Here is a 72,089-nt window from a genome sequence, read left to right as displayed (position 1 = left end):
TTGAAAGTGGTTAACATGGACTGAAATATAGTCAAATCACAATACACAGACAATGTACTGTCAGACGGCATTGGTTGTGTCACTGTCCATGGTCAGCCTAAGTCATGAACTCCAGAAGCTATCAGGAATGAGTCTGATCATAAGGCTGTGAGATTTAGCTGATAATATTTATATTCTAGCCTGGTAGTCGCACCAGCGACATTCCTCTCTCCGATAAATTTGAGAACATTGTCTGGGTGTGGTGCTTGAGTGAGTGCGTCGGGTGTGGGGGGGGGGGTTTATAGAGAGGAGGGAGAGTCCCAGAGGAATTTATCCCCCCTCCCCCTTACACCATAAACCCTGATAAAGAATCTCTTTATCTGCGAGGCTGATTTTCACAAACACCCATCATGAGGATCGTAAAATTCCAGGGAGTTGTCGTAGTCATATGTTTTCAGGATATTATACGACCAGATATATTTGAGAGTTTGGCTGACTGTTGACTGCAGAGACTAATCATTATAAGGACAAGCATAAGGCCCAAGCATCTGTATCCATGTGCGTACGTGCATACATGTGTGCGTGCGTGAAGGACTCATACATCAGGCCAAGGCGGTTGACCCAACTAGAGACAGGAAATGCTGAAGCTTCATGTTTTTGAGCACTGAGGCTATTGCTGTCCCATATAAGCTAAAAGCAACAAATCTGTCATAAAGATGTTCAAGGAACACGAAAAACGTTACTGGAATCAGCAGAGATGTGAAAAACACTCAAGGGACGAAAAGACAAATCCATGGCAAGAGGAAATGTGTTATCGGTGAAGTTGTGTATTATGCATAAGTTCAAAAAAGCCTTTTGGTTTCTGACTAGTGCTATTATAATGCCATGCATTACATGTTAAGACCACCATCTATCATGTTATTATCCTTATTTTATCGTAATACACAGAAGATTAGGATATTATTATCCTTGTTTTCTCAAGAAAGATGCATGGATATGAAGGGAGCTATGATTATGGAACAAGCTGGGAGCATTGTCTAGAGTAGACCACTGGGACCAGGCAGGGTCAAGCAGAGTCTCAGGTCGAACTGGTACTGCTTGACATGTTCCAGTACACTGCGGTGGTGGAACGGAATTCCCGACCAAGGCATGCTCTGCACTAATTACTGTACTCCACTTCCAATAACAAGTCACTGTGGTCAGGCAACAACAGGCCCCCCTCTGTCCTGCTTTCAGACACACACACACAGTTGACAGACAGTATTAATCATATTAACCCTGGCATCCCTATTTTGCGCCTGTCATTATAGGCGAAAGTATTCATACTTTGCATCTTCAAAAACTCCTAAATGTAATACAATTAACAGGTTATGCTCAGCTCAAACCTGATCATTTAAGTCTTTTAAGATGATATACCATAGGATCACCTTCTGAACCATTGACAATGTCTACTTGTCTCAATTTTAAATGCTAACCAAAGCTACTGTATATAAAAATGTCTTCCCGCCCTTGTTGGCTGTTGGGTTTGAGCAAACATGGACATATGATGGAGCAGATTGTTTTATGCATGGGCTGTTTTATTTCCCCCCGGTGTTGGGAAGACAAATTGGCTGTGACAAGAGGTGTAAGAATGAGCTGATCTGCTCCTTGCATCAAGTGTTGGAGTATTATGGATCATGTCCAGTATACACACACCACTATATCCTGTCCAATGGGGAAAAAAGAAAAAGGAAACAAGACTATAATGGGAAAGTTGTTAATGGAAGAGCGTTCGGAATCCCCCAAAATAATTAGGATGGCACCTGGATAGTTCCATGGAATAAGAGTTTTCTCCATTTTTTGTTTCTTTTTTAAAGATTTTTTAAAGAAAGGATATAAATCGCCCTTCACATGATATGTAATATATGGCTGAAACCATATACCGTATCACTGAGTTGATGAACTTGAGTTTTTTTTCTTTCTTTTTCTTTTTTTTCTTTCTTTTTCTTTTTTTATGTGAATCGTAGGAATGTACATGGGAAACAACTTAAATACTTTTGTTGTTCCTCGTCTGTCTCATCTATCTATCTATCTATCTATCTATCTATCTATCTATCTATCTATCTATCTATCTATCTATCTATCTATCTATGTATCTATCTATCTATCTGTCTATCTGTCTATCTGTCTGTCTATCTATCTATCTATCTATCTATCTATCTATCTATCTATCTATCTATCTATCTATCAATCTCTCTTCAGTGTATGTGGCCAATAGTCCAAAGGCAGTATGTGGACTTGCATAGTTTCCAGTGAGATTTGGGAAGCAGCTTTTATTGCCTTCTTGCCCGCTTCAGCCACGCTGGAAAGCACGTTCCAAGCCCTCATCATTGGACGAGGCAGGCAGGCAGGCAGGCAGCAGTAGCATGATTGTTTCCATCTGAGAGCATTTCAGTTACACCAAAACAAAGAGAGAAAAGAGAGCAGGGTGGTGCGGTGTGGGGATGTGAGGTGTCGTGAGGTGACATCCTCACAGGAAACAGTGTGAGTATGTCAGGTTCCTGCAGCTTGAGGGGGTGAGGCTAATTACATGGGGCCGGTTACAGTATAATAGAGCAGGTCTTGGACGGGCTTTGCTGCACACTGCTGTGGACATCTGGAAAAGCTGAAGGGTTAACGATTTCACTGCCCTTGCAGTTTGGCTCAGCCACCGAAATCAGAGGATGTGTGTTAAACGTGTTGTTGATGGTTATTGATGCAGACATTTTCTGCCCTCAAATCCATGGACGGACATAACGCATTGCCATCATTATGCTCATCTATGCTCTCAATCAAGAAGCACGGTTTTAGCCATTTGAGCCCTATTTTATACTTCAGCTAGCCAATTGTGGAACATTTCTGAAAGAAATCTGAAAAACGCTGGGATGCCAGAGTGAAGTGGACTGAAAGGAAACTGATACTCAGCATCACAGTATAGCCTAAAGAAAACAAAGTATTGTTTTATTGCACTTTTGCCCTGAACTATTTTACACATAGGCCTAAGTGCACTTTCTCCTGTCACATGATACAAAAAAGGCTTTGCTTGTTTTGGCCAACAGGGTACATTTCATCCACGAAAAAGAAGAATGGAAACGATGGGTCCCAAGCCACAGGGTCAATTCATCTGACTGACAGTCCAAAGCCACAGCTCATATAAAATGAGGCTTTGAAGGCTTGTACTATACTGCTCTGTGTCTCCGGAGATGCGTTACTCTCTTATGCTACCGCAGCACTGACAATGTGACAAATGGACCTCGTCCACATGAAATGGACCTCGTCCTTTCTTCCCCAGGTGCCCTGATCACTCCCATACAGGGTGTAGGCTACAGATGGAGCCATTTATACTCTCAGAGCTACAAATAGATAAATGAACTGAGGATTCCAGACTTAAAGCTGCTATCTGGAAGTTATTTAATGGAAACATTATGTTTTACCAATCTGTATGGCAGAGTATGTTAATAATACAAATATAACTAGGAGAACATCTGCAGTGGATTAAATGATAAATAAATGTATCATTGGATTGGATGGAGGTGGTCTCATGGAGGTTACTCATCCATTGTGAAAGTTGAGTAATGTTGCTGTTCATTACAAAGCATGAATGACCGAAAACAAAAATGAGTATGAAGTTATAATTGAGAAAAGTTGAGTAATGTTGCTGTTCATTACAAAGCATGAATGAAATGAAAAATATAAATGAGTATGAAGTTATAATTGAGTACCACAGACGAAAAACAGTCTAAGTCCAAATTTCAGACTGACCCCTCCACGAAAAGGCCTCGTTGTCCTGAACCCTTATCTATCATTTATATATTATGGATCAATAGTGTGGACTTAGACTGTTATTCGTCTGTGGTACTCAATTGACAAAAAATATATATTTAACTTTTTAACCCCCCCTAAAATCGCCTATGGTGTGGGGTAGGTAGGACAACTACTGGTTGACAAGTAGTATTGCCTGAAGCTCATAAGCACAGGAGGATTGGCATCTCTCATGCAGGAAACAAGGGATGGAATCCCAGGTAGGACATTGACATACTGTCATACAGAATGAATGAGGCATTATTGCAGTTTAAAGACATTTTACTTCCTCTCCCCATCTTGTATTTTCTTTCCATGTAAAACTTGTCACTCATAAAGCAGTATAGCTATAAATCAACAATTCCCTGAGGGTAACCGTGAACTAACCTTCACCTCAGAGTCCAGACCAGTTAACAAGACAATCTATAAACATCAGCACACTTTCATAAAAGGTAGTAGCCTAGTGTTAGCTTTTAATCTATCAAATTTTATGTTTGTCTGCAAAAAATGTTTTGATCTGCTACTGCCTGCAAGCCCGGCATGTCTTGGCCAGCACATTCTTGTATATATTTTTTGAATCTCACTGAGTGAGGCTCCATCCTGGTAGGTTAAATAAAATAAATAAAAACAACTAGGCTATAATTCAAATAATGCTTTAACCAGATGAAACATTTTTTAATCATTTCTGGTATTTATTTATTATAGACCATAAATATGTCTTTTCTGAGAAGAAACGAAAGTATACTCTATTTCACCAGCAGAACAATATTGGAGCACATTCCTTAATTCTGTTTAGGCCGATACAATTTCTTTTTTATAGGCTGTTTTGAGATACCATTGAGAATTATTTTTTAACTAGCATTTCTGGTATTTATTTATTATAGACCATAAATATGTCTTGGTTTTTGAAAAGCTTGTTATCAGGAAATAGCCCTGATAGCATATTATAGCATATTAACTCTGCAGTTGTTGAATGCATAGTTCTGCTTCTGCACATCACTCAAAGAATATCAACAACACATTCATTGCTTAGAGGAACTATATAGCAAGAAAATATATCAATCAAAGAGAGAGAGAGAGAGAGAGAGAGAGAGAGAGAGAGAGATAAAACAAAATCTTACCAAAGTAAACTTCCTTGTCGCACTTTGGACACTTGGGCATTTTGCAGTTTTATGTGTGGTAAATGTCCAGAAGAGAAATGATCCTTAAAAATGAACAAAGTAGCGACCCTGCTATCCCACCTGTTACAATGACCACGCCTTGTTCTGAAGTGCAGATGTGCGTGCAGCTTCTCCTATTTATACCACTCAGGAAATAGTCGTGCTCAGTCAAGCTTTTTTTCTTCCCTTTTTCTGAATAGAGGGAGAGGCTTGACTCAGAGAGAGAGAGAGAAAGAGAGAAGGGGGGGGGGTTGTGTGTGTGTGTGTGTGTGTGTGTGTGTGTGTGTGTGTGTGTGTGTGCGTGCGTGCGTGCGTGCGTGCGTGCGTGCGTGCGTGCGTGTGCGTGCGTGCGTGCGTGCGTGTATAGAGGAAGACAGACTCACTACATAGCCTTTACACCACACCAAAACACCACAGAGTGAAAGCACATCTGTCAGTAATTTAAGAACTTCTATCATTCACTATCAGTCACTCACTGTATGGGTCAATTTGTACACATTCCATTAACTCTGTTTGGCTGCCTGTGTATAGGCTTTCTGCCATGGCTTTGCTTTGCAGCATGACACCTGAAACCTCAGTCAAATAATTAGGCCTACTAGTATGGTGTATTTCACGCTCTGCTCTACCCCCTAATCTTCATAAGTAGTTTTGTAAAATGTCACCAAGGGAGTTAATTATTCTTTTGTGAAAGCCTTTATATTATTTAGGCTACACCTCTGCTGCCTTTGGGTAGCTTCATTACACCTTCCCAGAACAAAGTGAAGAAACCACAGGGAAAATAATACATTTGATGTTATTTATCAGCAGTGATGTCTTATCATTTATATGCATAGGATCACAGGAATATCTTATATTATTCTTATATTGACATAGCACCCTGCCTCAGGCCCTTGCAGTCTTGTATCCGTGGCGTGTAGGTAGGTCTATCTGGGAATCTCTAACGTTATTATAATGTCGCAATAAATGTAATGCAGTATTTATTCACACTGTAAACGCCTATAAAGATGCTGTTCTTTTCTTGAAAGCACAGCTGTGTTCTTAACTGTATGTATTACCTGGATTGCCCTCAGCTAGAAACTGACACAAGCAGAGGAGCTCCCCTTTGGCTCTGTAATTATCTCTGTTTGAAATATGAGCAGTGGTGGAAGAAGTACAGACAAGTACTCAAATACTCTGAAGTAGAAGGCTTGTGTTCAAATTTGTACAAAAACATTTGCATCAAAATATAGTTAAAGTAGGCCTACCAAAGTAAGAATACTAAATACTGTCAAATGTATAGTATAAAATAATTGGTTAAAGGACCACTTCACCACTTTTCAACCTATCTTCATATAATAGGTCCTCACTAATAATCGTGATAAAATGGCACAAATCTTTTCTACTCGGTCTGTGTCTCATAGGAGGGCTGTGGACAGTTCAGAAACCCGTCCACCAGTGACATCATCGATGGGGAATCCAAGCTAATAGAAACTGCAGGCTTTCTAGTCCTGAAAAGTTGCAATGCGAAAATGGAAGCCATCGTTCTCACGATAATACAAATCTAAACATTTTTTGTAAATAAATCTTGTTTAAAAAAAATCTGCCTAACGATGATGTCACTGGTGGACGGGTTTCTGAACTGCCCACAGCCCTCCTATGAGAAGCAGACTGAGTAGAAAAGAATTGTGCCATTTTATCATGATTATTAGTGATGACCTATTATATGAAGATAGGTTGAAAAGTGGTGAAGTGGTCCTTTAATGGCAATGCATTTTTGGGAATAATAATGGAAATCTGCAAAGTAACTTTTAACTAAAGGTGTCAAATAACTGTAGTTGAGTAAAAAGTTAAAACTACAATATTTGCCTCTGAGATGTAATGGAGTAAAAGTATAAAGTGTTGAAAAAAGGAAGTAAAAATACAACTAAAGGTTGTACTTAACTACAGTACTTGAGTATTACAGTATCCAAGTACTAGTTACTTTCCACCACTGATAATATGATATTCCACACGTCACTGCTGTCCAGCTGAATGGTTAGCCTACCTGGTGATACTTGTACTGTAATCCAAGGTGCTTGCTTTGTCCACATTGACACTGATTGTGGAGGCAAACATCCATGTTCTAATGTACTGGGCGGGATATAAGTGAGGCGATACGCTTTTTATTTATTTACTTTACTATTACATGCTCCTTCCGTTTTAAAGTACCTTGACATTATGGAACATGCTATAGAAATTATTACTTGTTGTTATGACGAGTTATTAGTTCAAATTGCAGTACACGGTCAGATCCTCAGTGTTAATGTATCCATTTGTAACTCATTTGGTTACGATTGGAAACTCTCAGTGTTAACGCTGAGGTTTACAGCGTAACTTAACCTTTAGGCTTGGCCATGGGCCAGAACCGCTCATAAAATCAGTGAACAGCCTAGCAACCATGCATCCACCCACCCATGTGATGATACTGTAGCAAACCATGCATGGCATGATGTCATATACGTGATGCGTTTGGCACAGAGACAGTGTTTTGACTTCCAGCTCACTCAATCCATTTTGAGTCCCGCCTCTTCACGCAATTATTGCAACGCTAGCTGATCACACCCACGTTCCAGGGAACACACTCTATCAATGCACTGCAGTTCAAAGGGTAAGCTTAGGTAACTGTGTGTGTGATAGAGCACACACCTGTGTGTGTGTGTGTGTGTGTGTGTGTGTGTGTGTGTGTGTGTGTGTGTGTGTGTGTGTGTGTGTGTGTGTGTGTGTGTGTGTGTGTGTGTGTGTGTGTGTGTGTGTGTGTGTGTGTGTGTGTGTGTGTGTGTGTGTGTATATTTATGGTTCTAAAGCTGTGCACACAGCCTGTACACGATACATACACGCCTCAGGTTCAGGATTCAGGTAAAAACGTTATTATCCTGGGTAAGGACAGGGTCAGGGTGCAGAAGGTAGTGGTATATACTGTCATGGCACACCCCAAACCCTGCATGGGAATTCAATGTTATTATATGATATCAACACTCGTTGCTATGGGCTTCCGGATATTTTGACTGGCCGTGCATATTATTTAAGACTCATTGAGCTGTCAGACTGGTAGTGAATATGGCCCTACCTGTTCACTGCTCATCATGGCACCAGTCCAATGTATCTGGGCCAGCACAATATTCATGGTCCAACACTTTGTGGCCTCCATGTTTCCTCGGCAGTTCATTTGTTTACATACTGTAGAAGATTAAGACAATAACTGAAAAAAACGTTGGGGGAAAAGGGACATATAATAAAAAAAGGGAAAAAAATAATTTGGTGGCTGCTAAATCTGTCTTGAGAGATTAGTGGAGACTGGAGAGAGACAGTAAACAGGAGAGAGGGAGAGAGAGAGAGAGTAGGGGACTAACATGCAGCGAATGGTCTGGCCAGCCGGGAATCGAACCAGGGACTCGCTGTCAGGCATTAGAGCATTGGTCACCCGCAGGAAAGCCATAATCTATCTGCACTTTATAGCCGTCTCATGATCAGAGCAGTCCTCTATGTTACTGTTGTGATATTAGCCCATGCACAGTACATCTTAGTCTTTTTATACAACATTTAAAGAGTCTCTGTTACTGTCCTGGAGTACTCTCCCTCCCCCTTGTATCCATCGCTCACTTTCTGGCATCACAGTTGAAGTGAATGTTAATCACTCACCTAATCTCCTAATCACAATAATCATAGAACAGATATAACTGCATAGTACATACAATATACACACAGAGGATACACAAAACAATCATAGGACAGATATATTGTTTTGTTTTGTTTACACTTATGTATGCAATAATGTTTGATGTGGTTAAAATCTGGCTAATTGTGTTTAGTAGGTTCAACTGCTTCAGTTTGAACTAAGTGGGGAAGGAACACATTAACACTGCAGTATTACCTCCATTTTTGTTTGAGAGTTGGATTTCATAACTCTAGCTTGAATAAACCGACTACTTTCACCATGTGACACTTTCACATGTCAATGATGAAGTATTAAATAGGGTTTAAGTCGTTGAATTGCTGAAGGAACAAAAGACTTGGCTAAACTTGGCTGTTCTTATTTTCTTTGCCCTGGTGGCATAGTTGGAACATGTAGAGGGTGAGTACTAGTAGGGTCACTGATGATGCAATCAGCCATAATCAGAATGAGGTCTTTGCACAGCTGTGCGACTAACATCTGGTCACACCCAGAGCCATAGAGTAAGACAGAGTTACGCAAACTCCGTTCACTTCATGGGGCCAGTCCAATGCGGCTCTTCTACATAAACTTCTATTGGTTTGTCCCTAAGTTTACGGAATGAATTGGAGTCTATGGGCTCGCGTGAGTACATGAACCACGTGACCGGGCTGTTTTCTGCCCCCTCAATATCGCAACTCTTCTATTAGATGGATCTGGTCACACCCAATAACCCTACACGCTTCATGTCAAGGACCCCCAAATTGACACTAATTATCCTGCGGACCCCCATTTGTAAAGATGTTCCAGGGATGTTCCAGGGATGTTCTCTTATGCATGGGGGCATGCATAAGAGAAGATTTGTATGACTCTAAGCAGTGATTCTCAACCATTTTAATTTCAAGGACCGCCAGGGCCTGCATTAGGCTACGGATCCCTATTTAATGCCATTTTTATATCTCGACCCCGATTTATATTGTAAAATCAATGTTCATTTAACAGTGATTTGTACACTCTCTACTCTCAGAGTTACAGACCCTTAAGGGTCCATTTGGTTCCTTACTATCATTTAGCTGGGGACCCGCCGGAACCCACTTTGGGAACCACTGCTCTGTAGCATTTCTATGTAATTTGTAAAACAGTTACAAGATATAACGATCAACATTAAAAAACTGAGCAATTTCCGTATAAGAAATTATATTTGCTGTTGCAGTTTGAACTTCAAAGTCGTATATTCTTTGAACATCAGCTGGTCGTCTTCACCTCGTCACAGATGCAAACGCATTCACAACCAATAGCTCACCACCATACTTTAATCTTATTGCCATGGGAACCAAACAAAGAGCTCTCAATAGGCCATTGTATGATGATAAAACACAGACCTTTGGTCCTTTATCTCCCCAGTGGTGTGGAAGAGAGCAGCCTGAGAATATATAGCTTCACTTATTGGTCCCTTGACTTGCCTTTTTTTGTTATCTCTAAGTTGGATTTTTATGTGTTTCAAAAGTGCTAGACCTATTTCTGCTTCTATTTTGTGGGGGAAATGGAATGTCAGTTGAAAACCACAAATACCAAAGCCATGGCTCCCATAGTCCAGGACCATTTGTAAACTGTCCAAGTTGAGGATTTGTGACTGAAAGGCAAGTTCCCAAAAAGATCTAGTTGGGTGAAAAGCATGCTGATTGCTCCAGAGAACCTTGGATGAACAGGGTGAAAGAATTGCTGCATCCATGTATGAGTGCAGATTTGAGCATTGCTGCATCCATGTTCACTCAATTTAGCATCTAAAAGAATTATATGTGAGTGGCTGGTAATAGCTTAGATAGATTTATGTGGCCACACTTTTCCTGAGTCACACTAGGTAGACTCACAGCTAGGTGTGACTCACTGTGATTACACAGTTACATACCCCAAAGGATAAATCAGCCATTCCCACACACCCCCATCAGGGCTCTATACAGGGACCCTGCTTTTCCTCCTCTACATTTAATATATTTTCAGAAAATAGCCAATCTACAATCTCACAACGCATCTTGTAGATCTGCTGAATGTGTGCACCAGAATGTTCATGTGGTTAAGCCAAGAACCGTGCTGTTGTCTGCCCCCTGCAAGTGGGCACTTGCTATAATAGGTTTCCACTGTCATTACCAGCAGACCTTTTCTGACGGAGGGACTCTCCAGAGTTCACTGGGATAGTTAAATTGCCTCGAATCAGGTCAGTGCATGAGCAGCTCAGTCAAAGTGCTCATCTATCCCAGTGCCACCCAGGTGGTTATGAGGGCCACACGGTGCCATACTCTGCCCTCAGATCTGGGGTTTTATCTGGGCTGTCTTCCAGACAGAGAGGTTGCCACCTGTTTTATCACGACTCTCTCCCTGTAATTAGATCTCTGAATGATCAGTCCTATGCCGCCCTTGAGTTCATGATGGCTATGGACTGGAGGTTTGAGGTTAGTGTCGTATACGCCGCCCTGGAAAGCTTAGATGTACAAGTCTACCAGCATTCAGTATGTAGAGTGACGTCTTGGTTACAAACACACACACACACATGCGCGCGCACACGCACACACACACATGCACGCACGCACGCACGCACGCACGCACGCACGCACGCACGCACGCACGCACGCACCCTCCTCTTTGAAGTGTGTAAAGCCTGATTTATACCTAGTTGCATGCTGGTGGTCACACACCAAAAATACACATTGTGAGTTTGTAGATTGGCTATTTTTGGTGCACGACACGTACGGCACGTATCCAAGTATAGTTCAGACAAAATCAGTGCTACACAGCAGTAGTAGACTCAGACAGGTTTTAAATCAGTGCTACACAGCAGGAGTAGACCCAGACATGTTTTAAACCAGTGCTACACAGCAGTAATAGACCCAGACAGGTTTTAAATCAGTGCTACACAGCAGGAGTAGACCCAGACATGTTTTGTTTTTTGCGACTATCCATCTACAGGGGCTTTTCTGTTCCTGTCATCCTGTTCACACCAAGTCTTTATCTGATTGCCCAGCCTACACGGGGACTTCCTGTAAGAGAAAGCCACGCCATCGCTCCAGTTGCCAGGGAAGAAGACAGACAGTACAACATCAGATTCAGTCATAGAGAAGACAGGGAGGGACAGAGAACACATCATCACAGTCAGGCTAGGGCAGGGACCATATAGTAAAGACATCATGAAAGGGCAGGGACAGAGCCAACAACATCACAGACAGAGAGACAGGGTGGAGTGAGAGAGATGGGCAAGATGGGGTGAGATAGCACCGATCTTGCGCAAACTTGTTCTTGTTGCGTCTTAAAGTCATAACAAGAGAGACGACTGTGCATGTTGTACCATTCAGCTATTCTCAAATCCTGAAAATACAGTATATCAATTTATTTTTATTTATTTTTTACATTTCTGCTGAACTCAACTCTGAAGGCATACACTACAGCCCCGTTAATTTTGCTAGTTTTTTAAATTTGCAAGTCTGTGGGAAGAAAGTCTGAGTCAATAAGCATGAAAATTACAGTATAGTATAGTATAGCATCACATTCAAACTTGCTAATGATACTAATACATTTCCTGCATGTGAAAATAACCTCTGCAGGCACGTTTTAGCTGAACCAGTACTGTCTAGGGTTGTGGTATCCATGTTGGAACTGCAATTATCCACACTGATGGATCACACTGTGCAGAGGAATGAGAGTGCAGAACCCAAAACAAACAAACATGAACTTGTGATTAGGTAATGAGGGAGTGAATTAAAACAAGCTGTGGCAGGGTGTAGGTCATCAGCCTTACAAATGCCTTGACAGAAAAGAAGAATGACTGACAGGCATGGGGCCTGGGAATCCAACATGGTTGACATACGTAGACCATGCAGCATTTTTTTTTTAAATAAACTGTAAAATAGATTTTCAGTTTTACAGGATATCCCAAACATATTTGTGATGTATTTCCAATATCTACAATATATTTGAAAAACGTGTTTTTGGCATTGGCCTATAAATGTTCTTTTCTTTATGGGGTAGGACGGTAGGTCATCAGTCGTACGGAAATAATTCAATGATGGGAAGTTTGGGAACAGTGTAAGGAAGAGAGGCTTGAAAGGCCTGAAAGACGGACATGATGCAGACAGACCATTACCTCAGAGATGGTGGCAGTTGTATAAGCGTGGGCATGGTGTCTTTCAAGTTGAGATACTGTCACCAATGGCGAGTGAGAAGAGGAAGTGTCTCAGTTTCACAAGTTACATGCACACACACACGCAAACGGGTGTGCGTGTGCACACACACACAGTCACACACACACACACACACACACACACACACACACACAAACACACACACGCGCGCACGTGTGTACATGCACATTTGAAATGTTTATTTATGTCCGCATAATCAGAAGTACAGGAATTGTACAAAGGACATAAACACTGCCAGTGCAGTCAGACAATATGGGAGAACAGCCAGTTACAAAGTGCATATAAGGCAAACATTGCTACATACAGTATAGTATATAGTATATACTGTACAGTCACAGTTTTCTATTTTTCACATCTTTTTTTGTGCTTTTCGTGAGTGACACTCAGCAGGGGTTGGCTAAGAGCCTACTGTATATGATACTTAACCACTAGGCCATCGGTGCCCCCAGATTGTTACAGTTGAAAGCAGAATTCATCTTTTGAGCAGTACCAGTAAGCACATTTATGGGCGTCGTTACTAGATTGGCATTAGCAGGTGGCCTGATTAAAGCAGATCAGCTCCAGATGGTAAAGGACTAAAGGTTGACTCAATGGAATTCAGACAGGATACTACCAGACTGTGTGTGTAATGATGCATAAGTGCCTTAGGCACATGAGACCACAAGTTCAGACGACTAATGTGATATTCGGACAATGTCCTCCTTTCATATTCTTTCTTGTGGATTAAATCTTGTTGAACATTCTACCAAAACATAATGGACTCTTTTCCAAGATCGCCAGGTTGAAGTTGGAAAGTATATCATGGCATGGGCTGGTCCAGTGACGCCATCGCAGGAAGCGTGACCCATGCCAACAGACTGTACGTGGCCTACAGGTAATCACGCTGGTAAAAGCACCTGCTTTGCTACTGTACATGTGCTGGCGGTTGAATAATCTGTTCCCTGTTGGAGGTTGCACGCGCATACATACACACCATAGGCGCGTGCGCAGCCGTGTACACACACACACACACACTATCTGCTCTCCTTTGATCTCCTATTACAGTACCTCAGACTCCAGATCAGTTTCCTGTGATGATGTCATTTCCTGTGTGATGTCATTTGAGTGTGAAACACTGCAGAATCATGTGGTTGCTGGGTTGGGTTCAATAATGCTTGGTGGGGTGATTATCAATATTGAGTCTGAAGAAGTCAACCCTGACACACCTTGTGTTGTTAGTCAGCACTAACACGTCTGTCATACTAGTACAGAGCATAAATTATAGCTGAACTAATTAGGTAAAGAGGATACGTGGTATGCCCTAGTAGTTATGGGTTAGGTCTCAGGCTTGATTCCCCAAAAAGGATTGAGTCAGGCAGCAGAACCCCTGATTCATAGAGCCCACCGTTACTGTGTTGATAACAGCAACATCACCAGATTCAAGCTGGAGACTTATGTTTTATACCGCCTAACCTAAAATACCTTTCATGCTCTCTGTATGCTCATTGGTAGCCTACAGCCCTACAGGTTCTGCATGCTAAAATCTTCTTCTGTTGTCCGTTCGGCTTCCTCTGTGGTCACCATAGTAGCCAAACTAGCCATATATGTATGAAAATCAGACCTGTCTGAAGTGAGTGGTGCTGTACTGTACTGTACTGTACTGTACTGTACTGTACTGTACTGTACTGTACTGTACTGTACTGTACTGTACTGTACTGTACTGTACTGTACTGTACTGTACTGTACAAGCCCTCTTCCCTGGCCTGTGTGTATCTGTGTGTTAGGCTGTGCAACAGTGACACTTGGTGGTGAACAAACGCTATAACGCTATTTCCGTGCTCGGACACAGCCAGGGACACAGGGACAGATACACTTTTATATGTATATATTATGTAAATATATACAATTCAGTGCCTCTCAGTTGGAGAAACATTGAATTTCATGTAGATATAGCATTTTTTGTTACAGTTACTCAAGGGATATGGGATACTTTGTAGAGTTAGAGTTTTGTGACTCTGTTAGAGTGAGAAACTCACCAAAACAAAGTATCCAGTCAATGAACCTTCATCACAATAGGATGTTGACAATAACTATGCAGAATCTGAGACATACAGATTGAAATACTGTATTATTATGAGGTTTGTTGTTATTTTCTATTCTTTTGGCATTTTTAAGCGCATTTATGGTATTTCTAAACAGTCGGACTATGGTTCGCAATGACGTACATAAAGACTTTTGCCTTAAACATAATGTCACTTTGTTCTTGCTCACATATCTGTAGAGAGATTATTATAACATTACATCATCAGAGAAGCTAGTGTTCGTGCAGCTTTCATCAGGTTGTATGCCCCGGGTGCAGACCACTTTGCTCTCATATCCTCTGAGCTTCACCACTTTTCCAGCTCACGCCTGTGTTTTTATACATGTGTTAATAGTGAGTGAATGAGGTGACTACAACAGGTATTGTTGGAGTCGTGGGGTTTATGGATGCTAGTTCTCTAGAGTCGGACAAATACTTTTCTTGCATAGTCTCATCTAAAACATTCCAGAGTCCTCCTGCAAGAAGGCAGAGAATAGTTTTTTGTGTTTGATTTGGACTGTTTGATTTGCGTTTCACATGTGGCACACAGTCAAAACAAATACACATGTTATTATATGTACACACGCACACGTTCACGCTCACACACTTGCACATAGGCTACTCGTGTGCAACTTTACACTGTTGCTGTAAGAACAGGTCAAACATACATTTGAATCGTGAGAATTACATTATTGTTAAAAAGGAAAAAGTCCCAATTTTTAATGGCATTCAAAGCAAAACATCCTGCAGGCATTTCCCATTCAAATTATGCTATGAAAACCATTTGGAGTAAGCTAGCTATAGTTCAAAGCATCCCACCCTGCCCCACTAAACTATTGTCATTAAGTCTCATTTAACGGCTCAGACCTGGCAGGGACACAAGTATTTGTTGCAACAACAAAAAAAAGCTCAAACAAATAAACATTGCAGTGAAACTGAAATTTCCTTAGCAACTGGTAAGTATTTGTTTGCATCCTCTTGCCATGGCAACCAGTTTCCTCAATAACAGGAAATTGAAAAAGCAGTGTGTTTTTGAGGATGCCGTGTTGCCACTTCCTTTTAAGTCTTTTTCGCTTCTTTAAAGTCAATGATGTCAAATATACTTGTAAAGAATGAACTTGGGACCAAATTCAGTACTTCAGTGTTTTACAATGTGACAAAGACAGAGTGTTGCATATTATCTATGTATCAAATCAAAATAAATGTTTGAGAATTTGTCTCCCTGTATGAAAAGTTACTTCATTAGTGAGGTATCCTCCAATCAATGTAAGAAAAGGAAATACAAATTAAAATGATTTGCAGGTTTTGTCATTGACATTGGATCTGCTGTATTTTGTAAAATATTTGTAATACTTAAACGCTAGCATCCCTATTCTGTAGGGAATATTCACAGAAAATAGCTGATGTAGATCAGCTATTTTCTCGCGTACAACACTATGCAGATAGGCTACTTTCGGCAAAGAGGGGGAAAAAGAGCAGCTATAGTACAGAGTCTACCCCGGACAAGTTTATTAAGTGTAGAAGATATGTGGTTAAAAAGTAGGCTGTTCAGTCAGACATGCCTATGGTAGGTCTAAGAAAACTTTATCCATCATAAATCGGCAAATAAATCTGTATGAATTCTCCAACAAAAAGAATTAGCCTGCCACTTTGGAAAAAATCTTGCCCAAAGTGTCCAACTGTCCATATATCACTGACATGTGGTTTTGGAAGCCAGTATCCAGTCTCACAGACTCCCCTTGAGCACTCACTGTGTTCATATTTAGACTCAGACTCCCCTTGAGCACTCACTGTGTTCATATTTAGACTCAGACTCCCCTTGAGCACTCACTGTGTTCATATTTAGACTCAGACTCCCCTTGAGCACTCACTGTGTTCACTGTGTTCACTCACTGTGTTCATATTTAGGGAGATAGATTTGTCTGTACATGAATGCTTTTCCATTGTACTATAACCTACTGCACATAACTTTACCAACATTTGTTATATGTTGGACACGAAGATTCATAATTCACCCTTAACTCTAACTCTATGGCTCTGAGTCTAGATCTTTCCAACAGCTATGTAACCCCCAGCCATCCCCCCCCCCCCCCCCCCCCACACACACACACTCATCTGATTGCTAACAGAACATGCCTTGTGATAAACCTAAACTCTTTGTCAACATACTTGTGTCAACATTGCTGAACTCTTGCGTGCTTATAGAATGCTGTGATGTTTGTGAAGCTTTAAACCACACAAAGCTGTGCTGACAGAAGATTGAACATCACCTGGTCATCACTCAGGCTAAGGCTACCTTGAACAATACAGCAATAACACACAAGAGGTCATTCTTTATTGGGATTACAACCATGATGTAATGTAGAAGAATGACTGTTACTTGCATATCTGGTTAGCACAAGAGTTGACAGAGTTTGTTTGTTTGATTATATTGATTGAATGCTTTATTAACAAATGTGTTAACAGTACAGGTAGTACAGTTCAAAGGTTATGCTAAAAGGATAACACATAAAGCCCCAGGGGGCTTGTTTCCATTTGGTCCATTGTACTCAATTTATCAGTAATACACTACAATACACTATAGTTTACATTGTAGTGACTACAATACAATAAAATACATGGTGATAGAAAACTCAGTAGCACTGTGCCAAGGTATATTTACAGAGAAAGGAGAGGCAGGGGGCAGAGGATGCTACCAAGGTGTTCAATGGAGTTAAACTATACTATGCTAAATTGTATTTTAATAAGGCCAGCCATTCTTTTAGGTTAGTTCTGAGTCGGGTAGGGAGTCAAGCTCTTTTAATGGGTTCTGGTAGGGTCTGTAACAAAATACAGGCACAGTTAGCTTTGCGGGAACTGTAAGCGCCATCGGGCTGCATCTTTGTCCAATCGAATTGCTCGCCTGAAGCTATACTCGTTCAACACTATTCTTTAGTTTATGGTCTATGGTTTAATAGAGCATCCTAGTAGAACACCAACTGCTCCATTGTGGCTTCCTTGTTTTATGCTGAAACCCACTTCAGCTTTTTACAATACCACATAAACCTTAGATTCTTAGAGTAGCGGTGCTGGAAGTCATTAGCTAAATGGGCAACCAGCTTTTTGAAAAACGCCAACCTTGAAATGATGGCGTTTTGCATTCGTTAAGTAGATGACTCCAATTTTCCACAATTGCACCAGTGCTCTGTGGCCCTCTGTGGGAGACCCAGGATCAACGAGAACTCTGACTGATGCTGAATCATACATAGGGAACAACCAATAAATATAAATATTCTCCACATACTTATGTTTTGTATGGGGAGGGAGCTTCTTCCATCAGACAAGTTATTAAAAACACACAGTTCTTCTTTTATTTGACGGCCTCCAGGACATACGAGTCAGTAATTCAACTCTGAGCATTCTCAGCCCTGCAGGTGTTTCCAGTTCACTGTAAACAGAAACCACACACGCATGCACAGTTCTTCCATAAAGCCAGATCCTTATAGTAGATTAAAATACCGTTCCCTCGGAGGTGTCAGATCGTGTCTGACCGTGAACCCTGTGATTTAGCACTTACTGTACCAACCGGCTTTCCCTTCGGTACCCCAAAAACCTCAACATGTTAGGCTTTCCGGACATTATTAGCGTATTTTTGGCCATGATACTGAGCTCATGCTGCTTTATAACAGTGTTAATATCCTGTTAGAGGTTTGAGAAAATCTTTTGTGAGGTCATATATATTTTGTACATGCATGTAAACACAGGATTTTCCTCATCCAAAAGTAATTTGTCACTTTTAACGACTGAATGGGCCTATAGTCTCACCTCATTGACGCCTTCTTTGACTTGATCAACAAAATGTGGACTGTAAATCCTCCTTGTGCAATGTTTGAGCTACACAGCCTGCGAGCCAAGATGTGTGTGTGCCAATTGGCCTAAGGCTGAGATAGGCTATATTTCATGGCCAGACTCTCAGGGGGCAGACTTTGATCTGTCGTTTTTGGTTTCCAATGTTTCAAACAATGTTTTGAAGAGTGTTTCAAAAATGACATCAGCAGGCTTCTGTTTCAGAGACTGCTGCCTTGACATTTTTGTTTTTTTGTCGTAGATTCGCAACGAATCCTGTGGTCGCCAATGACTTTGCCAGTCTAACTCTCTGCCATGCCTATGATATGGCTAATGATACATACCGGTACTTAGAATTTTACCAAACGGACTAGATTTAATTTACAAACAGTTGAGAGTAATAACCAATGTAATTTATAAAACACAATAGATAAAATGGTCATATATCAAATGATAACAAAATACTAGGGTAGGAGAAAGGCTTAGTGTTAGGCAGAAAAGTAATATTAGTACAGATCCGCTACTGAAGTGATCATACTTTTATTTTCATTAAACATTAACGATGTTCTCTGTATGATTTACTGCACCATAAGGAGGGGTTTATACAATATGCTCACAAGGCCAGTAGGTCCCCTCGAACAGGCCTGGAAACTGCTCCTAGCTTTACAGAAAGCCAATGTTTGGAATGGCCACTGCCCACTACTCCTAACAGGCAATTGCACCGTGGTTTTCTTTTGATTCTTTATATAGCTTCATGGTTCGTTTCATTCTCAGCTAAGATGTGCATTTAAGTCTTCAATCCTCATCAAATGTAAGGTTTGTAAGGTTACGTTTTCGGTGAATATGCCACGAAAAACCCTGCTGCAAATCAGTCACTGTTAATGGTTCACAAACTGCAGGAAATTGCATGCTTTTCTTGTGCTTCTACTCGTAACTTAAGTCATGCAAGGGACAGCCAGTAGCAATGGTGACCGACCGTGCAGTAGAAAACATACACAGGCTCACCACGTCATGGTTATTAATGATTCATTAAGTTACTCTTAAATCATAAATATTTATGACTTGCAAAAATAAAGAATGAGGTTTGCATGTTTTACTTATGACCTAATGTAATACAGTATTTAAATCTTAAAATAGATTTGTTCGAGTCTGTTAGGGGAGTGTGATGGAATGCCATTTACCCGATGGCACAGAAATCCATACATCATCTACCTAATATTCTCTGCTATTTAGAGCTTGAGCTTGTTGATAGGCCTATGCTATTGTGTAATAATAATAACCATCCGCCTGGGCGACGGCAGACTGCTGGGCGAGCGCTGGCGCTTTGGCATGGGGGGGTCAGATCAACATATGGAAACTCCACATGAGACCCTTCCAGCGTTGGCTGAGGTCTCTACGGGTGCACACCACGGACGCGAGCCTGAGTGGATGGGGAGCCACCCACGAAGGCAGGTCAGCCAGAGGAACATGGGACGGAACCTTGCGGTCCGCCCATATCAATTATCTGGAACTCCTAGTGGTCTTCCTCGCGCTGCGAGCGTTCAAACTGTTCATACAGGGTTGTCATGTCCTGGTCCGTATACTGACAACACAACGACGATTTGGGAAACGCCTCAGTCAAGCTCAATCTGGCGACCATCTCGGCCTACCATGTGGGCATGGACAACAAACCAATAAGTGAGCACTTATTGATTCGTCAGTTCCTGAGGGGTGTCAGACGTGCTCGGCCAGTATCCAGATCCATGGTTCCGTCCTGGGATCTGACTCTGGTGCTAAACACCTTGTCGCAAGCCCCCTTCGAGCCACTAGACGCAGTGAGCTTGACGTTTCTCTCACTAAAGACCGCCCTGCTGGTCGCCTTGACCACGGCGAAGCGATCTAGTGACATGCACTCTCTCTGTCTGTCCGAGTTGCATGAGATTCAGTGGAAACGATACCAGAGTTTCGTTCAAGCCAAACCTGTAGTTCCTGCCTAAGAACTTTCCCTCCGGATGTGCTCCAGTGGACTTGGCAGCATTCCACCCACCCCTGTTCGCCTCAGCAGAGGACAGAAGGCTGAACTGTCTCTGTCCGGTCAGGGCGCTGAAACTGTATGTAGACAGGACTGCTGTTCGGCATTTATCGAGACCCGAGTATCAATAAGCTTTTAGCTTGTCGAGCCTGTTATCATATAGTGCAGGGCTGCAGGCACCTTCCTGCAGGCTGCATCGGTTACTACTTGGGTATAGTCGCAGCGGCTGACGTCATGGGCCGCTTGCTAAGGGGGCTGGGACGTGACGGGTGGTTGCGTCATGGTTGCGTCGTGGAAGTATGGTGCAACGAGTGAAAAAGTTTGGTTACAAAAAAGACAAGAGGGGAGCTAAATGCAATAATAGCACAGTTGTTAACTTGTTACATGCACGAAAGGGAACATTTCGACAATGCATATAGGCATCTGTCAATAATGCATTGTATCAAACCCAAATGCGATACCTTTGCATGTGTGCACCGAGTCGAAACAACACGGGAGCCATCAGCTGCTGCAGCAGAACAACCGTCCTCTTCCACCCAAGGCATGTGGTGCTTAATTGCTGCCCAGCAAGACTCCGTTTCCATAATTTATAATCCAATTCATAATAATACGTTTGGGAAACTCAAAACTCCCTGCCATAGAGTTATAATAATAATTCAATGTGCGACTTCTCAGCCGAAAAGGCAGATCTACAGATTCTACAAGCTCACAACACGGTGCAACCAGACGCTGTGTGTGTGTGTGTGTGTATGTGTGTGTGTGTGTGTGTGTGTTGCGCGCACACACACAACTGGCCAAAAATGGCACTTGACCATCACATTATTTCCTAAAGGAATACTTAGATGTATGTACATTTTCTGCATTCTCTCTACTCCTTATCAGCATTGTTTGATCTACATCATACTTTATCATTCTCACTCATACACACGTGTATTTGATCCATTGTAGCATAAGTGGGCCAAAATGATTGAAAGCTTGTATTTGGAAAATAGCCCACTGACTGTATGCTCTGTGCAATAGAAGAATTCCGAGCCAATTGGAAAAAATGGAACTTAAATAGGTCTCATGGTATTTCTTCCACAAAGACACCGTGTTCCTGGAGAAGCAATCAGTCTTTCCTCTGGAAAAAATCTGTGAATGGCACCATGCCAAAGTGACCCAACATTATACTGAGGTCTGAGACTCGCTAATCATTCTTGTTAGACACTCGATGTGAGTGACAGCTCTCCATTTTTTCATAAATACTATAGGATCGACTTCATGCAAATAATGATGGATATGGTGTAGAGATAGCAGTTTTTAGGATGATGATCTTGACAGGATGGGATCGTGGCAGAACTTTTATTTTGACAGCTCGTTCCTCTGACAGGTCATAAATGACAGCCCCCTGGTTTGTCTTTTACAACCTGTATCCAAATTAAACACAATTTCAATGGTTTTGTGGAAACTTCAAGAGGTGATTTTAGTTCAGCGATGAACGATGATTATGATAATCTGAATATTTTCGTTTTTGCTGTTGCTGGAGTTGCTATCACTACGGACATGGCCGGTGGCCACCCATGCGGTCTCCTGTTTACGATGGCAGTTGCTCGCCATAAATGCAACTCATTAAGTGTGGCAGAACTCCGGAAAGAGCTGGTGAATTTGAAGAGGGCTACGAATTGTGGGATTATAAGTAATGAGAAACACACACAAGATGATTATGACTAATGAAAAGCATACAGAGCAAACATGCTGTCGCTCCCACTCACTGGAGTTACAGTACAACTCCTGGAGAACGTTTGTCTTACAGTACCCAGACCACTGTGGTTCACCTACTGCATAACCAGCCAAAACAGTTCTCCCACTCTGTACTTTCCCTGTCCATTGAGGCCCAACTGAATAGAGATATCATTATTTCAAAGTCAGTGCTAGAGACATTTGTGATTGCTGTGTCATGTGGTTTCTGGCAGCCCAACAGCAGTGCTCCTGTGTAGGTTCTATCTCAGAGGGGAACCAGGAAGTTGACTCATGGCAGTGGGATCTAGCCAGACACTGAACAGAGCTCCAGAGAGTGAGGTGCTTTCAAAATGAGTGAAGATGAAAACAGGTTTTGACACAACCTCAGCTTGCAACCTCAGGCTTTAGCATGTTGCTTAGCAACCACTGAAGCACACAGCCGCTTAAACTTGTATGCCAAAAATACAGATTCAATACTATACAATAACAGAAACTGAATTGATCCCTGGATAATATCAGTGAAGATGGGTTCGCTCGCTGTGAAAAGACGTTCATGAGGCTGTCAGTGTGGCTGTCAGTTTTTAAGCAAAACTGCATTCTTGTATTTTGGAGCCATATATTCCTGTGGTTTCCCATTGGCTTGAATCAAGTGATGTTTCTTGTGGTGGGGGGATTTTGAGCCACAGTTCTGGCAATGCACCACTGCCTGTCCTGTCGTGCTTTGGCAGCTAACAAGGCATCCCATAATCTAGTGCTAATAACATGTTATTCTCATGAGAGGTCAGGATCTTCTGAAAAAGTTTTGGATGGAGTACTAGCCTATCAGCGTTCATATACTGTAAATGTAAACTAAACGTGAGTCTAATCTAGTTTATTCAACCTTTCTTTGACCAAAGGAGGAAAAGCTTTCAGCTTTAAGAGGTTAACTACTTATCCAAGATTATTATTTACGATACAAATGATAAAAGAGAAAGGTTAGAAATAACTTTACCATAGTCTGAGAAACGTTGGTCTCCTTAGCAACCATCTCCTCAAAAAACAAAAACAAACCATGATCCTCTCTCCAGACAAAAAAAAAAAAAGAAGGAAAAAAAGAAAGGGAGCCGAGAAAATGTTTTCCCAAGTGATAGGCTAGCCCTGGAGGGCTCCAAACTATGGTGGGCCTCCAGTATGTGATAGGCTAGCCCTGGAGGGCTCCAAACTATGGTGGGCCTCCAGTATGTGGGAATAGAGCTGTGATAGGCTAGCCCTGGAGGGCTCCAAGCTATGGTGGGCCTCCAGTATGTGATAGGCTAGCCCTGGAGGGCTCCAAACTATGGTGGGCCTCCAGTATGTGGGAATAGAGCTGTGATAGGCTAGCCCTGGAGGGCTCCAAGCTATGGTGGGCCTCCAGTATGTGATAGGCTAGCCCTGGAGGGCTCCAAGCTATGGTGGGCCTCCAGTATGTGATAGGCTAGCCCTGGAGGGCTCCAAGCTATGGTGGGCCTCCAGTATGTGATAGGCTAGCCCTGGAGGGCTCCAAGCTATGGTGGGCCTCCAGTATGTGATAGGCTAGCCCTGGAGGGCTCCAAGCTATGGTGGGCCTCCAGTATGTGATAGGCTAGCCCTGGAGGGCTCCAAGCTATGGTGGGCCTCCAGTATGTGATAGGCTAGCCCTGGAGGGCTCCAAGCTATGGTGGGCCTCCAGTATGTGGAGGGCTAGCCCTGGAGGGCTCCAAGCTATGGTGGGCCTCCAGTATGTGATAGGCTAGCCCTGGAGGGCTCCAAGCTATGGTGGGCCTCCAGTATGTGGGAATAGAGCTCTGACCGCTCAAGAATCCTGTGAAATAATATCGCAGCGACAGCTGAGGATCTTTACATGCTGGTGTGCAGCATTGTCATTTTGTCTGTGCCCCCTTTTTCTGTCTTTGAGATTTTGTCAAGTCCCATTGGTTTCTTTTGCTAGCTGGCATAACACTATGTTGCATGATGTTAACTTTTAAAGAGAATTCAAGAGAATGTGCAGTTGTTTTCTTTTTTGTTTGCACCATATGACTAAAGACAAAGAGACTTGAGTTTTGGGGAATAAGGGAACTTCACAAACATGCCCTGCAATGTTGGTTTCTCTATTAACCATCTTCTGTCAATAATGACATTCCAGTCATCTCTCTCCCTCCTCCGTGAGTGACTGGAAACTGCCTCCAACACTACAGCTCAACTCCCCTCCTCAGCAGTTTTCCATGTCAGTTTTGCAGTGTGCACACTGGGTCCATTGTATGGAGAAATGAGCCACACTTGGCTGTGTGGCGGGTACAGAACAACTACAGTACTGAAGGGGCTGTGACATCACTGGGTGTGGCCTTGGATTCTCACAATCGTTTCCGTCCGATTAGATTCTTTGGAATTGGATAAAAGGACCTTGAAGCAAAACAAATGGTGGAATTCCACTTTAAAACACTTCTGGGGTCATTATTAAGATGTCATTATTCATTTATATATTCATTCAAATACATGTACCTGGTTCTGGTTGATATCGTTCTTGAATGGTGAGATTTTTGATTATTTGTTATTTGTTTAAGTTAAATGGCTAATCTTTTAAATGTTATTGTAAATAAGTCCTGGATTGTAGCTTTAAAGCAGAAGATGAGTTTGAAGTATACCGAAACATCGGGTATGATGTGGTACAAATCTATTTTGATATATGAGTACCACAGACGAAAAACAGTCTAAGTCCAAATTTCAGACTGACCCCTCCACGAAAAGGCCTCGTTGTCCTGAACCCTTATCTATCATTTATATATTATGGATCAATAGTGTGGACTTAGACTGTTATTCGTCTGTGGTACTCATATATCAATACAAACTAAATTTTAATATAGATTCTGTGTGAACCTGAAATATTCTAACTAGCCTATCTACCTCTTTTGACCGCTGTAAATAACTTTATGTTCTAATACCAATGGAGTAAAGAACCACTTATACACTGAACTAGCATCAGCGTTGCAGTTCTGATAAGATCAACAATGCAGCTGATAACTGGATCTTCATGAGTTGGTCCCTATTTCTCAGATTAGTCACAGATTAGTCATAGGTGGAGTTGACACCATGTCAGATAAATAGTGCCTTTCACACGCCCCCACAGGCCTAGGGCCTTGTAGAATAGTTTTAAGTGACCATATGTAATGCCTGGGATTCAAACTCAGGTCTCCCACATGAAAGTCCAATATCTTAACCACTAGACCAAAGGGATATCCCTTTGGACTGGGGGAGATAGCCACTCTGCTACACATACACACCAGACCTTGTTGTCCTGGCTAATAACTGGATCGGTGGGGATGCTCTTAAACACTAAGGAACTCGTGTTCACTATCTACTTCATTTTAGCATGATGTAGTCTGCTCTGCTGTGGGGAAATAACGCTGGAACTGCTTTTTATGAGCATTATAAGCATTCATTATGAGATGCAGTGACTTTTAAATTATCTGCTCTGCTACACTCACCCCCCTTTTGACCTCCTCCCACGGGGAAACCCGATCTGGGTCACGGCACCAATGTAACGCCCGGGATTCGAACTCGGGTCTCCCACGTGAAAGTCCAATATCTTAACCACTAGACCAAAGGGATATCCCTTTGGACTGGGGGAGATAGCCACTCTGCTACACATACACACCAGACCTTGTTGTCCTGGCTAATAACTGGATCGGTGGGGATGCTCTTAAACACTAAGTCTGCTCTGCTGTGGGGAAATAACGCTGGAACTGCTTTTTATGAGCATTATAAGCATTCATTATGAGATGCAGTGACTTTTAAATTATAATTATTCAGTGAAAAACGATGTCATGGAGTTAACACATTTTGGATCCTTTTAATCATTATACAATTGAATTGTATGTCAGGGTGATTACTTGATTTTTACATTTTGTGTGCCGGTATAAGAGAAAACCTATTTTTGTTCGGCTTTCTTTCAGACAATGCAGCAGCTGGTGATAATAATAAAAAATATCCATGTATAGCCTGCAGAATGGTGAAAATACAGGTATGCATAATCAGATTAAGTTGTTCACTAAAGTCTACAATGTGGACCTGTAACAACTACAGAAAAACAGGAAGCTGTGACAAAAGAGGGAAAAGACTAATGACGTAATGATGCGGGTCAAGCTGTTCCACATAATCAATTTAGCAGCTGTTTCCTGATGTCTGAGGGGTGTGGCAGAACACACTGAAAATGATCTGATCATCATAAAACTTGCATCTTCTCTTCGCCTGTTGTTGAAGCTTGTTGTAATTTGTGTTGATTGAAATACAGATAATCGTTTGTAACGTGACATTGCAAGCCATAGAGATAAGCACCCTTCATGTTGCAGTGAGGCCTGACGTGAACCTCAACACAGCTTGGGCTGGGTGTTTTAGTTGTAATACTGTACAACTTGGACAGTTTTTCACCCATTACTTCAACCAACACTTCAACAGCATGTAACCTCTCTTGAATACCAGTTACTAAATCAGCTGCCTGAGATCACTGCAAGAATACCATGTCAAGCCGCAGTGTTGCAGAAACAAAGCAGCTCCACATTATCTCTCCCTGACTGCATCCACCTCTGTGCAGACCAGACAAAACAGAGAGGAGAGAGAAAGCCTTGCTGTTGCTCTTGGAAGTCAAACCAAAGTGAGCTCCTCTGTTTTCAGTGTCTCACCGACTGATCTACCAGATGATGTGCGTTCCTGGCATGGCATGCACAAACCAGTAGCTCTGCCAGGACGGCACTTAACCGACCCCCCCCCACCACCACCATTGTCTCCCACTGCTAGCCCACTGACCGCCCTCACCCCTGTCATGTTTGATCGCAGCTGTGACACAATAAGTGTGAGATAACCCTGGAGAAGCAGCTGGTCTCTTTTCGCTACAGATATCAATGCATAAAAGAATCTCTTAAAACCAAAGCATGAAAATCCCCTAGGGATGTAGTGGGGGAGAGAGAGAGATGAGGGGAATAGAACTGTTACTGAAGTGTAGGTGTAAAAAGCAAGGCTCAATAGCCTCAACAGGGACATAGCGCCATGTTCTCACGTCTCTCATCAGTTTGAAATGCTGGCCAGTCCACGTGTGCCATGCCGCTGCGATTATGTGCTGATCACGTGACGGGCGGCAGGAGAGAAGATGACCTTGGCCACGCGGAAGAGGGAAGAAGGAGAGCTTGGAGGCTGGTGTTTGGGCCACCAGCGGTCATGAGGAGGTCTCGACTCAACAGTTATCCCATAACGTACGGAATTTATAGATGCATCTGTTTTGTTGAGTTCAGCCTGGTTTGGCCAGAAGAAGCCAACAGGGGAGAGCATTCGGTCCGACCAAGACATCATTCTGTGAACCAGCTCTCCCTTTCTCTTATCAAAATAACAAAAACGATGAAAAAAACATTTCACCCACTGTTTTACGCCTGTAAACCTGGTAAACCTAATTGTGTTTGTGGGTCAGATTCCTATCTGTAGTGTGTCAGAGGAAACTCTGTGGGGAGGTGGAATCCGAATCCTTGATGCACACAATCATCAATGAAATGAAGATATCACTGATAGCATTTGCACATGCTCTCATGTCACTAAACTGGGATCAGTGCTAACATGGAAATGTGGGATGGGCGACGGCATGTTAGTGGAGTTATCAGTCAAATGGACACACTAGTAAACTCCAGAGTGTTAATTTAACAGTCCAGACATTGCTGTGTACCTCCCATCGCAGATGTTCTGTTTTAGGAGCATGACGGAAACAATGCTTACTGGAAAAACCATTAGCCCAACGGCCAATGCATTTTGCTATGTTTAACATCCAGACCTTATAATAACTGTGGATCAGTGAGCTTTGGGAAGAGTGGAATCTAATTACTGGGAGGTGCCTTGATAATTCATTCATTCAGCCTTGTTAACTGAATAGGCAATAGGAAAAACAGTTTGGCTCTGACTGTCTGTCAGCCAAGTGAATGGGAGTTGATCCCGCAGTGAATTTATTCTTGAGTGAGGTCCAGGCTGTAGAGATCAATAGTACAGAACCCTTTCAAATAAGTCTTCTACTGGTGCCCAGCTTCACTGGGGAAGTTGAGAGTTTGGTGCCTCGTAACCCTGGATACTGTAATACACCAGATATAACTTTACAATACATACTGTAATGTACAGTAATACCTTTATACTGTTACAAATTATTATTGTCTCCACCAGGCCGAAGGCATGGGGAGAGAGTATGTTTTGCACTCCGTCCGTGTGTGTGTCCGTGTGTGTGTCCGTCCTTCCGTCCGTCTGTTACCAGCTAATCTCCGGCACCGTTAACCCGGTCGATGCCAAACTTTGCACACACACTCCCTGGATGCCAACGATGAACCTCTGCCCCACATTTTCCAGAACGGCCTGTTATAGCGCCACCATGAGGCAGCTTTTCACATGTTTTACCTAAAACTGCACCGATCTGCGTGAAACGTTGCATGCACACTCCCTAGAGGCCAAGGACAAACTGTTGACCTGCATTTTCCGCATCTGCCTTTTATAGCGCCACCAGGAGGCCGACTTTTGTAAAACACATTTTTTTATATTACTCCTCCAGATTCTGTCCAAAAATCTCACAAATCGTTACACACTATCTCTATGGTCATGTGCTCAAGTCGGATCTGTCCGATATTTCATATTCCATCCTAATTGGCTATAATTAGCTTTCACAGTTTGCAAGATTGCCCCGTTTTGAACAAAAGCCTCAAATCATGAACGCAGCATGCAATTTACGTGAAATCTTTCACACATTTTCTTACTAGGCTGAGGAATATATCCCACCCTTTTCACATTGGCCTGTTATAGCGCCACCAACAGGTTGATTTTTGCAAAACACATTTCTGGAACAAAATGCCTCAAAAACATGTTTATATTAATCCTAAACATTTTGCCAAACATCTCACACAGTCCTATCCTCCTGGTGGAGACCTGTGCCCAGAAGGGCACTTTTTCTAGTTTTATAATGTAATATATATAAACATTAAAAGATGTAATAACGGATAACAAATAAATTACTGTTATCCAGGGTTATGTGACTTGCTCAAGGGCACCTTGATTGTAAGGGCAAATGTAACTCATCCCATTTCCCTGTCTGAACTTTCTCAGACAAATAAATGTGCATTCCTTGTGTTTTATCTTACTGAAGAAATAATGCGTTGATGATCTCTATACTGATCATAAATCAGGGTTTCTCAACGCCAGGTCCGAGGACCACCACAGGGACCAAATGTACCCTGTAACTCTGAGAGTGTACAAATGTACCCTGTAACTCTGAGAGTGTACAAATGTACCCTGTAACTCTGAGAGTGTACAAATGTACCCTGTAACTCTGAGAGTGTACAAATGTACCCTGTAACTCTGAGAGTGTACAGATGTACCCTGTAACTCTGAGAGTGTACAAATGTACCCTGTAACTCTGAGAGTGTACAAATGTACCCTGTAACTCTGAGAGTGTACAAATGTACCCTGTAACTCTGAGAGTGTACAAATGTACCCTGTAACTTTGAGAGTGTACAAACACATTTTGTACATTCTCAGAGTTAGATACACAGAGTATGGTTGAACCATAATCTGTAATTATTAATACTACATATTTTATTTTACAACATAGATGGGGGTCCCAGAGATATCCTATTGTACACTCTCAGAGTTACAGACCCGTAAAGGGTCCATTTGGACCAATGGTGGTCAGAACCAGTATGGTGATGGATGCATACCTCCCTGGCAGATAGTGGCTGGAGTGTAGTGCAGGGGTTCTCAGCCTTTTCTTCCTGGGAGCCCCCCCCCTTCTTACATCTGACAAAAGCTGGTACCCCTTTTGAATTCTGGATTACCTTTGGGCCCAGACCCCAGGTTGGGAACCACTGTTCTAGTTGCTCAGTGTCAGCCTGCCTCCTGCCTGCATGTACAGCTCTGAGTTTTAATGGGAGAGTATTCTCATTTGATCACAGATAATGGTCCCATTGTAAATTTAACATATTAAATACTCTACTCAGTAAGCTATTATTTAGTTGATTGGGGCGGGCTTGAATCCTCCCTTGACTGAGTTTCAATTTTCTCATGGTACTAAAAATGACGACTACCTCCCTTTCATGAGATAATGTCATCGAATTCCTCTCAGAATGGAGTGGCTGATTTGTCTGGTTCCTGTCTTTGTAACATGAACCAAAATCTAAATCTACTAAGCCGGAAGTGTTTACACTTTAAACGGAGACTGGAACGTAGGGAAAAGTGACTAACTGATCCATTGAGACTTGTCTCCATTCCATAAGTGACCCATACACTCCTCCCTCCTCTCCAATAAGGTTGCTTTGGCTACGTTACAAAGGGTTTTTGGCCATATGGTAGAAGACTTGAGTCCATGGAACTTTCACAGCCCATATGTTCTATTTAGGGAATTACTGTAGATGGAGGAAATATAGTTTTATGATGCGAGACATAATTTTGCTCTCCTCCATAGGAAAAGACAGAGAGCAGTTGATTTGTCAAATGAAAGAACATTACAGTTCACTCACTGTAGAAGGTTTATCACCCAAGTTCAGTAAATGTCATCAAATCATATTTGCCATGGTGACCACGTGCACTGTGTAGGCACATATCGACAATGCACACATGAACACAGTACACACTGACACACCCAATACTGGTACAGAAGGACCTACGGCACCAATGATTTGCCATGCAACTCCTTGCAACCAAACGGTTGCGAATAGTTGCATGAAATCATTATCCCCAAATATCCCCAGCAGTTGCAAGGAGTTGCATTGGTGTGGTTTGGGCCTAACAGTATGCACAGCACAAATAATAGTGTAGGGGACTGGTTCTCAATGTGGGGTCCAGGGACCACCGGGGGTCCTTGAGGGGATTCCAGGAGGTCCCCATCATCGCCTATTGAATATCAAACAGGTGGTCCTTGAAATAAAAAAGAGAATTACTAGCCTACTGGTGGTTCTCAATTGTTTCTTGGTTTTCCCATAACATTATAATGTTCTTATTTTAATCACAATTAAGACCCCATTACTGATTGTCAGACTTTTCAAGGGCCACCATAACTGAGTGTACAAATGGAATTCAGGTCTAACTCTTTCAGTGTTTCTGGTCCTTTGCATGTGACCATTATTATTTGCATTATTGTCCGCTCATTTGCATGTCCATGGCAAAAATAGACTTTTGACAAAAATGTCCACCAGCATGGCGATGACCTCTGAATATTAGTTTTTCTTTATTCACGATCCTGTCAGAACAATGTGCTTCTAACTTTTAAACCTTAAACTTTGAAAGCTTTTAAGCCTTATAGGCCTAAACTAAGGTCTTCCACTGCTGGCCTGCTCGCTTTGCCTAAAAAAATGGCAACAAAAAAATACGGGGAAGCAGCGTTTTGCTTCTACGGGCCGACGGCGTGGAACAAACTCCCACTGTACCTTCGACAGGCAGCCTCTGTAGACATTTTTAAAGCGCAGCTCAAGACCCACTTCTACACTTTTTTGTTATTCATGTCCTCACTGTATTGCATTACTGCTCTTGTTTTTTGAGTGGTGTAAACCACTCCTACAACTGGCTTTTGTGTGCAGAAAAAAATGACCATGGTTGCTATGTTCAAAATAATTTCTGACGTAATTAAATCACACCCGGGTGAACTGGATGACCGTAGCAACCGTGGTCATTTTCTCTGCACAAAAAAAGCCAGTTGTGAAATCACATCCGGGTGTGATTTCATTACGTCAGATCAGAGCTGATCATGCTATATAATACCTTATTACGTCAGACCACAGCTGATCATGCTATATAAAACCTTACACCACTCAGTTCACACGGGTGTGATTTTTAATGTTTATGCCTTGCTTTTCTTTTTTTTCTCCATTGCTCTCTAAAGCACTTTGAGCTGCATTTCATGTCATGAAAGGTGCTATACAAATAAAGTTTTATTATTATTATTAAACCTTTGGCTGAGAAACACTGCTGTATGCCTAGAGATATCAAATGATACATGTTACTCTACAAACATTCCACACACACACACACACACACCCTGAGAACTAGACTTTACAGTGCCTCTGTCTAATTTTGTCCTTAACACATTATTTTATTTGGCAACCTCTATCATATTGTAAGGTCAACTGTGTGTGTGTGTGTGTGTGCGTGTAGTATGGTCTGTCGTCATCCATTGATTTTAAAAACAATACGTCTTCAATGTTGGCAGCCCTCTGACTCTGTACTGGCTGGGAAAGGGACTTCTGTTTGGTATCCAGGCAACCGCTCAGTAAAATCCTCAGTATACAACTGGACCCAAATGAAGTTGAACCATAGTTTCCTTGGGTGTGGCCAACGCAACGCAGACCCAGTACAAAGGAACCATGGTGTTTCCACAGTTTGAAACTGTCCAAATATAGATATTACTGTAAAACCTATAAAAAGCCATACATCCTTATGGGTCCATTTACTAAAGTGGAACTTAAAGCATAATAACACTACAAAACATCACCCAATACATCAGTAATTATGCTGTTAATATTAATAATATACACTATACAGTATAATAACACAATTATAGTAGGTGTGTATATATTTGTGTGCATACAAGAGCAATGCTGTGCTACCTGTTCAGAGTGAAACTGTTGCATGTTTTCTAACGGTGTGATGCAAGGCTGAAACTGTAGTAGGTGCCAGGCATTCCTGTGGCTGTCAATCAGTGAACGAGTGTGTATGCATGAGCTTACGTACCTCCCACACCAAGCAGGTGGGAGCATTCCAATTAGTTACTCACATAATACACATTTTAACCCTTACCTATCAGGTGAAGTCTTAACCTACTCCATCATACCATGGAGTAGCCTAGGCCTTAGATTAACATATTTATCATTAAATACTTTCAACCTGGCATCATTATATAGTAAAATACATTTCATTTACAGTGTGTATGCTTGGACTTTCTTTTTAACACACAGCTAAGCCTTGGGCTGCCACACACACACACACACACACACACACACACACACACACACACACACACACACACACACACACACACACACACACACACACACACACACACACACACACACACACACACACACACACACACACACACACACACACACACACACACACGCACTACATGGTTCAGAACAATGCATGTCTCTTTCTCTGACACCTGTCTAAACTGGGAACTACACCTTGTATTGTGACAGAAGCTGATTTCTCAGGTAATGAGGCAATACACGAGTCACTCTTATTAAGTCAGTCAGGGTGTGAATACAGGGGCCATGGCTGAAGACCAAAGGAGCCCAATGTACCGTAGTCAACTAATTTAATTTAGTTTCGAGGTTAACTTTCAAATGCGAGTTTCCACATACAGCCAAAACAAATATCTGAATAGCAAATGCAAACAAACTCAAATACCACAGAGCATGTAGTGTTTATTGCAAGTCCAGAAAAAAACAACAATGGGGGGGGGAACATATTTATCCAGGTTAAATAAGACAAATTCAGCGGGTGCTTAAGTGCAGCGTGTAATTGTTGGCCCTGCAAGGTTCAGAGCTCCGCTACATAGAATAGACAAAAAAATAAACACAGTAACAGTCGCAATAATACTAGAATGCACATTCTTACATGAATGACTTGTCTGCAGTGTCTTGCTCATTTGTTTCTACAGGTTAGAAATCCGCTAATGGCAAATAAAAGAAACAATACTTTCAAATGGCATGTCGTCATCATAATACCCAAAGGAAAAGTAACAGCAGGGTTATTTACTACAAAATAACCAAAGAAATGTCAGATTGAATTATACGGTTTGTGTTGCCTAGTGTCCCCTCCTTTATAATGCGTCTCATAGGGGAAGTAGTACAAAGCCTAATGCAATTTTAAAAGGACTTGGATTAAGAAATCAATAAATACCCCCCTGTCCCCTGGCATGGGTTAGGACCTATTTTCCACAGCTCCCTTACCCTCCCATATTTTCACCCGCAGCCTTCACTCTTAAACAGAACAGGTCACTTAAAACATGTGCATGTGTCTAGCTTGAGACAAGGCCGGCATGAGTGGCTTTTCAACACATACAGTATTGACACATATGCTGACATTACCATGACACTGTGCTGAAAAGTTATCCACTGTACACACGCATGCCGTCCCAAACTAGACCCATAAACATGAAAATGATTACATCATTTTTAAAGAGTGCCTTTGCCTGTTCAACTTGTAACAGAACCCCTAACAAATACGCTGGCCTAAAGCATCAGCTGTGCCATCTTCAGACAATAATCTGAACATCTTTGTAACTGAGCCCCACTTTGTTTTTCTGTCTTCTCCTTCCAAACCCATTTGATCTGGAATGTTGTCATGCAGCCAAACGGTAGATATAGTGCAGTCTTCAAACAAAACAAAAAAGAGAAAAGAAAAGAAAAGGAAAGACAATCCTTTTCAAATGTATTGGCAACATGCTTCTGAGGAACACTTACTCCACTCCAAGGTGACATATTCCTCCAGCTATCGGCACATGAACGTAAATGCACTGTATCACCACCCATAATGCACCACTTCACACCTGAGAATCACTTTCAGACAGTTAAGTAGAAGGTTTTTGACTTTGCATCATATCAAACCCACCCCCTTGCCACACATGCTTTCAATCGCGATGTTACAAGGGTGCTAAAACTTAAATATATAGAGAGCATTCCTATCTTCTTGCAGCTCTCAAGGTGAAATGTAATATAATGTGGTTGTGGGTGGTGGAGGTGAATAACATGAATCATTAAAGTGAAGCAGAGAAACGCAGCCATCAAACCAGTAGGCCAGTAGTACAGTACATGCAGTAAAACCCTAATGAATGAATCATTACACCAGGTGGGGAGTCTAGACTCGAGGAGCATGTATCGTGAATAAAACCTGATTTATACTTAGTTGTACGCCAGTGTCGCGCACCGGAAAAAACAACAACAACAAGGTCACAGTGCGTCGCAGCATGACACATTTTGAGCTTGAAGATCTGCTGTTGTCGACGCACAACCAAGTATAAATTAGGCGTAAGGGAGGGAGGGGGTCAGAGTTGAGGAGAACGGCAGAGACGGGGGAGAAGTTCTAGGTGAGCAACAGGGTTGTGTTTTCAGGTCAGTATATATACATGGGGAGAGAAGAGGGGCTACAAATAATACTGTTGGTGGATGGATGGTAGAGAGTGTTGCGGAGCAGAGAGGAATGAGGCTGGGGAAGAAGGCTCAGGGCTGGGTCACGGCACTGGGCTCCTTGTCATAGATGTAGCTGCCCACGCCACCAGTGTTCACCCCTGGAAGAGCACAAGACCACAGACACAGTGGGTATCACGGGTTGAGACACAGGGGTAATGAGAACGCTTTTGAGCACACGTTAAGATGTTGCGAAACACTTCCTGACTGCGACAGGATTCTCACAGGACTGTTTCGATGCTGACAATACATTTTGCAATCTCTCTTCACTATAATACTTCCTGTACAACATGTGCTGCATGGATCCAGTGCTTGAATGTAACGACAATCTGTGTCAAGTGCAGATGATATGTGGTGGGTTGATAGCACCCCCTAGCGGTTACCTTTGGGCCCAAACAGAGTAGCATAGCAGGGCTTGTGGCAGTACGGCTGGCCATCATGCTGTAAGAAAACAAGACAAAGCATGACCACAGTAAGAACAGTCATACATATTCCTGTTCCCCACCAGGTATGTCCTCTCTTCCCTACGTATGTTCCCCACCAGGTATGTCTTCTCTTCGATAGATAGATAGATTCTTTATTTTTGTGTCATGCACCCAAGGCGCCCAGCCCACATGGACTTATAGAGCGTCGCAGTCCCGCCTCCTACCCTGGACCAGGAAATGAAACCCAATGCATTATTCTCATAGACATTTCTTAAAGTATTTATTTAAAGACGGTTACGCCGCGGACAAAGCCAACTCGAGTCGTGACAACTCATGACAACACAAACAATATTTTGGATCAAACAAATAATTACAAAGAAGAAAAACAACAAAAAAAGTGTTCTTTCTAATTATTTGTTTGGTCCAAAATATTGTTTGTGTTGTCATGAGTTGTCACGACTCGAGTTGGCTTTGTCCGCGGCGTAACCGTCTTTAAAGAAATACTTTAAGAAATGTCTATGAGAATAATGCATTGGGTTTCATTTCCTGGTCCAGGGTAGGAGGCGGGACTGCGACGCTCTATAGGACACACCATACAAATCATTGCGTCAGTATTGCATTGTGTACAAGAAACAGATTTTTTTTTTACACAAACAAAACATTCTGCCTTTTTTCCCACGCTTTGCATAAAAAGTCTGCTAAAGCAAAAATACCTTTCCTAAAACAAAATTCCGACTTTTCGTAGTCCTCTAACCAGAAAAAGTTAACACAGATGGTTGTCATTTTACAAAATAATACATGTCTTAATTCTTCATATAATGGGCAGTAAAACAAAAAATGAATTTCATTTTCAATTTCTTTCAAATCACACAGTAAACATACTCTGTCTTCCTCAGGAGTACCAATGAATCTACCCGTTTCTATGTATGTTCCCCACCGGGTATGTCCTCTCTTCCCTTCCCTACACACTATAAAACTATAAAAAAGTTTGTGTTTCATTCAACTTATTTCATTTCCCTTTCCACCCTATGTTCCCTTAAATTCTGACAGCTTTTTGGTCTGTCTTCCTCTCTCACTCCCTCCCTTACCTCTGCATGGCTGCCAGCAGACAGGGTCTTGCTGCACCTTTCACAGCGCAGGCAGGGACGATGCCAGTCCTTGCCCAGTGATGTCACCTTCTCAGCTGTTTTTACACACACACACACACACACACACACACACACACACACACACACGCACACGCACACAAACACAAACACAAGAAAAGCATCTCAGACACCATTTTAACCATTTTTTGTTTTGTGTTTTGAAATCCGAGTGTGTAGGCGGTGTCTGGGATTACTTACCAAAGTATACTTTCTTGCTGCATCTGGGACACAGGTTGGCTTCACCAGAGAAAGTGGTGATGCTGCCAACTGCAAACACATTGCAAACACATTACAGTATTGCTAACGTCTTATGCCTGGCTTCCCTAAAATCTTAAAAGACTGTGATTCTGTTAATGTCCTCCATAGTATAGTGTCAGTAGGTTATATCAGGGATCAGCAACCTTTTTGACATGAGGTGCCATATTTAGATTTTCTTGATAGTCAGTGTGCCATATATCTCATATATTGATTATAACACCACATCAAAATAAGATATTTCCAACAGATTTTGATTGTTCACACCTTTATTTTATTTTCCCCTGTGCCAATGTTGGCACCCGTGCGGGGTTATATAATACTTTTAAATACTGAAATTAGAGTCATAAAGATATCCAGCAATCTGGAAAAACAATGAAATAATCCTAAATATTTTCTGCCAAGGTAGATACAGTAATCTTATTCAGTGCCTTTACTCCCAAAATTCCCCTTTGCTTTCATCCCACTTAGTGCTAATGCACGTGGCAGACATGTGATGCTGTACTAGCAACTGTAGGTGGAGCCAAAGGACAAAGATTACAGATGACTTTTGGAAATTGCTATTATACCTTTATGTAAACTGTACATGGAATAAACAGGAAAACAACATAGAACGTAATGGCTAGTTTCTCCTTTTAAATCGCACATGCTGACAGAGGACGTGTGTCTCCTGGCCATCGCACAACTGGCCCCTTTCGATGCCACAAGTCATCCTGTATCGAGGTCTTTATCAGAGTCGGCAACAGAAATGACTTGGTGTGCACACAGCCACCGACACAGACAACATGCATACTGTACTACCATGCGCAGTTACGCACATGTGTCTATCTATCAATCACTCACTCACGCACATGCACGCACCTACGCATGGAAGCATGCATGCGCGGCAACACAACATAGGTGAATGCATACTTTTGACTTTTATACACAGTAAAACCCTCAGGGCTGTATTTTGCGTGTCTTAAGTACCAAGTCTTATTACTTAACTTAAGACCTGGAGGCGTGATCAATGCCATTTGGCTATTCTGAGTGGCCAAAGAGCATTGACCACGCCTCCAGGTCTTAAGTTAAGTAATACGACCTGGTACTTAACCCATTTAGGCCTGACCTCGAAATAAACATTTTCACGATTTTTCAAAAATAGCAGACCTACAAGCTCGTAGCGCGCCATGAGCTTGTAGATCTGCTATTTTTCAATAGCTAAATTATAACATAATGTTTAAAACACCAAAAGGGGTTCCCGCCCAAAATGGGTTAAGACACGCAAAATACAGCCCTCAGTGTTCATTTATCCATTAATAACTCTGAGAGTGTACAAATCTGGCAAGTGTGATAGCAGATTAGAGTTATGCGGTTGCAGATTTATTTTCATATTCCATTCCGAATTGACCACGACTGGCTTCCAAAGGTTGCAGGAGGGGCCTTTGCAATTATTGTCACAAATCATGTACACAGTGTCTCTCCCAATAACACATTGAGGTAGCTCTAAACAACGCACAACCAAAAGCAATTTCACTTCCATATTTGTACACTCTCAGAGTTAAAACTAGAAAAAGTGCCCTTCTGGGCACAGGTCTCCACCAGGAGGATAGGACTGTGTGAGATGTTTGGCAAAATGTTTAGGAGTAATATAAACATGTTTTTTTGTTTGTTTGTTTTTTGCAACAATTTTCTTTTGTTGAGGAAATGCAGAGCCAGATCACTCATAGTGCGCATACATAAGTTGTATACAGATCGATGCAGTTATAGCTAAAAACAGGAATTGGCCTGTTATAGCGCCACCATGAGGCTGATTTGGAAAAAAAATGTGGCATGTCGTCCTCCCTAGTGGAAATGTGTGTGTATAATTTCACGGAAATTGCACACTGTGTTTGTGATTTGTGGCATTTTGTTCGAAACGGACCAATCATGTGAGCTTTGGAAGTCAATCTTAGCCAATCAGGATGGAAGATGGGAAATGGTGCAGATCCGTGTTGATCACATGACTATGGAGATAGTGTATACCGAATTGTGTGATGTATGGATAAAATGTGTACGAGTAATCTACAGAAATGTGTTTTGCCTAAATCGGCCTCATGGTGGCGCTATAACAGGCCGTTGAAGAATATTTGGGGCAGAGGTTCGTCGTTGGCATCCATGGAGTGTGTGTGCAAAGTTTGGCATGGATCGGGCCAGCGGTGGCGGAGATTAGCTGGTAACAGACGGACGGAAGGAAGGAAGGAAGGAAGGACGGACACACACACACACGGACGGAGTGCAAAACATACTCTCTCCCCATGCCTTCGGCCTGGTGGAGACAATAACAGAGGTTTTTACTGTATATATGTATAAACATACAGTACATACAGTACAGTACACAACATGCCATGTACCTTTAGCTGGTGCCTTGGGTACAAAGACTCTCTTCTCCTCAGCCTTGGGTGCTGAGTCCACAGCAGTAGGGTTGTTGTTGTTGACAGGAGCATCATAAACATAGGATCCCGCCCCTCCAATATTCACACCTGTAAGTGCAATGAGAGAACAGTATTATTTATTATGTTAAGTATTACATTGAGGTGTATAAGTTACAATATACTGTACTACTTTATTTACTGTTTGCGTCTCATCGCCAGTGTACATTTTGTTGACTAAAAACTATGATGAAAAATGTGATGCGTTGTGAGCTTGTAGGTCGTCTATTTTCAGCATGTAGCCAAGTATAAAGTCATTATGACACTATCAAGGCCTGCCAAAAGAAATGTGTTGACAAGATTAACTGTGGATTTGGTTGACTAAAATCTTAAAGGGATCATTTTTGTAATTTCATTTAATTTCATTGTTTTTTTTTCTGAGCCCAATTGCACCCAAAAAACCTGAAATTTTAACATTCAGTAGATTTTCTGTGGTCTGCGGTTTTCTGGCTCAAACAAGTGCTCTGATTTGCCTGTGGACTGTGATGTAACAGTCCACAAATCCCATATATGACATAAGAATTTGCCAGCAGATGTCACTGTTGAGGGGGTTTGCCTCAAAAGACTTCAGAACACACAGAGAAAACCGCAGACCACAGAAAATCCCCTGAATGTTCAAAGTTAGGGTTGTGTGGGTGTAATTGAGGTCATAAAACCTAAAATAAAAAATTAATGTCATGAAACCTTTAATGATATTTAGTCGACTAAAACTAAAACTGTTCATGACTAAAATATGACTAAAACTAAATTACATTTAATTCAAAAGACTATGACTAAACTAAATCAAAATTTACTGTAAAAAATGAACATGGCTATTCGCAGAATTGTCCAAGGATAGTAAATCAATTTCTAATTTTCTCACATAAGTGGTGTGCTGCGTGACAGTGAAATGAAAATGTACTATACCTTTTGGCCCAAAGAGGGCAGCATAGCATGGTTTGTGGCAGTAAGGCCTTCCATCATGCTGTGGGACACATTACAAAAACAACGAGACAGAAGGTAAATATTAAATATTTACAAACATCACATGGTAAATTACAGTACCACAGCTGTGTAATTTCCTGGTAATAACCTGCCTGTAGACGGACAAAACACACTGTTACATTATCATTATGAACGCCTTGTGATCTGTTATCCTGTGGATTTAATTTCTATTTTGGTGTGAGAGTACAGTAGGGACTAGGGAGGAAAGACAGAGCGTGTCTGAAAAGGGGAATCCTGAGTTCCTCTGTGATTTCCTCCTCAACCTTGTCTGGTGACATTGTCAAGGTCCCCTAAACACATAATAATGACATCAATGGTATACAGGAAACAAGAAGAATTATTTGATGTGCAGCCATGTGCACGTACGCACGCACACACACGCACACACAAAGTCACACACACACACACGGGTATGCGAGCGAGTCTGTGCGTGCACGTCCACGCCTGTGTTTTCAGTCTGGTCTAAAGACACGGGTGGCCTGCTGCTCCTGCAGGTGCATGCTGGGTAACTGGCGGTCATGTAAGGCCATGCAGTCATCGGTTCACGAGGGCAGAACAGGCCTGGGTAGTCATTGGTCCAGATCCCAATGCCCATAGTTGAGAAGAACCAAGCGGATGGTAGCGATGCCACGGGCATAGCGCCAGCGGCGCCCAAGTAGCGGCGAGAGGAACAAATTAAAATAACAACCTGGTGTGGAACAAGGGGCGCATGCCTCGCGCGCGCGCGCGCACACACACACACACACACACACACACACACACACACACACACACACACACACACACACACACACACACACACACACACACACACACACACACACACACACACACACACACACACACACACACACACACACACACACACACACACACACACACACACACACACACACACACACAGCTCCACCATGTGCCAGCTTTACAATGAGCCCCACAAGCTCTTCTCTTGGAACACAGCAAGAAACAGAAAGGCCTGTTCCCTCAATAATGCATTAGCCACAACAGGATGTCCTACTGTTAAAGACACACACATGACACGGCGCGCGCACACACACACGCACGCACACACACACACACACACACGCACGCACAAAGAAATACAGTATATTACACATACACACACAAAAACACAGACAGACAGACAGACAGACATCCTGAGTGTGACATTTATGAGTTCCGCACAGATTTGGCGGCTAACGTTGTGCCTGGTCCGTGGCTAACCACTGATGACTTTCTCAGAACTGATCCAACTGACACACAGGCCCCCATTGTCCAGTGAACCGGGTCTGGTGCTTTGTACAGCCTCGCGCAGTTGGCCCTGCCTCTGGATCTACTGTATTTTATGCCAGTGGCAGGGGGACCCTAAAGATGGATTAACCATCTCCCCCCCCGATGGACCACAGCCCCCTCACTTCCCAGCCTTTCACATCCCACATCCTGACATCTGAGAATGTGCTCTCCCCCCTCCCATCCGTCGTGGGCTAGGTATCGCTGCAATGCTAATGGCATGCTAGATATGTTGAACACAATAATTATTCACTTTTGTTAGTGATTATTCGAGTTGGGGACGTTTTTTTGACATCTTATACCACTGTGGCATTTTACATTACGAGGGGAATAATAAATGCAATGACATATGTCAATATATCTTAAATCCTTGTTCAGACCAAAGATTTGTGACCAGATTAAGTCATTTTAAGCCCAATTTATACTTTGTCGCGTGATGGTGTCGCATGGTGAAAATAGCCAAGCTACGAGCTAGTACAGTTGGAGGCCATCGATATTGTCCTTTTCTTTTTGCTGAGGTTTGCGTGATCTGCGCAAAAGGACAGTTAACCCATTTTGGGCGGGAACCCCTTTTGGTGTTTTAAACATTATGTTATAATTTAGCTATTGAAAAATAGCAGATCTACAAGCTCATAGCGCGCCACCGAGTGGCGCGCTACGAGCTTGTAGGTCTGCTATTTTAGAAAAATCGTGAAAATATTTATTTCAGAAAACTGGAGGATTTAGAAGGATTTTTTTAAATTTTGAGGTCAGGCCTAAATGGGTCAAATGATAAGGGACAATATCGGTGGCACCCAACTGTAGGTCTGTTATTTTGGGCGTACGACACTGTTGTACAACGGAGCGGAGCATACATTTAAGCATAGAGCGTTGAGGAGACAAATCACAGCGGTTTGAAATATGCTCACGATATACCATTCCTACAATAGATTGTTCATCTCTGCATCTATCCGTTCATCCCGTTCATCCATCTTTAACCCAATACTGCCTGAATGTGCTGGGCCCAGGACCTGTTTAACAGACCACATCGAGGTGGATTAGTGAAGTCATGATCTTGTAAGCTGTGGACAGTGGAGACTTGTGACCTTCTCGCTGGAAGCTTGGCCATCTGCCATCAAGCCTCTGGGAGCTGCCGTCCTCTTGTTTTGGCCCACGGATGAGGGGCCACAGCCAGGCTTCATCTCCCCTCAAGACTCCCCCTTTAAAAGAGAGCTCCGAGGTCGCCTAACCTTCTGTACACAGGCCCGGGGATAACATCAAACATGACCCAAAAATCCCTTCTTTTTTTTTTACATTCCTGCATTTTATGCAATTATGTCTCCCAAGGCCCCTGAGCCTGCCACCCCCCAAACCCCCGTTTCCATGGCAATGAAAGGGGCACAAAGTTTCCCCACTGAAGCCAGACTCCTGTCATCATGGCAGTGCTGCCTCAGGCGGGATTTGGATGCCAAATCCAAAAGAGAGGATTGAGGCGGAGAGATGGGAAAGCGAAGCAACATGTTACAGTAAACATATAGAGATTAACCCAAATAGCAGATATACAAGCTCATAGCGCGTCATTTCGTGTCACGCCATGAGCTTGTATCTCTCTCTCTCTCTCTCTCTCTCTCTCTCGAAATAGCAACATATGTGTTTCAGAAAACTATTAGGATTCAGTGGGTTAAACATCAGCTCAGCATCCTCTGGGGTCTGCGGCGGAAATTGCTTTTGTGTTACTGTGTGTACTACATAGCGAGATCATATCCTTCCTGCGTGGACCGACCGGGGGGGAGTTCTGCCTCCGACACTGACGCAATCAGAGCAGAGGCTGGAGGGGTCAGCGTATTCAGTCATGGCCAGAGAGAGGGACATGGAATTGGTAGCTAGGTCATGATGACAGGGAAAAGGGGATAAGGATGATAAGTAAGTGGGCTGGGTCAAAGCTAGACGTACAGGGAACAGCACTTTGCTACGGCTCGCAGTGGAGGGGAAATAATGCTGAGGGGTGATACAGCTGTAATTACATAACGGAGGGCAAGAGAACAGACACCAAGTGATCCTGCAGGGTCAGAGACGTTCATCGCACAACGGCACCATGTAATAATGGCAAAATAGGGACATTGTAAGGACTAAGCAGGGCAAAAACATCCAACATGCAATCAACCAATTACTCACAACTGCCGACACACACGCACACGTGTCGAACATTCACTGCTCCCGTGCTTGCGGTTATGGTTAGGTTAGAGCTTGAGGTAGGTTGTCGTTCTAATGACAGTCGGACCAATAGCATAGTAATAATACCTCTGAGGTGCATGTGTTTAGACATACCAACAGTCAGACACACCATGAGTCAGACACCCTCCCCAAACCCTAGGGGTGCACTCACACGGTTAATGCAATGTTCTGTGCTCGTTGGATGCATTTTGTGTTGTGTCATGGCCGCCCAATGCATTTCCAATGGAGGTCACATGGTTTGACACAACATTGTGTTGTGTGAGGGGGAGGGGCGCAGTTGAATTCGCCCCTCCCCCTCCCACAACACAATGTTGTGTCAAACCATGTGACCTCCATTGGAAATACATTGGGCGGCCATGACACTACACAACATGCATCCAACGAGCACCAGAATTGCATTAAAGGTGTGAGCTCAGCCTAGGGATGCACAAGCAGATTAGACACAACAAACGGACCGGACCATGTGGTCGAACATGCGCTGCTCCCGTGCTTGTGGTTAGGGTTGGGTTAGGGTTTGAGGTAGGATTAGTTTTAACCCGCCGCGCATGTCGGGAGCCCCGGGTGATTTTTAACCCGCAGCACGGGTGATTTTTAACCCGCAGCACAGGTGATTTTTAACCCGCAGCACGGGTGATTTTTAACTCGCAGCACAGGTGATTTTTAACTCGCAGCACGGGTGATTTTTAACCCGCAGCACGGGTGATTTTTAACTCGCAGCACAGGTGATTTTTAACTCGCAGCACGGGTGATTTTTAACTAGCAGCACGGGTGATTTTTAACCCGCAGCACGGGTGATTTTTAACCCGCAGCACGGGTGATTTTTAACCCGCAGCACGGGTGATTTTTAACCCGCAGCACGGGTGATTTTTAACCCGCAGCACGGGTGATTTTTAACCCGCAGCACGGGTTTGTCTGACTAATGACTGTAGGACTGTTGGTATGTCTAACCAACGTATGCACCCCGTCAACTCCGGTCATCATCACACCCACTCATTGTCTCACTCGGTCAGAGCAGACAATCACGCCTTAGCTCCATTATGCTAATCACACTCACTGTCCTGATTTAACCTGTGTTCCCCTGTGTTTGCCTTATGATGCATTATAAATGTGCTGATAATGTATTCATTAATATGACGACAAAATCAACATATCAACCCTGTATATATCCCCGTTTATATCTAGAAAATAAATCTTGAGGATAATATTACAAACTATTGCAATCCCAGAACCATAAACCCTACTATTGCTACGAGAAACAACACAAAAGTATGTATGTATTGCAACAGTACAGGGTTTTCTCCCCTTTAGGAAAGTCTCCTGGCCACTATGCTGGGGGCTTCCCACTCACCTCAGCATGGCCCCCTGCAGTCAGAAGCTTGTTACAACGGTCGCACTTCAGGCACATCTTGTGCCAGTCTTTGCCCAGTGATGCCACCTTCTCCGCTGTACATGAAAGAGAGAGAAGGGGAGGGAGATGAGAAAATATCGTGAGTGAAAACAGCCAAAGAAAAGGAGCATTTATACAAGTTACCATCAACAACGGCCTTTATTTATTCATTCATTGTATCGAGCTTTGTACGGCTTAGAATGCCCCGTTCAACATCCCAAAAAGGAGGGGAATTACGTTCCTCGTTGCTTCACTATACAGAATAATGATGAGCCTGTTAGCTCAGTGCCACTGCACCATTGAATCCTGGGAAAAATAGATGCTGTCACACCAGACTGATTTAACTGTGGGGGGCGAGGGGGTAACTGAGTGTGCTTGTGTACCACACAGGATGCCCCGGTGATGTCATCTCAGGGATAGACAGACGGTGGCATGAGCCCTCGTCCAGATGGATTCTGGAACGGTGGGGGTTGACTACAGCTAACCCAGATCTCTTTGTGTTAACACCCCACACAGGCAGGCACACACACACCCAGCCCCACACCCCGCCCCACCCCACCCCTGTTTCCAGTTCCCCTCAAGTCTACCAGGCCGATAGAAGGACTGCTTCCCCTAGACTGGCGAGAGACAGACCCTAATTATACACTTTCCAATTATAAATCTCACTCAGCTAGCTTCCACACAATGGGGCCCCGTGGAGTCGTGCAGACCAGGGCCCCCTTTCAACAGTAGAGGAAACGCGTTCCTTATCACATCATGGCACAAACAGCCGGACTGGTCTGTTTCCTACGCCTCCCTCTGACCCCCCCCCCTGTGCACTCTTAAACACGCAAACATTCACCGAAACTCAAGACAAAGACACACAACAAACTGATGGACACAAACAAACTTGCACGCACGCACACCTACAGTAACAGTATTCCCCACCATTCAGCCCCAAGCCCCCATAAAAGCACGATTGTTTCAGATAACCCATCTACTCCCTACGGGGGTCTGTGTTTACTCGCCCCATCAGTCTCACTGTCAGTTTTCACTGTCAAATGAGACAAACGACACCCTAGAGAAGAGCTCCAGACAGTAGCGAAGAGGTGCGACCTCCCAGCAAGACACAACACAACACAGGAATGCTGACAGAGCAGAACGCTGACGATATTAAATGAATCCTCCTCAGGGACTCTTTTACTGTTGAATAAGAAGGCCATCATATGCCAAATCATTGATTTCCGCTGAAATTGGATGGACAGCCGCAAACCCACCAGGAACTTCTCGACAGTGTTAAAAGGAAGTGTGTGTGTGTGTGTGTGTGTGTCTCTAGCTGGTTTTGTGTACTGGAGTGTGATTGACTTCCTCTTAAATCAGAAAACCTCAAGGCACCTCGAGACTGTGTTTAGAGTACTGTACATGAATGCTATACATCTACCCACAAACAGACGTGTGTGTGTGTGTGTGTGTGTGTACACGCACACAATATCATTGCGTGTGTTAGTGATTTATTTCCCCTTACACTGGAGGAGAACCACAAACCACAGGACACCTCCAGAGTGTTGAAAAGGAAGCTCATGAATAGGACAAGAGAAATGTGCTGTGTGTGTCTGCGTGTGTGTGTGTCTGCGTGTGTGTGCATACACACAAGCACACGTGAGGTGATAAAGTGTGCTGTTTAACAGTTCCCTGATTTTAAAGGACAGTTTTTATTGTAAGAGTGGAGCGATGTTGTTAGAAGGGTGTCTGTCTGTATTATGGGGAGGTGTTAGTTATAATGTGTGCATGCGTGTGTGTGTGTGTGTGTGTGTGTGTGTGTGTGTCCATCCATGGCCCAGTTCTTTAACCCCTCCCCCATTCCTGCTGGGGACGCTGTGGGCGTGTTCTCTCCTCTGCGGCATCAGTGCCCATACCCAAGGCTGGGTTGGCAAAAGGGCCTTTCTGTGTGGAGTTTGCATGTTCTCCCTGTGTCCCCTATAGGGTAGGTACCCTCACAAAAACCATGCAGTAATCCTAGTCTCTTTCTAAACTACCTCCCCCTGGCCAGCCGGGCGCCTGATGGAGGGGAAAGGAACTGGTCGGAATAATGTGTTCCTTTCCTTCCACGCGCTACGTCCGGGGAAACCCCCCCCCTGTCAGGTGAAAAGAAGCAGCTTGCCTTGGACTCCTAAAAAACAGGGTCGGATTATAATCAGGGACTAGACAATTTGACATTCAATGTTCTTTTTCCACAAATGAGTCTTGAAAAATGGGGGTTGTCTTATAATCAGAGTCGTCTTATATTCGGCGCAATACGGTACTTGCCACCCGTGCGTTACATTGTAACCCCTTCAAACGTTGCTTGCACGTCCTCCACATGGTGATCTCTGACTTACCCCTTTAGCAGGTGTAGTGGTAAATCTGACAATGAGTTAGTAGACAGTAACAATCTACTAACTACTTGATTGATCCGTAATTCATTGACGACTTGAATTAGTTATTTATTGATTTAATATAAAAACACACATGCATTTCCTATTTCTTCCGTGAGAACAAACTGAAACAAACACACATATAAAGTCTCCAGTGACTTCACAAACTTTCAAAACAAACTAGACAGTAAATCACTGGTTGACAAGACATAACTGGTATAACAACAAACTCATGCCAAGTGTAAAAGGCACACGGCAGGCACCTTGAACGACCTGCTGGGAATCAGAACCTCATTCTGAGTGCGATTTTTGAGAAAAGCTTGGTTATTTTTAACACTGTAACAAAGTCATCCATAACACCCTGTGAGAGGAGCTCAGACTAGCCAAAGTGGTAGCATCTTTTAAAGCTCTACTTAGTGTGCTATATGTACAAGACTTTTTTTATAGCCTTTTTTTATATAAATCCATTTACTTTGTTCACCATTATATTTAATTCATTTTCTCTTGCTTGTTCTACGGTTTCATTTAATTCTTCACAAGTTTAATGTCCTGTATACTTTATTTATTATAGACAGCACCGTTTAACTGTCATTTTGAAACACAAAGCTGTATTACAGTTTATTATATTAGAATCATTTAACATTCCCAAAGTCCGTAAACAGAATCAATCTGCAGCATGTCCCGACTACCGGCAATAATGAAAGACGTAGACGACCAACCACCCTTTATCCTGCTTGGTTATGGCAACAACGTGAGGGTAAATGCACACACTTGTGTCAACAAAATGATCTGACCGCGGGGGAGATTCTCTGGATATTCACTTGTAACACTGTCAACACTGCTGAGGCCAATTACCTTTCTGCTTCTCTACCATCAACATCAACACTGATTCAGGATTTCCCTTCTTGGCTTTAGCAGACTTTTAGTGCATTTTCCTTGGAATCTGGCTGTGTTTACCGACTGCATTTGGGCACCGATATGACTGTGTTGATGCAAGGCGGAAAGAGCCTGTGTTGAGCCTGGCTCCTGTTTATCTCCACTGTAGAATTTGACAAGATCTGAATAATTTAAGACATTGAATTACCGTAATTAAACCCAATTATCAAATCAGTACATTTTGTTAGATTTGGGTGCTTCAGTCCAGTAGATTTAGCTAGATTTAGGTGCTTCCAGACATATTCATGAAAATGTCCATTTCTTAATACATTTGTAAATGCGACACATCACCTGAAAGCATCAATCTCTAATTAAATGAACATAAAAATACCATATACGAACTTCCAAATTATTTTGTTAAGCCTACAGTATTAATGGCACTGCTCAAAATTAAACAATTTCTGCAACTGAAGAATACTTTTCCAGCATAAAGTCTCGAAAAGAGAAACCTTTTTTCCCTCGTCGGTTACTTTAGGATTTTAAACTGACTCTACCATTACATGCATAAGTTAATCTAGATGAAAGCATCAGCTTTAGCTGCCTGAAATGTTAAATCTGAATTGAGTGCAGTGTCGGGTGGAAACTTCATATGTCCAAAACTGTTACTTTTTAAGTTAAGTTAAGTTTTAGGATTCAAATAAAAAAAATGGCTAAAGTAGTCGATCTACAAGCTCGAAACGCAGAGAAAATTGTAGATCTGTTACTTTTGATGCTTTTGTGTGACGCTGTAGTATGTGATGATCAAGTAAGAAAAAACATAAAATATGGAGATAAGAGGTTTATGCCTGACAGCAACGAAATAAAAGCAGCCGCATTACCACTAAGGTCAGACCAATAACCACACTGTCGCTGTCACACAAATCTCTTTTTATGATTTTTTTTTATAACTTAATGCTATTAATCATCCTTTAACCGCCCTATTTTATACTTTGTCTTAGTGGTATGACAGTGTCACACAAAAAGTGACAGTGTCACACAGTGTGAGCTGCGTCAATGTGCCATTTTTTCATGGTGAAACATTTTGAAACATTTCACATATAATAACATGCTCAAAAAAGGGACGATTAGTATTAACCACTGTGACAAAATAATGACATAATTTTTCCCCATTTTCAGAAAAGTAACAATTTTGGACATATAAGGTTTCTACCCGTCAGCGACAATATGACACCTGCACAGCTGTAATCTGCTTAGCCATGTTTGAAAGCTCCTGAGCTAAGCTCTTCCATCTGTGGCTTTCTCCTCTGTGTTGTCAATATGGTTTTATCACTAAACTGTACTGTAGCTTACCGCCAAGTTCAATTCTCAGTTCCCACAGTGTGTTCACTCAGTAACCTGATTTAACCCCACACAGTGTCAATATAAATGACCTAGTTTGAGCCTTTAAGTTTCTGCAATTTGATGCAGGTTGAGATGAGGCAAAAGTGTTTATTTATCAACAGTATACAGTACTGCACTGTCCCAGTGAGGGGGGGGGGGGGGGGTATGACAATGGCTTTATAAACAGCCTATAGTCCCTGCATGTTACATTGTGATATTCAGACACGGTTGTCGGTTGGAACCTCAACCTTGACATAGTTACAGTAACTGCCAAAACGCCAGATATAGCCCTATATCTAATCAGTAAAGCAGATTTTCCATTATCGGGTGAGATGATGGTTGTAGAAATCCTGGGTCTAGAAACAGCTGTGGCAGCTGCATTCTACGTTGTTATTGCTGATGACCCAGGCCAGGATGGCTCATTCTACGTTGTTATTGCTGATGACCCAGGCCAGGATGGCTCAACGATTTGGGGAAAATGTCGAATTGTGATTTTTCAGACCAATATTAAAAAGTAAATTTTCAATTCTGTTTATATAAAAGGACCATACCAGTGTAATTTCATGTTTAGTCCATTAGTTAAATGGGCTAAACTAAATTAGCAAAATTTAGCCCATTACCATTTAGCTCACAATTCATGAATACTCTTTAAGTCTGAATTACTCCTGACAATTTCCCGTACATTAACTTTTGGAATAGCTCAGATTGAAATGAATAACGGATAACGGTAGTCCTCGTTAGTATGGTTAAATTAATATTGTACTTCAATTCATGGCCCAAACATTACTTAAAATACCAGAATACCTTGTTTAGACCACCCTCTCGGCTATTCAATTAATTCCTCTGTGATTTGTAAATTGGAGTAGTTCATATTGCAATTCTTGCGATAATTTTTCAATAAACCTTTCAGCTCTAGACTGTTGGACAATATTCAGTAATACCTGCTTTAAGCATCATCCGGGGCCAGTGTTAGCGCTGGCTGTACGTCACAAAAAAGCCCGCTACATTCTCCCACGGAGAGAGGATGACAGCGCCTAACCTTCTGTTCCTCGTAAATTGGAGTCATACGGTGTTTGATGCGTTAAGGAGCCTAGGACAAATTCAACAGATGAACATCAAATAGATATGGGTCCTTTGAAAATCGGCCAGGGCCTATATGAGATTAGCCATGAGATATTGCACAGCGTAAGTGTTCCCACTCTGCCTGTAATGATACTAGGACTGCATCAGACAAATATCAATCAAGGCCATAATCAGATCAGACGTTTTGTTTGTTCTACTGTATTACATGATGCACTGAATTGATACTTAGAGGGGAGGTATCCTGTTCAGAATGACAGCAATTATGAAGAATGCATGTTGGGAAGAGATGTTGCTCTTTCTGCCAGGGAGAAAGAGTTCACTGCGAGGTGAAATATCCACTCCCACTGCTTGACAACACCTTCTCTTTCAATGTGATACATGGCACATTCTTTTATTCTAATGAAAAGTGACCCGTTGACAAATGTAACCTATTGCAGACTTTAATATCTTTGACACCACTATGTTTTAGGTACATGATGAGCTTCAACATTAGGCAATAGTATAGCATATGAACCTTTCAGCTACAATATCAGAACAGGACTGTAAAAACACTGTAATTGGATGAGTGTATTAGCTAGCGGAACTTGTAATTTAACAAGAGGGTCTAAGGGGGGTTACTTAATGGCCCATTTCTCCAAATACCTTAATTACAGTCTCTTAATTATCATCAGTTAAAGGGGCTTCTGTACCCGAATACCACAGCTCACAGTGGACAGGATTTATCCCCAGGCAGGGTGGGACGTATGGGGGGGGGGGGGGGGGGGGGATTTTCCAATCCCAAACTTGTATAAAGCATGAACAGTAGACGATGTGAACTGTGTTGAGAAGTAGGCCACTGAAGCTGCTTCATTCTAAGGATGTGTTTAAGCACTGAAGCTGCTTCATTCTAAGGATGTGTTTAACTTGCTTGAGTACCAGATGGGTGGGATAAAATGTAAAATCACAGGACATTGACTAACAGCAATCCCAACCTCTGTGCTACACCCAAGTTAATTAGAACAAACACTACAAATTATTTGCAAATACTCACTGACCAAGTTCTGATCGTGACATATAAATAACCACAAGCCTTGAAAAAGAAAAAAAACATTTACACAGCTGAACTTCCCAGTATGCACTTCTGTGGGCAATGGCCGCAGGGGGCAGAGGCTCAGAGACCTAATGCTGTATGCGTGCTCTCTTATCGCTCAATAATTGAGCGATAAGTGTAGGGAAATCCAATGCATGCCATTCAACAATGAGGACAATGTGCTGTCCACTGCATGGCACGCTACGCTACGCTACGCCAGCTCATCTCTACAACCATTACTCACTGTAGCCCCGTTATCGACGGGGGTTGAATCAATCTAGGAAGCACTGAATGAATGGGCTAATGTTTCTGGATGTCAGGATGACTGTATTAAATGTACGCTGAGTAGTGTGACACACACTACTCAGCGTGCATGGGAGGGAATACCAGCCCTCTTGCATTATCACAAGCGACAAATTTGATATCGTATTTATTTGCCGCTAAATCATCTCTACATCCATTACATGAGTCAATATTGAATAGGCATCTATTACAATATTTTGCCAGAGATGGAAGGGTGGACGTTAAGACTGTTAAATAGAACCCGTTTGGCCCAGGCCGCTGGTGTAGCGGTCCGGGCACCTGAGAGGCTGCAACGCAGCCTGACTGCATCTCTCTCTCCCCATTTCCTGGCAGCCTACTGTCCTATCAATAAAGGCTTAAAAGACCAAAAATAAACCTTAAAAGGAAAAAAATTAATAGATACAGTTTGTTCATTACATAATTCTTGGTGCTGCTTTTCAGTGGACTGGAACAAATGTTGTTCTAGCCTAAGTTACATGGACCCATCTGCATGGACTTAAGTGCTTTATACTGCAATACACACACACAGCGTGTGTATTGCAGCTGTACACACTCTCTTCCTGTTCCAGCCCCCATCCTCATTATGTCCCCCTCATCTATTCCTCTATCAACACCAGCTGAGTCCACGCAATCACTTTTTGTTTTGTCACAGTAATGTGATAACTAGGCCTGCATGTCCATTTAACCAACCTGACTGTCCTGAAGGCCCCAGTCTGAAGAGGGGCTACACATGGAAGATAACAAAACACAAAGGTAAAACACAGCAGAGGTACACTCACTCAGACAGAGGTACACTCACTCAGACAGCCAAAAATGAATAGAGGGAAAATGTATGTTGAATATACTGGATCAATATATTTGTGACAAAACAGGAAATAAAATATATTGTGTTATTAATTGGGATTAACTAAGTAAGTAAGAGAGTCAGAGAGGCTTATTGTCGGTATCAGCCAGGGTGCAGGAGTCTCTCCCCGTTTCAATGCGCTAGACCTCTGGGAGATGGAAAGCTGATGTGCGGCACAACGCCTACCATCAGCTCCCAGTACTTACCGCACGACATCAAGCCGTGCTACTCTTACACCGAGTTGGCGGTGCCCGGGATCGAACCCATGACTTTGCGGTCGAAAGGCGAGTGCTCTACCGATTGAGCCACCCGGACACAACTTTGGGATTTTCTGGCATCACAATAATATAAATATATATATTTTGTGCGTGGGCACACAAGCCATACACATTCTCCAGCCTCAGAACTTGTGACAGGAAAGAAAAATCTCAGTTTACGGATGTATGTTGATTATGGCATATAATGGAGGCATAGTATTTTGTAAAATTTGAAATATTAGCAAATGTCAAATATACCTAGTATATTAAAGTGTGTGAGTGCAATATATATACTATATATATGTTGAAGCACACAAGCCTGTAGTGACAGGAAGGAAAAAACATGCAGCCTGTGTTTCCTTCAATGCATCCTCCCTCCATTCAGCCTTGTGGAATACAAACACCCTCAAGAACATGTGACCTTGTTGCTTTGGGTTAAAGACAATGGCTATTCAAGTCTCCAAGGTTTACTCTGGCATGCAATGTTAACCAGTGGGGGGCAGTGTATACATCCGCCACATTCCATGACATCACACAGCTAGAGGTAGCTTTGCTATTGTGTTGCACACTTGGATGATCAATTATTGTTTTCACCATGGCTCTGCAAGAGGCTAGCTGTGTGTGGGTGTGCACGTGGCACGTGCGTCTTTCTATCCGTCTGAAGCTAATCTTTCAAACTGATGGACGGATTAGAGTCAAACTCATTGAACACTCACAATTAAGCTAATTCGTAAGTAAATTATTTGACTTGAGTGGAAGTGATTCTAGCATCCAATTCCAAACTGACCGCAATAGCGGTGTACTGAACATTCAGAAGAATTGGATGAGACTCTGAATATGTCTTCAGTCAGATGAGCGACTGATGTTTCTGGTCTGGAACATATGCGTCTGGATCCCACTTCACTTAACAGTTTAAAATTAGACTTTTAGGCAGTCTCTTTATCTTAATCTATTTGTTCTTCAGGTCTCCAAAAGGTCACTTCAAAAAGGTTCACCTCCCCCTAGTGCTATGATCTGTGCTAATAAGCTAAGAGTACTATTTATTATGACAAATTTAAAATGTGAAGACTTGAGTTGGTTCTCCACGGCTGATGCAACCCTGGAGCAAAACTTGGCACTGGAGGTTGTCTGTCGCCTCAGTCAAGGCGAGGTTTCCTCTCCAGCCTCTCTCCCTCTCCCACCCTAATTCATTCTCTCTCTCTCTCTCTCTCTCTCTCTCTCTCTCTCTCTCTCTCCCTCTCCCACCTTAATTCATTCTCTCCCTCCCTCTCTCTCTCTCTCTCCCCCCCCCCCCCCCTCTCTCTCTCTCTGTGACTAAAGAGGCTGACCTCGTGAATCCTGCTGGCTGACGTAAATGAGCTGTAGTTAACTCACATCCTGTCTGTGTTGGTCAGAAGAGCCGCAGGGCAAAGCACCGTTTCAGTCCTGCCTTGATGGCTTGTTGTTCACCCTCCTTCGCCCCCAGGCCCTTTCTCCCCAACACAGCATCTCATCTCTAACTGGCCAGGACATTGTGTCCCTGGCTAAGGGGGGTACGAATTAGGTCTGTCCCATGCATTCTGGGGAGTGGGCCAATGAAAGTGACATGGTGCAAACACGGTTATAAATCTAGGTTATATGGTCATTGGATGAATTTGATGTTATCTGAAATAGACACTTTTGAACCATGATCTTGTGACTGAGTTATAACAGACAGAAGGGCAACTGTTTTGAAAGAAGTCACTTTGATCTTTTAACAAAGTTGACCATATCTGCAATCAATGTCTAAGAATATGCCACACTAGAATAATTCCTTTGTATGCATGGCCAATTTCCAAATGGTTCACAGTTCGGGTTCATGTATGATTTTAATGTGATCAGACGGTTGGAAGCCAAATCAGTTCCTCTATCCCACGGCAGTTACATAAGAGGTCGCACTGCTGCAAGGTGGATCAGCACGCTTCACCTGTGCACTGCTGCAAGGTGGATCAGCACGCTTCACCTGTGCACTGCTGCAAGGTGGATCAGCACGCTTCACCTGTGCACTGCTGCAAGGTGGATCAGCACGCTTCACCTGTGCTGCTGCAAGGTGGATCAGCACGCTTCACCTGTGCACTGCTGCAAGGTGGATCAGCACGCTTCACCTGTGGATCTGCTGCAAGGTGGATCAGCACGCTTCACCTGTGCACTGCTGCAAGGTGGATCAGCACGCTTCACCTGTGGATCTGCTGCAAGGTGGATCAGCACGCTTCACCTGTGCACTGCTGCAAGGTGGATCAGCACGCTTCACCTGTGGATCTGCTGCAAGGTGGATCAGCACGCTTCACCTGTGCAGGGGGGAAGCCTGTCTTTTAGCACCTGGTTTAATGCCATCCCCATTAGCGGATCATATTTGTGCCTCAAAAAAGGCAGAGGGGTGGAGAAAAGGACCCTCATTCAAGTCTCACAGTGGCAGGTTATGCAACGGCACAGAGATAGAGGCACCAACTCAAGAAGTGACGTTACATAACAGACAAGGCGCATTCAGGCTGCCCATGGGGCAGCCAAATGGAAAGCAGCATCCAGAATAGAAAGAGAACGATATTGTGTGGATGTTTGGGACAGAGAGCAGGATGAAAAGAGTGTGTGGGAAATGGAGCACTCCTCCACACCGTCAGGGAATGGTTGAGAGGACCAAGGTATTCTGCCCCTCCTCTGAAAGAGCAAATGAGCGAGCAGAGACAGAGGGTGCCTTGTGTGAATAGAGATGTCGCTTCTCATTATAATGCATGAAGAACTTTGAGAGTCTCTGCAAAACCATAAAGGCAACCCCCCCACCCACCCACCCACCACCGCCCTGTACTTAAACACATAAGAGGGATTCTGGGCCTTAGGCAAGGCCAACAGATTGAAGAGGAGGAGAGTGTGGGGGGGGGGGGGGGGGGGTGCAGAGAAAGTGACAGAGAAACCTATTGCTCAGAGAGAGAAGTGAGAGGCATTGAAAGTCACTGCGAGAGTAAGAGGCTTCAACAGGAAGCCATTCCTTCCCCCATCCCATTAATTCCTTGTTTGCTCATTGCACAAAGAGCCACTGCTTTATTTTGCCATCCATGAGAGCCAAACAGTTCTATATTGAGCCACTCTCAAGTCTCAACCCAAATTCAGGCTTTGTTTGGTTGAGCCATGCTGTGATGTGCTGCTGTGCTCTTAAGTGTGCGTTCTGTGCTCTCTCACATGCCATCAGTTATCTGGGTCTGTGACCCAGTAGTCACATGTCAGTCGATAGTTCCCAGTGCAATTCCAATAGCAGAGAGAAGTGGGAATGACAGATGTGTAGCCACAATGTGTACTCTGGGGAACTGAAGTTCAACCGTCAATACTGAAAAAGCAATTCCTCAAATACCCTAGAGATCTTGTTTTGCATTCTTTTAATGCCAGTGCTAAGCCTGGGTTTCTTTTAGGTTTTTTAGGGGGGTTATTTTTTTTTCCTTTTGCAGAAAATAAATCTGTGAGGATTTTGCGGGTGAAAACATTCCTTGACATTGGTCGAGCCGTGATTGAAAAGCTGCGAGAGCAGCTGTGAGGGAGGAACGGCAGTTTGATCTCACAGTCAACATTTTGCCTTTTAGTGGCAATGAATGTAAGACATCTGCCAGCAGCTGCCAAATAAAAGCGACTGACGGAAAATAATAAAACAGTTCCTTAAAACCTAAAACAATTTCCATGCTAGACGGTGGCTCACCGCTGCCGTTTGAAATGACGTTCATGCAGTAAGCTGTGGGGTGGAGTTTAGCGCCTCACCCTTTAATTCAGTATTGGCCAATGCCAGCTGGTCGGGCCAGGTGCGTATTCTGTGGGGCGGGCCTTTCAACGCTCTTTTTTAAAATAATTCTCCACAAGGAAAGGCACAATTTTATTCCTGTATAAAGTTGAGGAATAATACAATTACGCCAATCAGAAACACACATCTTAGTTCAACTTCTAGATCAATAGATCATTTTACATCATCAATCCTTGAATCCTGACACCATTCCAAATTCCAATCCCTTACAGGAATAAGCCTCACTTGCTTCTGTCTCCCTCTCTCTTCCTCCGGAATCAGGAAAAGGAAGAGTGAGAGGTAGCGTAGGATATTTGTGTGGAGCTGCTTCCACAGTAGCACTCTGGAATTCCTCAGTCAGTGACATCATGTTGATGATCTAAGCTGTGGGCAGTAAAAAATGTCCAAACGTCCAAATGACTCCCTCTCTGACCCCACCCATGCCTCATCGTAGCCACACCCTCCCTTTGCGATGACTGAAACCTTAATAACACAGCCTCTTTTACTCTCTTCACCATGTCTCTGTCACTCTCATCCTCCCTATACTCTCTGACGTCGGAGGCTAATTCTACAGTGGGCCAGCCAGCATCAACCCTGCTGCTCAAGTGTGGACTCAGCCCAAGACGCGTTCCGCCACAACACATTTTACACCCTAGCTCTGTAAAAATAACTTCCAATGAAAGATCGTATTATGTTATATATAAAAAAGAGAGAGAAAATAAGCAGAGGAGTTTAATATGACTCACTTGCTGGTGCATTGCTGTGAATTAAGGCCATAATCCGTACATTTATGTGCTCTCCCGAGTTGATGGAGAAAGATAATTGCAACTGTAAAAGCCTGACTAGGACTAAAAGAGCCAAAAGAGAATCGGCCCGACAAGGGGGATAATGTGCTTATGAACTCCAGATAGGGCTACGTGTCAAACAGTATGTCTCCCACCCGACATCAGGGGTTTCTCAATGCAAGAGTAGGGAGACCACCTCCAACCACTGCAGATGTGCTGGTGATATTGTTTTAACATACTCTACCATACAGGCCGGTTAAAAATAATGTTTCATTCAATAAAAGTAGTTACAGATGGAAGCTTACAAATGGTAAAAGAGGAATAAGTAGCTAAATGCTTTGCTATTGCAGGAGACTAAATCTTACTTTCCGTGAACATTATTATAGCTCAGTGACTAGTGGGACCCACTGGATGAGCAGCAGCTGTGATGTGCACTCTCTGTCGTTGCCTGTTATGTAATAAAGGCTTCTCATCCACTCTCATAATTGATTTCGACCCCATGACAGCTCGCTGTGCCATGAACTGTACGGATGGATGACCGTTGCTGGAAATAATTCATTGTTTTTGATTACGTGTTGATGGCATAAACATACAGTAAGCACAGCTGATCGGTCTGGGTTCAACACGGTTACCATTTCTACATACTACTCAAGAAAATGTAGCCCATATAGAAGAGCACCTGAACACACACAGAGAAATTATAATTAAATAGATTTCTAATTACTTTAACAGATCATGTGATATTGCCTTTACAAAAGGGCCAAATTGGACCAATTATTATTATGGGAAGTTGTATTGCCACTGACACAGATAAGAGCATAACACCGTTACCATGCTCGTCTATGAGTGGGCAAATACAGCATATGGTATTATTGCACTCTTGGCAAGGGTACCCACTACCCAGCAACTCCCAGTGCCAACTGTCATGCTTGTGAATATGCCAAAACAACAAATTAACTGGTATAGCCCCCCCCCTTATCTTATAAGCCTTTTTTAATAAATAAACAAATCTAAGGCTTTTGGGGTTGGGGGATTTAGCCCCTATACATCTGTTTACATTGAGCCAGCACAACTCTCCAGACAGAGGCTGTCTCTGTGAATCATTGAAGGTTTTGGGTTCATTCACTCTTGTTCTAAAATAATACATAATCCAGAGAATGCTGCGAACGTTATTTCTGAACATTTCCTTGAGTGAATGTGGCAAGCAAGGTGAGGGTACACATTTCCCCCACCATGTGTCACATCGACGGATCATTTAGATTGATGCATTCAATAGTAGGATGTTATGATGACACAAAGTATGCAACGAGAAGTGTGAAAACCACCACAAATTTGCAGCACAAGCCTAGATTCGGATAATAATAAATAACAAGTTAATATGTTAAACAATAAGGCAATATCTAAAATATTGTGGTAGCTAGACGTCCACTCCACAAGGCAAATTACGTTTTGCTACTCAACCAGATAAAGTAATTTCAGTGCTCTAGTAGTGAAAGTGAACAACATCACTTACCGAAGTACACAGTCTTCTCACACTTGGGACACTTCGATGACATGTTGCAATGTTTTGGTCGAATGAAAATGAAAGTGAACTGTTTTGTTTACTATTGCAGCAGCTTCCACGAGGTTGATCGGCGCTCTCTCTCTCTGTGTGTGACTGGCGAGCAAGTGTTCTCTCTGTTGTGTCCCAGTTCACACAGGAGCGGGGAAGCATCTCTTTCAGATCATCTCATTTGCATAGTCCCTCCCCGCCACGCTGCCGGCAGAGCGCCCTGTCATCCCATAGTCCGTAAGGATGGACCCGAGAGACAGCTGCTCTGTGATTGGTTAGAGTTAGAGGTTGTCAGGAAGCCTTTGGAATTTGTATGTGTAAGGCTGGTGTAAGGGTAAGGTAAGGTATACAGTTTTTGCTTTCTCTGACTTCTTTTACAATTTTTGTTTGATTTATTTGTATTACCAACCTCTCAAAGTGCAACTACAATATTTATAATTCACAAGTTTATACAATCTTACCAAAAGTAACTGTCTTCTTACCAAGTTACTTCTGAAAACGGTCTATGGTTAACTCAGACTACAGCAGGGAGTGGATTGATTGATTCATTGAAAATGTTATTAACAGTTTATATAATGGGTACAGGTACATTTCAAAGAAAGTAGTAAATTTGAGGGTCCTTGATATGAAAAAGTTTGACAAGCACTGAACTACAGCAACCATTTTCATATTAAAAAAGTGTGTGTGTGTGTGTGTGTGTGTGTGTGTGTGTGTGTGTGTGTGTGTGTGTGTGTGTGTGTGTGTGTGTGTGTGCGTGTGCGCGTGTGTGTGTGTGCGCGCGCGTGCGTGTGCGTGTGCGTCTCGATAATGTCTTTGTATCAGTTTATCTAGCAGGATTTATTACGCTGTTGCTGGTCATGATCAGTGGTTTAATGGACGTCGGTACATTGTTCACGTGACGTCTGCTATTACGGAGACTAGAGGCCTTGTCCACCACCACCATGGTCCCTGACTCCCTGGTCATGGCATTGTCACAGAGATACTCGAGCAACAGTGTGGACACGACTTCCAAAAGCTCCTTACGTCAAGTCGCCAATGTCCTTTTGACTGTGTGATCCCATCTCCTTGCAGCAGCATCTCAGGTAAAATCATGTGTATGTGTGTGTGTGTGTGTGTGTGTCTCATGCATGCTATACTTGACACACCATTTTACAAAGCATACTGTACCATCATTTGTTTGGTCTTTGAGGATAATAATGGTGTATGTATGTATGATTATGTACAGGACAGGGGTTGACGTAAGCAATTTGAGTTTCAAACTTATATATAGGACACTTAAAACATTTAGAAGCTATTGTGGTGGATATCCTGAACGGGATTTAGATGTTTCAATAACTTGATTGTCTGCTTATGGCAAATTAAATTGATTTGACATAACTTAAAAAGTGCATGGATGCTGATACTGTCTGTTTCTATTTTCCCATTTGCCAAAGAAGTTTGCAATTTACAATGGGAAAGAGAATATACTGTACATACTGTAGGCAAGACATCCTTGCACGCTGTTTGGTCTACAATAGACCAGGGGTGTCAAACTGATGGGGGGGACGGTAAATTGACAAGAGTCAGAGGTAAGTTGCGCGCTCTGCTCGCGCACAAGTAGGCCATTCATGGCCAACTTGTGTGCAAAGCGCAAGGTGGCAGCTCGACAGAGTGCATTTCTAGTTTGAGTAGTATTTTAGTTGTGTGTGCACGACACGCTCACATGCATGTATGATGTAGTGTGTGTCAGTTGAGTTCTATATGTGTCTAGCAGTTGATGATGTAATGAAGCCAATGTTTAATTTATATCATTGCCTTGTTCAACCTCTTGTAACACAGCAGCTCTTATTATGCCTATGTCCATTGCCATGGTCGTGTCATTGTCACATCGATATTATACAACAGGTCGTTTCGGGCGAGTTGCGAAAGCAACGCAGAAGTGCATTAATGACGTTAAACCACCCCGTCGAGTGTAATATTGCTTAATTCAAGCAACGGTGAGTGACTCGACTTCCAAAAGCTCCAAAAGGCACTGATTCCTTTTTACCATGTGTTTCCATATCCTTGCTGGAACATCTTGATGATGCCTGGTAGAACCATGGTAGAACCATGAGTCTGGCTCAGCTGGTACAACAGATTCTATTTATTATTGACTAGAGTACTAGACTGGTGCCAGGCTGTAGAGCACAGAATGGGTAACGATGGAAGTTGGAGATCCATGCCCCACCCGGCTATGCAATACCCGTTGTACCCGTGTCAGAGTACCCGTTAGACCCATCTGTCTGTGTCCTTTTTTACTAACACAGTCAAATATGGCCATAAGAACCAGGTGGCCAAACTCACCTGTTGCAAATTTGTACTGTACATCTTCATGGTTTGATTAATGATTTCTCTGTCGGTGAACCATGCCAAATACAGTTATGGCTGCCCAGTACATCAGTCATGTGTATACACCATGTACACCACCAATTTCTCTGCTTGACTTGATAATCTCCATCCCGAGCTTGTCTGGAGCAAACTGGAAGAAATCCAGGAAGACTTTATGCATGCACCATAGAGTGTTCTAGAGTTTCTGTGCCATGTGAATAAAAGTATATTCTTAATTTCTGAAAGGGAGGGAGCTCAGGGAGGTCCATTTGTCTGACTTGGCCTTAGTCGGCATCGCCTATAAGCAAAGGCAGCCATGTCATTGCAGGCATACTCTATGTCTGAGGAAGGCAGAGCTGGAGTGATGGAGCAGCTGAAGAACCACTCCTTTAAATGCCTGACCTGTATCACGCCCGCAAAAACCTCCTTGTTACCAAGTGTAGGCATTTCTTAACCACATTTCAGCCATACTGTTGTTTACTCGGATTCACCAGATCTTCTTTAAGTTCTTCAAACCTTTCTTGTCTGCCCATGATTGTTTGACTGGACAAAACACTGCAGCACATGCATGAGTCATTGGAATACAGTATATGCTATTTCTTTCATCCTTTCACAGAATAGGTAATTTCAAGATTCAAAAATACTTTTATTGTTACATCCCATACGTTACAGACCTACAAAAGTTGTGCCATATTTTACAGACATACTAAAGTTATGCTCCTCAACTTAATTAACACTCATTTCATGGTGAACTAGAAAAAGTGCCCTTCTGGGCACAGGTCTCCACCAGGAGGATAGGACTGTGTGAGATGTTTGGCAAAATGTTTAGGATTAATATAAACATGTCTTTGAGGCATTTTGTTCCAAAAATGTGTTTTGCAAAAATCAACCTGGTGGCGCTATAACAGGCCAATGTGTAAAGGGTGGGATATATTCCTCAGCCTAGTAAGAAAATGTGTGAAAGATTTCACGTAAATTGCATGCTGCGTTCATGATTTGAGGCTTTTGTTCAAAACGGGGCAATCTTGCAAACTGTGAAAGCTAATTATAGCCAATTAGGATGGAATATGAAATATCGGACAGATCCGACTTGAGCACATGACCATAGAGATAGTGTGTAACGATTTGTGAGATTTTTGGACAGAATCTGGAGGAGTAATATAAAAAAATGTGTTTTACAAAAGTCGGCCTCCTGGTGGCGCTATAAAAGGCAGATGCGGAAAATGCAGGTCAACGGTTTGTCCTTGGCCTCTAGGGAGTGTGCATGCAACGTTTCACACAGATCGGTGCAGTTTTAGGTAAAAAATTTGAAAAGCTGCCTCATGGTGGCGCTATAACAGGCCGTTCTGGAAAATGTGGGGCAGAGGTTCATCGTTGGCATCCAGGGAGAGTGTGTGCAAAGTTTGGCATCGACCGGGTTAACGGTGCCGGAGATTAGCTGGTAACAGACGGACGGACACACACACACACACACGGACACACGGACGGAGTGCAAAACATACTCTCTCCCCATGCCTTCGGCCTGGTGGAGACAACAATCCATGATAATAAATCCATGATGAATTTAGGTATGAGTTAATCATGAATTAATATAAACGTTAATTATTTGATTAAAGGTGGCCTTACACTAGCCGATAATCGGGCATTTGAAATCTGACAGCACCACACACTACAGGATAATCGGAGCGGGGCTGAGCAAATATCAAACATTCTTGATGTTGATCGGGCCGATCCCGATCGCGCTCGGGGGGTGCCCGATTGAGTCGGGCACCCCCCGAGCGTCAAAAATGCCCGATTATCGGCTAGTGTAAGGCCACCTTAAGTGTTACTACAAAAGGTGGACAATGTTGTGTCCCAAAAACCAAGTAGCCTATCACAACATGACTGCCCACCCTCGGCTATGGGATCTACTGTTGAAACTGCATGACCTCACTCTCTTTGGACCTTCCTGCGGTCACTCACAACCAACTCAGACGGGAGAGCACTCAGACGGCCTGCAGTAGAATACTTTACGGGGGCACACGTACACCCACTTTCCTTTTCCCTTTTTCATCACACGAGTAGGCAGTGTTTAGTTGAGTGACAATGCGCCCTTTCACAATGAGTGACCAGTAGGAATTTGTAGGGAAAAGCGAGACATTGAAACGTGGCTGGTGTAGATCATCTTTCTTATAGACTGCCTCCTCTTGGCATTTAGACCATTTACCCACACAGAGTAGATAGACTTTAGGGAGTATCATGAATTAATAAATTCCAGCCACATGACTTGTCATGATTTTCACATCTATTGCCTAATTAAAGTAATGAACCAGCTGTACTTTTGACATGATGAAAGAGAATATGACCCATTCACATGACTATCAGTTGTTCCCTGAGCAGTGTGCTGGATCTTAACATAGGGTCTTACCTAGGGTGTACGTGTCACTGAGGTCATTCTTTCACACATTGGTGCTGCTGTCTGTCTGCTTGGTGACAAAGTGCAGGTTCTGGTTGTACAGCAACGGACACATTCTTCTGTTATTTCCCACAGCTGTGTGTGAGTGTCCCGCCTGATTAGGCACCGGCTACATGCCTTTGACCATTTCCTCTTTATCTCTGCTTAGCTCACTGTTTTAAAAACCTGTTACGTCTAACGGTCAACTGGGCAGTGGGCAGACTATACTGCTGAGGCTCTATTTAGGGAGGAATGTCGTGTGTAGTTTATTGTTCCATTTTTAGGCATTTGGTGGGGGATGCAACCTCATAGGGTTTAAGGGTCTTGATCATTCTGACTGGTAGTAGCAGAAAAGAATGTGCTTTAATAACATAGGAACATCATGTTGCCAGGAAACATTTCAATATATTTTTCTGACTGTTTGGCTTAGTAGTAGATCTAGTAGATCTAGGGTCTGTCTGCCTCCCTCAGCGATAACCATGTCTGTTTCCGATGAGGCCTTTACTTTTCACCTCTAACGGTTTGCTGTGGTTGCAGGTTTGCTGCCAATTCAGCTGCGGAGATATCAGAATCAGGCCCAGTGCAAGCTAAGGGAAGGTCAAATTGAGACTGAAGAGCCATCGTTTTCTGTAGTCCTCGGTTCACTGCACACAGTGCTCACACAGAGATAGGGGGAAAAGAAAGTGGTGATCACATGATTCCCGTTAGTAGCCATATTACTCAGAGGTCTAACTCTGCGTTAAAACACACTTTTGTGCGGCTGTAGTTGTTGAAAAGGAGTAAGATGAATACAAAGTTAGCAAAAACACACTTTTTCATTTTACACTTACAAAGAGTGTGCAAAATGGATGATGAGATTGAGGATGGATACTGGTAGCAGTAGGCTGCTCTGTGTGTCTTGATGCTGGTATAAGGAATGGGCAGGGAATGGGCAGATCCACGGGCAAATCCACGTCATTGAGAGCATAGATATACAGTAGATGAGAAAGGCTAGATGGCTCACCCGCACTGCTGGCCAATGGAGAGCACCGTCGCTACATGGCGGCCATCTTACCGAGGGGCAGCATAACATTGTGTCTATGGGGCATGTACTTTTTAAATAACCATAACTTGCTCAATTTTCACCCGATTTTCAAATGGTTTGGTTTGTTATAAACGTCAGAGACGTCCGCATACTTATATGCTTTTATATGACGTTCATATAAAAAAATCACACCCGTGTGAACTGAGTGGTGCAACTCAGCCCCCCCCCCCCCCCCCCCCCCCCCCCTCTCTCTCTGTCATTAACAGGCAACAGTGCAACACTATCTCTCTGTCTCTGTTTCTGGCACAACAGTGCCACTTTTGCCCCTACTGGTACTCATAGTCACATAGGCACATAGTCACACAGTCACATAGGTAGGTGTCACATAGGTAGGTTAACACGGACATTGCTGTTCCTTGGAGTGGTTGCACCACTCAAAAATAACATTAAGCAGATAAGCATCCTGAATCATAACCACGTTGATAAAGTTTGTAATAAACCAACCCGTTTGTAATAAACCAACCCGTTTGTAAATCTGTCAAGATTTGAGGGAGTTATGACTACTTTTTGTTTGAGCTGGCATAGAACATACTGTACTGTAGCCCCTCACCAAGATGGCCGCCGGGTGAACTATGTCAGAGACTCCGCCTTGAGCCATCTAGCCATTATATATGTCTATGATTGAGAGTGCCTTTCCCACTTTACATTTCAATTATATTTCATGATTTTCTCTTACAGCCATTTACTTCACTTTTGATCTGATGACTGTTTCAAACAGCCAACATCCTCAGTGTTCTGTACAATTACCAAAATAATCCGTAAAAGTCCCATTTACAAATGATAAATTAACACAGGGTTCACTGCTGCTCCAGTAGAGCTACATCAGACAGACAGAATAAGAGTCTTGTGCCAGTCTTTTTTTGTTTTGTTCCAGAGGCTTTTTAGTATTCTGTAATATCTGTTGTAGTTAGAATAGGAAAATGTTCTTGATAAATAACATCATATACCATCTGCTGAATACTTATTCAGTTCCTTTAGCATCTTGTATCTTTTTTGTCCTGGGCCTCATGAATGAAAAGCCTGCCACTCACTAATACCATGTGACCATGAAAATGGAATGTGTCTTATCCGATCCCCTTCCGGAAAAGGATCCATTTGCAGTTGCAAAGAAGGAATATTTCAAATTAGTTTACACTATATGGACAGTATGGAGTTCCGAGTTACGCTATGCTATGCAGTATTAACATGTGCTCTACCAATTTAGTTATACAGGACTTTGGCACAGAGTAGTGAACCAGTCACCAACAGAGAGATGCTGGTTTAATTTATACTTAGTCATATGACGGTGACATGTATAATTTAATCTTATGAATTCCTAGCACACCTGCCCCCAGACACTCCTCACCCCAGTAGCCATATATAATCCATAGGGGCCAGGGGCCTAACAGGTGCCAAATCTCCCTCGGCTCCCAGACAGTGACAATCGCTTTTGTTTCCTTCCTCCCTCCCTCCTTCCTGTTTCCTTCCACCACCCCATCCTCCCAACGGACATTCTCGCATTCTGACTTCACAGATGCAAATGCAGGCATAATCCACGTGAGCCATGTGACACTCTACATAGCGTTTGCTCTGAGGAGCCCACATAACAGCCAGCCTGAGACCATTGCTTGCTGATCCTTTTCAGCCAGCGGGCACAAGTATGAGAGACTAGAGAGGCTACCAGATGATTTAAGGCAGATTGTGGGGTTTTGGGACCTGTGTTTAAGTGTAGAGAGACATAATTTAAAAAATCTGCAAACAGTCGAGGAATTTCTAAACATCTAAGTGCCCACGTACGGCACGTGCATTGTGTGCGTGGTGTTTATGTATGGAATGCAATGCATGTGTGTGGTGTGCCTACATCATGTGCGTGTGAGAGAGATCAAGAGAAAATCAATTATTCAAATGTTCCCGTCATACACACTGTAGTGTGTGGTGATGGTGATTGCTTCAGAGACAAAGATACTAGCCCAACTGTTAGTTTTAACTGTGGTGAGAATAGATTTGTACATTCCTAGCTGGGACCCTGTCATGATAGATATGGTGACTATCTTGACAACTACACAACTGTGTCTACTCCACTTATCAGTGGACCTTGAGTAGGACTGGGCCAATTTATAATCTGTCTTTGTGTCTCAGTACCATGTCTCCTAAAAATTACTTGATATTGATAGTCTGGCAATAATTGTAAAGAGAGGTATTTTAAGTTATATATTGATATATGATTGACATTTTTTATTGACAACAATCATGTATATATTTTGCACGCACGCACGCACGCACGCACGCACGCACGCACGCACGCACGCACGCACGCACGCACGCACACTCACACACACACACACACACACACACTTGCACTCAAAGGACTACAGTGGAAATAAGCTCTCAAGCTTTATCAAATGTTATCAGTTTGTACCTCTAAAGTGCTCTACAAATAAAGTTGGATAAATAGGATAAAACACAAAAAACGCTCACTGAGAGCTTTTTAGTGCAAATATGTGTGTAAACGGAGTGCCACGTGTTTGAGGAAAAACAGCATGGATATTGGAGCTGCTACAACTCAACTCGTTGATGGTTATTCACCCAGATCTTTATATGGAGTACTTGAAGAAGAGCTAATCGGGTTTACCCATTCCACATAACCTCTGCAGAGTAAACAAAGGGATGGTATTATATGGTAAATGATTGCCGTTTTGAATAATTGCCATGACAACATTCTTATCCTCCCTGATGAACCCTTGAGTTGATCCATGAAGTTGTTTCATATAGAGGCTAGATTTAATTTGAGGTAGTCATCCTGTTTGTTTGTTTTCTTTACGGGAGGGTAAGCCTCACAATCCAGGCGTGTAACTATGGGCTCCGTATGTATGTACCCACTGGGGCTGTGTGTGTCTGAGATTCCATCTAATGTCATTTTGAGTGATGTGGGTAGGCCTACTGTATATTGTTTCACTCAGCAGACGTCTTGCAGGCTTCTCCAGGGAGGTTCCCCCCTGCCCTCTCGCTGACTGCTCCCATGTCTAATCTGAAAGACTCTATTTTTAGTCAGACTACTTATAAATCTGCCATTTTATTTTCTACTACACTGTTTGTTTTACAAAGCTTATGCAGGGGAAACTGAACATGTGACATGCTGTTTCCAAGGGCTGCTCCAGGGGTGTGGTGCGTATGGTGATTCCCAACGAGGGCCCTCGTGGAAGGAGGGTTGGGTGGAGGTGGCAAGGTTTTGATCTAGAATGTTTACAGCATATCACATGCTCTGTGATCTTCCCTTCCACGAAGTTCCCTGTCATGTTTCACGTTTCGCCCCAGCTCCTTATAAGGCATGCTAGTAGACCATCATCACACTGTTTATTTATAAGCTGATAACTATAATTAATGATATAATGCAAGGGCATTTGAAGGTCGCTGAACTTACTTACTTATACTTACTTACTAGGTCACTGAAGCATCCAATATAATCTCAGATGAGCCATTATGATTAAGGCCCATTATTGCAACGTTTAACTGTCTAGTATGATTACACACAGAGAAAGTCCTTGTGGTTTTGTCCAGCTGTTCAAATGTCCAATTAATCAAGGGTTTTCTTTTTTTCGTTTTACAGTGGCATGTTGTTAAAGGGTAAGTAATTAGTACTCAATACCCCTGATCAGTGATTAATTGCTCTTGAAGACTCTGACTGACTCAGCCAAAGTTAACAGTAGTCTACTAATCGCACTCCGTAAGCATCATTTTATACTGCGCCTCTCAGCAAGAGACTCATTTAGTTCTGCCAAATGCTGACAGCGTGTGAGCCCCAATTACACAGTTTGTATGTAGAAATGGTATCTCAGATGATCACGCTGTGAAGATTTGATCACAAAACATAGTTTTGCACACAATACCTTGGGAGAGCTGCAGCTACTTTTAGCAAAAGTGAGGTGCAGAGAGGGATTTTGTCACAAGTAGTACTTTCTACACACATTGATGGATGCAAAATCCTTTGTGATAATTTTATGTAGAGATTCATGAAATCAGGGTTGGTGTCAAAAGCTTGCCATAAAAACCATAGAGAGAGGACATCTCATTGCCTGGTTTTTCTGATAGGAACTTTGGTCGTTGGTCATGGTGACAGGACTTTTCCAGCATGACACTTTAGGGTCCAGAATTCATTCATAATAAAAAAGGAAGGATCAACATTGGAAAGTTTCTTTAGCTCAGAGTCAGACAAAGGCTGTCTGTTCCTGCCACACAAAATATGGAGTTACCCTGCAGTGCTTGGGACCAAGTCAAACTTGTCTATAGCCACATTTAGCGTTTTAACAATTTTGTTCCACTTCATGTAAAGAAAAACCTGCAGTGCACCCTGAGCAGGATCCTCTGGTTTATAATTAGGCCCTAGCTCTAACTTGGCCTGTGGTGCAATAGAAAAACAAAGCCTTGTTGTCCCAGAGAGGTGCTTACAGGTCCCATCCTGTTATTAGGAGGTTATGCTGGAGACCCCTGCCTGCCTCTGTTCCTTGCTGGATGATGAACAATTTTGTCCACCAATTACAATGGCAATCCAAATTGCCAGTGACCTTTAATATTTTATGTTGGACAGTACTACAAAATAGCACCTCATAACCAACAACAGCCAAAGTGGATGATAGAATAGGCAACCAGAACCACAGCATTTGTTTATTGTCTGGACATTTGTTTATCTCCCCCCTTGGGTGGCGGAGACTGCTCTTCTGCTGCTAAATCTTTGTGTGGAGTACACTATGGGCTCCATCTTATGCCATGCTTTATCCACAAGTAATAAACATTTTCCGTGAATTACGCATTTAGAAGCTTCCTTCCACTATGCGTAAACGTTATCTTGCGGCCACACAACCCACTATTCATTTTGTCGACTCCTATATTTGCGGGTGGAGGTGTGTCTGTAGGCGTGTTGATGCGCTTTCCCTATATTTGCTATCTTATGCACACAGGTTCAGGACAACAGAAAGTGCCTCCTCAAACCACCCGTAATGCGAATTCTGTTTGATAAAAGAATGCGCTCCTGACTCTGAGACCGTGAGACCTGAGTTGGAGCTGCCTCGGCTTGAGTCATGTTGCACAACATTCACAGCTCAGAGGTCTCGTTCTCTCGTAATTCTCCACAAATCTCTGTGATTGGAATTTTACTATAATCAGCAGATTAGATTAGATTTGTGCCACAGCGCATTGTGCACGATCAGTTTCATCATCTTGTTGCGCAGCAACTATTTAATGGATTAAAGTAATATAAAATCCACAATAATCAGTAACACGTAGCTGATACTTGTGTCAACCAAATGTGGTTTTATTTAAAGACAAATGGCTAGATGGTAAGGAAAAAGCGGGTGTCATTTCCAATGTTATTTCCCTCAGTTCAGTACAAGTCTGTTTAATTTCCCGAAATGTCGTTTTCGCTTGATACTGTTTTGTAGAGAGGCAATAGACCCGCGAACTATGTGACGAGTTGTGACTTACTGAAATGATTAGTGTTCTGGGTGCATCCTCATGATGTGCGTGGTGGAAAAAAACAGCAGCACGAGTGAGGCTGTGTTGGAGCTACTGGACACAAAACAACCCTGCCTCTGTATCAAATATGAATAGGCTATATTTCAAGGCAGCAACGTGTGTCTGCATATGGTCCATGGCCATATGCAGACCGCAACCATCTTACCATATAAGTTAATGGAAACTTCCCATTGGCAGCCCATTCATCCAAACAGAAAGGGAGGAAGGTCCTATCTGATTGTATTAAACAACGTCAAACTCATCAACATTGCAGCTGTACGAAAAGCTTGAATTATTCTCTTTTTATCCCCAAAGTGTTTGTTTCATAAAAATCCACCGTAGACATGTCATGAGCTACTTTGTGTCCTTGCAGGTGATTCTTTTTCTAAGTGTTGCAGTTTGGAAGTGCTCGTTAGATATCACTCAACTGCCCTGCATACCACCTGTTTTGAATTTGCACATAATGCAAGAGACAGCAGGACATTGCTTTACTGAAAACGAGTGCTTCCAAACTCTGATGGCAAGATGGCCGCGGTCTGCAAATGGTCTAAATCACTGGGCATAATGTTAAATGGATAATGGATCTCTTAAAGGCAATGGCAGGTGGCACAGTGATTGGTTTAATCAGTGTAACAACGCGGCCCAA

General features: G+C 42.8%; 2 protein-coding genes across 2 annotated transcripts in view; both read right to left on the bottom strand.

Moving 5' to 3' along the window:
• crip1 (cysteine-rich protein 1) overlaps positions 1-5,093 on the bottom strand; it is a 7,069-nt gene extending 1,976 nt beyond the window's left edge. Inside the window, exon 1 of the mRNA XM_079528935.1 lies at positions 4,920-5,093. Within this exon, the coding sequence (XP_079385061.1) occupies positions 4,920-4,959 (40 nt within the window). The 5' untranslated portion in view covers positions 4,960-5,093. The remainder of the gene's footprint in view (positions 1-4,919) is intronic.
• Positions 5,094-33,838: 28,745 nt separating this feature from the next.
• On the bottom strand, positions 33,839-60,230 carry crip2 (cysteine-rich protein 2). The gene is made up of 8 exons (XM_079528934.1): positions 60,054-60,230; positions 45,734-45,828; positions 40,804-40,861; positions 39,820-39,948; positions 37,391-37,459; positions 37,133-37,227; positions 36,003-36,060; positions 33,839-35,720 (listed from the first exon to the last, which is right to left on the bottom strand). The coding sequence occupies exons 1-8, from the start codon at positions 60,094-60,096 to the stop codon at positions 35,653-35,655; spliced, it is 615 nt and encodes a 204-aa protein (XP_079385060.1). The 5' UTR covers positions 60,097-60,230; the 3' UTR covers positions 33,839-35,652.
• Between the last annotated feature and the right edge of the window lie 11,859 nt (positions 60,231-72,089).

Source organism: Electrona antarctica, assembly GCF_951216825.1.
Source record: "Electrona antarctica genome assembly, chromosome: 18".
Classification (NCBI taxonomy): domain Eukaryota; kingdom Metazoa; phylum Chordata; class Actinopteri; order Myctophiformes; family Myctophidae; genus Electrona; species Electrona antarctica.
This window is presented reverse-complemented; position numbering and strand designations above follow the sequence as displayed.

Coding starts and splice junctions, on each gene's coding strand:
- crip2 (XM_079528934.1), bottom strand. CDS start 60,096: ATGTCATCGAAGTGTCCCAAGTGTGAGAAGACTGTGTACTTCG. Junction 45,829..60,053: donor TGAGAAGACTGTGTACTTCG/GTAAGTGATGTT, acceptor TTTCATGTACAG/CGGAGAAGGTGGCATCACTG. Junction 40,862..45,733: donor CTGCAGGGGGCCATGCTGAG/GTGAGTGGGAAG, acceptor TGTGTCCCACAG/CATGATGGAAGGCCTTACTG.